The sequence below is a fragment of the Erinaceus europaeus genome, chromosome 4, assembly GCF_950295315.1.
Source record: "Erinaceus europaeus chromosome 4, mEriEur2.1, whole genome shotgun sequence".
Taxonomy (NCBI): domain Eukaryota; kingdom Metazoa; phylum Chordata; class Mammalia; order Eulipotyphla; family Erinaceidae; genus Erinaceus; species Erinaceus europaeus.
The window spans coordinates 43,612,306-43,684,394 of record NC_080165.1 but is presented as its reverse complement, the minus strand read 5'-3'; the positions used below and the strand labels follow the sequence as shown (position 1 = coordinate 43,684,394).

Genomic DNA, 72,089 nt, shown 5'->3' with positions numbered 1-72,089 from the left:
TGTCTCTATGCAGGATATGTGGAGTCTGTTTCCTCAGAAGGTACAACTAAATCCTAGGAAAGAGTTCTGTAGAAACCCTACAGCAATAGGACTTTGTTTTACTGGGGGTACCCCATGGTCCCATACAAAGGTTAAGTAGTCCAAGTGAGATACTCCCAAATGCCAGAACAGTATACCCCAATCCACAAGTTTTTATGATATCAATGTACCAGACCAGTGAGGTTTACTACTGAAGCTTAGTTCAGGAATTACTATGTGTGTTGGAGCAGTATTTGTGGTGTAGCTTTGGAGGTTCCATTCTTAAAATGGAAAGAGTAAGGATAAAGAAAGGATTCTGAAGGCTGAAAGAGAAAGACAAAGATTCACACACAGAGGAAAACATGTCAGATTTTCAGAATAATTCTCCACACAAACTTTAAAATCCAGAAGAGAATAGCAAGATATATATTGAGCATTCAATGAGAAAAGTTTTCAGCCAAGATTACTGTATCCTGCTAAACTGTATTTCAGACACATGGAGGGATAAAAACCATTTCAGAAAAGCAAAAGTTGAAGGAATCAACTATCAGCAACCTGCTCTGCAAGAAATTCTAAAAGGTCTCCTATAAACAATAACACCGCCTAAAATGTGGCAGTTTTTCAGAAAAATGGAGATATGTTTCACATTTACCAACAACTATTTACTTTAAGCCATTAATCCTTCAATAAAAAATAACATTTAATGTTGCTATTAACATAGCTCCTAGATTTAATGACTTTTGAGTCTTTTGTGCAATTGTATTCATAATGCCAGACCAAATGATTTTGTGGGCCATATAAAACCCAATGACTAGGGGGTGGGGGGCAGGGGGTAGCACAGCAGGTTAAATGCATATGGCACTAAGTGAAAGGAACACAGTAAGGATCCTGGTTAGAGCTCCAGGCTCCCCACCTGCTGGGTGGTTGCTTCACAAGCAGTGAAGCAGGTCTGCAGGTGTTTTTCTCTCCTCCACTCTGTCTTTCCTTCCTCTCTTGATTTCTCTCTGTCTTATCCATTGACAGTAATAATAACAACAACAATAAACAAGGGCAACAAAAAAGGAAAAAAATAGCCTCCAGGAGCAGTGGATTGGTAGTGCAGGTACCTAACCCCAGCAATAACCCTGGAGGCAAACAAAACAAAACAATAAACAAACAAAAAACAGTGACTGGATATTCTCTACTCCTGGCGTAGGATGTTAAATTGAAACACTACAATAAGTTGAAAGATCACGGAGGAATGTAAAATAAAATCTATTTTATTACATTAGTGGACTTTTCTCCCTACTTATTTATAAAAGATACTGAATTATTTTTGCACTGGGACAGTATATATTGCAATATTTGCCCTGCTCCTCTCTTCAAGGTTTTCCCTACTTTTTTCTAGATGATTTCACATATTAAAATTCCCAAGTTTTTATTGTCAGCTCCTCCTAGTTGGCTGATGTCACTTACAACCTGAACCTCTGATTCTTCTCAGACCTTTTTCAAGATATCCTCCACCTGCTAAGCCATCCTGTTTTCAGTTTCTGGTATAGCTATATATCACTGTCTTATGTACATAACATCTGCTTAGAGACAAGCTGTTGGTCTTTGCCATAATTTTCCTTCAGTTACTTGAAGTTCTGTGTTTTATGCAGTCAAGAGCACATGGTGGAAATGACTCATTCATTATTTGAAGTTGATTTTACACATTTTATATCTTAAGAAAGGTAAACCAACTAAAAGCAAATTCAAATGTAATTGGTTTCAAGTGCAATCCCAGGTTCTACCTTTTCAATAGATAGGTCATGGCACCTCATCAGATTAGTACTGAAAGAACTATCAAGCACCTAATAGCAATTCCTTTGGGTATGGATGAACAAATTGATAGCTATAGAGTAGGGATACATTCAGCCAGTTTATAACAGAACTGGAGGAAGTATCAAGATTTTTTTAACTCCTAAAATGTCCAATGCAGAAGATTTTACTGATTGGACTTATAATATTAAAAAGTTGTAATTCTAGGTATTCAGAAGAATTAGAGCAGGGAGGCATCAATTGTTTTGGAGACTTTTCTTGTCAAGCAACCACCATCGTCACTACCAGATCTGTGCATGCATCATTTTATATGTTTTCTCCTCAGTCCCTGTTTTCCAAATAATAGTCTAAAACCAGAATCAAAAGAATGAAGATAACCAGGTACCCATGAGAGCAAATATCTTTAAGGTCCCAACTTCCAACCCACAAAAATCAGTATCTTCCTTTTAATAAGAGAGTTCTAAATTGATCTGAAAGAGTTTTAACATTCAATAAGCATCAACCTGAATTATAAATGGTATTAAAATAGGTGGGAATCTGGGGAGACAGGATAATGTTTACACAAAAAACTTCCATGCCTGATGCTCTGTTCATTCCCCAGCACCACCATAACACAGAGCTGAGCAGTGCTCTGTTCTCTCTATATCTTTCTTTCATTATAATAATAAAATATTTTTTAAAATTACATATAGAGAGGGAGGTCAAACAGAGAGAAAGAGAGGAAATAAATGCCAGTAAAATCTCATCTATTTTTAATATGAGGCTGGGGAGTTAGTTGCATTGTTTCTTTTACTCACTTTGTTATGTATTTTTCAAGGTTTGTGTTGCTATTGCTGTTATACTGAAGCGCCACATGAGAAAGAAAGCTTGGCAGCCTTCCCACAATCCTCAGCATGTGGGAATAGCAAGTAACAAAGTGTTAGCCCCTGCCAACTGGTGGTTCCGTGTAAATGTCTCTGTTAACAACCAACACTGCTGCTAGCAGCCATCCGAGCAAAGCGGGAAATCTGTTCCTTTCTCCGTTGTGGAAAACGCCATCGAACTAAAGTCACCTAATTAGTTGATTAAGATGTATCAATCCTAGAAATTGTTGATCTAGAACGTTGAGGCATTGACATTCAGTTTACTCTTGATTAAGCAGAATAGCTTCAACCTAACTCATATTTTGTCTTTAAATATTTCGTGCCATCTTAAGAACGTGTTAACAACAGAACCTATTTAACAGGGAATAGAAAACACATTTGGCACATTTGAGTACGAAATTCCTTTGACTTTCTTATTAAAATGATTTTTAAAAAATCTTACTGAGATAATGGGAAAAGTTGGATGATTTTGGGATTACTAGGATCCTATAAACCTCTAATATTTACTTGGATTTTTTTTTACTTTTAAAAACATCATATTTTATTTTGAAAAACACTGAGAATGTCTTTTCATACCCATGATACAAAAGACTTCAGCACATCTTACTCTGTTAAAATGCATTGCTGAAAATTCCTACCTACATATTTTCACACCTAAATTTCTCTCAATTTCTCCATGCTCGGTTCATCTGATTCACAGGGGTAGGAGTGGATGTAATTCAGTGAATAGCTGTCTTTTTTTTCTCTCTCTCTGTCTTTCTCTCTTTCTTTTTAATCATGATGTCATATTGCCATATAAAGAGCAGTATGTAGCCCACTTCAAAGATTGTCAGCAACAAAAGATGAACAATAATAAAGTTCTTCTAAAAGACTGAGTTTTCTTTGAACGATACTTAAATGTGCTAAGATAGGGTGGTGTGTGGTGTGAGTGAAGGGCAAATAATCAGGCTGCTATGCCCCTAAAAGCCAAATCATAGCTACTCCGTTTTTAAAAAGTACTTTCTAGACTTAATTAATATAGATGGGCCTCATTTTCCTTCCAGAAACATTTTTCTGATATAAAATGGAAATTTGTTTTTATTACCAGATCCCTAGATTATAGTTGACACCATAATTCCATGACTTTTATTACCACTTGATGATTTACTTGATGATATTACCACTTGATGATTTCCACATATAAAGAAATATAGGGACGGTTGTCTAGAATGAACCAAATTTTCCTATTTCTCAGGCATAATTACATGAATATGTAGCAAGACATACAGTTTCTAGTTGTATGTATTTGCAGAAAAATAACCTTGCTTGGCGCAATGTGAAAGCACTGCATCCAAACCATTCATATGATCTGAGGCATTATAGAGAACTGAGTTTGCTTATTTGGTGTTTAAGAACTAGACTCCAGCAGTGAAAAAGAGGCTTCAGAGACTCACTTTGACTACCATAAGTACACAAATTTGCTTCATCTGGCACAAAGATGGCTTTAGAAGTAAAATAATTCCCATATTGCCAATTCCCAAACAACAGGTAGAATTCTAAGTGTCAGGTCCCCTAATCCCACATAAAAGTGATCTTACAGCAAAGTTTACAATATCTTAAACAATATTCAAACAAATATTTTAGGATTTCAATATGTTAGATATTCTATCTTATTATAATAGTCTGTGTTGTTAATGATTACAGTGCTAAATCCTTGCAAAGAACATTCAACATTGCAAATATCTTATATAACTAAAGAACACTTACTAGTCTATCTTCCACAATGAAAGATTAATCAAATGTACTTTTTAAAAGTATTCATATTTTGAGTTCAGAAAATTAATATTAGATAAATGCATGGTTATCTCTTGAGACAGTTCCACCATACTTTAAGTAAAACAGGTGTCATGTGTATATTTCCTTTTTATCTTTCTTGGGTGCACAATAGACATCCTAATAATGACACTTAAAGATACCCAGGGATATTCTAAAGAATAATAGTTAGGGCACCAAAGAAAAAACCCAGTGGTGAGGGGTAGACATGTAGCTTTCTGGGCCAGTGGGGGGTGGGAATGGGCGGGAGGTATGGGTCACGGTCCTTTGGTGATGGGAATGGTGTTTATGTACACTCCTAGCAAAATGTAGACATATAAATCAGTAGTTAATTAATATGAGAGGGGGAAATCAATTGTATGTCTCAAAGGTTCTCAGGAGACAAACTGAATCTTTTTAATAGATAGGCTACGTATTTGATATGCGGACTCTCTCAAAAGCCTAGACCAAGTAGATTGGAGGCTTCCAATAGCACAGCTATGTACAAGATACTGGGTACTGTACAGCAAACCATAACAAAGGGACTTTTCAAAGTTAACCCAATTAACAAATAATGTGATGATAATATTAACTATTGATTGTCTTTTTGAACCCTAAGACAGCAGGAACCTCACATCCTCACTATAGAGCCCCTACTTCCCCCAGTCCTGGCACCCATGGATAGGGCTCACTTTCCCGTATGCTTCTCCCAATCCATACCAAATAATATTGCATCCGCCGATCACAACCTAACCAAAGCAACGATTGCCATCTCAACATGCTTCACCTCAGAGTGTATCCAGAGACTTCACGTGTGGAATGACAACCCTTCAGCTTCATTGCTCGGGTGAGACCTTTCCTTTTATAGTACACTCTAATTTCATCTCGGGTGGTTCACTTTCTAACAAAGTCCCATAGCCTAGACGTACACCAGTTTCTGTGAGAGAGAGCGTATGCGCACACGTGTCCATAAACTACTGCAGAATATATACCTGAAAGCAGGATTACACTGGAGTTTGCAGTGAGTACCTCCCCAACACTTCCTCTCCACTATTCCAATCTTGGGATCCATGTTTGCTCAACAAATTGTTTGGCTTTGTATGTTAACTCTCTTTTCAATCACCAGGTTCCAGATGCCACCAGGATGCTGGCTAGGCTTCCCTGGATTGAAGACCCCACCAATGTGTCCTGGAGCTCAGCTTCCCCAGAGACACACCTTACTAGGGAAAGAGAGAGGCAGACTGGGAGTATGGACCGACCAGTCAACGCCCATGTTCAGCGGGGAAGCAATTACAGAAGCCAGACCCTCTACCTTCTGCAACCCTCAACGACCCTGGGTCCATGCTCCCAGAGGGCTAGAGAATGGGAAGGCTATCATGGGAGAGGGTGGGTTATGGGGATTGGGTGGTGGGAATTGTGTGGAGTTGTACCCCTCCTACCTTATGATAATTACTAGGGGAGGAAGCACCAACATTTTTTTTTGAGATCTCTACATTCACTGTACAATACATTTGTTTGACTAGACAGTAGGTGGGAAATTATTGATAGTAATAAGTCTAGAACAATTTACTTAAGAGAGCCAAAACTATTCTTGGCAGAATATCTTAAGATCAAAATCTAGCCAGTCCAGGTATTTCCTCATGTCTAAATTTAAACCCTTATGGCTAAATCTGAACTTTTCCACTGTCTACTACAAACCATCCAACAATCTGGGGTTAACTTGTCAGACAAATATATATAGAATGTTTAAATCATGATTTTTACAATCATATTCTCTTAGTAGAGTGCTATTTATAATAAAAGGAAGAGATCACAAAATGAAATTCAGTTAAGAAACATCTCTGAACCTTGGTATGATTTATGGCTAGTGAGATCATTATTAAACAGAAAAAAAAAAGAATAATAGACACATTAAGTAAATCTGGCATATTTTACTATTTTTTTTAGTTATTTATTTTCTTTGCCAGGAGCTCTTCCATTAAAAATTTAGAAGCATCCAATAGCACAGCTATATACAAGATACTGGATACTGTACAGCAAACCCTAACAAAAGGACTTTTCAAAGTTAACCCAATTAACAAATAATGTGATGATAACATTAACTATCGATTGTCTTTTTGAACCCTAAGACAGCAGGAACCCTAAGACCTCACATCTCCACTATAGAGCCCCTATTTCCCCAGTCCTGGAACCCTTGGATAGGGCCCACTTTCCCATATGTGTCTCCCAATCCATACCAAATAATATTGCATCCACCGATCACAACCTAACCAACGCAACGATTGCCACCTCAACATGCTTCACCTCAGACGGTGTCCAGAGACTTCACGTGTGAATGACAACCCTTCAGCCTTATTACTCGGGTTCCAGATGCCACCAGGATGCTGGCCAGGCTTCCCTGGATTGAAGACCCCACCAATGTGTCCTGGAGCTCAGCTTCCCCAGAGACACACCCTACTAGGGAAAGAGAGAGGCAGACTGGGAGTATGGACCAACCAGTCAACGCCCATGTTCAGCAGGGAAGCAATTACAGAAGCCAGACCTTCTACCTTCTGCAACCCTCAATGACCCTGGGTCCATGCTCCCAGAGGGATAGATAATGGGAAAGCTATCAGGGGAGGGGGTGGGATATGGAGATTGGGTGGTGGGAATTGTGTGGAGTTGTACCCCTCCTACCTTATGGTTTTGTTCATTAATTCTTTCTTAAATAAAAAATTAAAAAAAAAATTTAACCATGTGTTAAAGTCTGATTTGATGCCTTTTTTTAAATGGCTATGTGATATCATTCTCCATTATTCTATATTTTATTCTTTCCTATTTGCTCCCTATGGGTGATTAATTTAATCCCATAACTAGTATCTAAATTCGTCATTCTCAAATATACAGTATAGTTTCTCTTCTATAGAGCAGTACTCCCACTCATTTCCACTCTTATGACCTCATTATTTCTTCAGCTGAAACAATGCATTGTACTATTAAGTTTCAAGTATACATTATTACAAATCATTTACATATTCAATTTTAACTTCACCACTTGAATTATTTGCCTACCTTTTTCTCCTCTTATAATCCTTTCTCTGACTTTAAAATCTAGATGGGTGGGGAGTCAGGCAGTAGTGCAATGGGTTAAGTGCACTTGGTGCAAAGCACAAGGAATTCCGGTTCAAGCCCCCGGTTCCCCACCTGCAGGGGAGTCATTTCACAGGTGGTGAAGCAGGTCTGTAGGTGCCCATCTTTCTTTCCCCCTCTCTGTCTTCCCCTCCTTTCTCCATTTCTCTCTGTCCTATCTAACAAAACAACAACAGCAATTATAATAAATACAACAATAATAAAAAGGGGGCAACAAATGGGAACAAATAAATATTTTTAAAAAATCTAGATGGGTTTATTTTATTCTTTTGTTTAGATTCTCTATATAGCATATATGAGTGAAATCATATAGTATTTCCTTGTTTAAAAAATATTTTTTAATGAAAAAGATAAAGAGAAAATATACACACTTAAAGAGAGAAACTAGAGCACTGCTCAGCTCTGGTTTATGGTGGAGCTGAGGACTGAACCCTGATCTCAGAACTTCAAGCAGAAATGGCTTTTTGCATAACCATTAAGCTGTTTCTCCACTCCTTGGTGTTTTCTTTACCTGGCTTATTTCACTATGGTTAGCAGTGGTGTTTCAAATGGCCAGACTCCTTTTTTCCTTCTTGTCCACCTTCCTTCCTTCTGGTAGATTGCATTTTGAACATGTATCACATCTTTATCAAACTACCTATTTGTGGGCAAATAATTAGGTTGCTTACAAGTTTTGGGCTATTGTACATAATGTCACAAATTACACTGGGATGTGTATGTATTTATGAGTTTAGGGAATTTTTATTTTGATTTTTATACTACTATCCATAATTTCTGTTTCAATTTATATTTCCTTGAACAGTGCTGTCCATGTTCTCTCCAATACTTTTTTTTTGTCTTATGGGTAGTAGCCACTCTCAGCTATGAACTTATATCTCATTGTGGTTTTAATTTATATTTCTCTAATAAGATATTATAAACAGTTTTCATGTGTTTGTCAGCTATCTTTGCTTATTTTTATAGCAAATTTTTATTAAGTCGCCATTGTTTTACTAAAATTTCAGAAGTATAGTTTCATAATTCTATGTGTGTAGAAGTCTTACCTCACATACCTGTTCTTCCCATTTGCCTTGTCCCCTTCCTCTAGTTATGGCATATTTTTCCCTTAGTCGAAGAGTTGTTTTCTTTTTTGGGCCACATAATTAACTTTGGTTATTTATATTCCATATATGATTCCATATATTGAAACTGTTGGCAATCATCTCTCCTTCCAAATTTGTTCCCCTATATATAATCAGCTCAAATACTGTGTAATAAAAGGCACGATTTCATGTATATTTTTTTAAATTTTTAATTGTTTAATTGCGACCAGAGTTACGGCTGGAGGTCAGTGCTTGCAGAATGACAAGTTCATTGCTCCCAGCAGTCATAAAATTAAGAGAGGAGGGTGAACGAATGATACTGGAGGTGATTATGCTTATCAAAAAATAGTAAAGAGATGAATGATAACTACCAGATAGTTTCACTCATATACTCATATGTGGGATCTAAGAAATGTGTATGCATGAACTGGAGAAAGAGAAAAAATCAAACAAACTGTTTCTAAGACCTGTGAGAACTATGATGGTTATCTTTGGGAGGTGAGGGGGTGAGAACACAGAACTTTGGTAGTGAATATGGTGTGGAACTGTACCTTATAACCCATAAATAAATAAGTAAATAAGTTCAGAGAGGAGGTAAGATAGAGAGGAAGAGTGAAAGACATATAGCATTGCTCCACTACTTATGAAGCATTCCTGCTCCAAGGGGCTTGAAATTGTTTTCTTGTGCAAGGTAACATGTACCTTTAACCAGGTATGCTACTGCCTGGCTCCTAATCTCATACCTTTTTAAAAATAGCTGAAATACAGATAGATATATTTCTCTTTTAAAAATCTGTTAACCTATTTTTATGAGAAACAGAATGACAAAAATGCCCTTAAACTGTGGTTGATGATGGTGTAGCGAATTGAACCTAAGACCTCTGAGTCCTCAAGTATATAAATACTGTGCCCTAAAATGGTGAGGTATCTTTCTGGGCCTATCACAACTTCTTCATCCATTTATCTGTCAATGGTCACTTAGGTTAATTCCGTACTTTGGCTTTCATGAATAATGTTGCTCAAACAGATTATTCTTAACTAGTCTAAAACCAAGCTCAAAAATCATTTGTCCTTATATGTTGATCTACTCCTATATTTCCAAATACAAATAACAGTATCTATCTCTAATTCAGAACAGAACTAGAAGACTGCCTAGACTCCCTTGGCTCTAGACTTTAAGTGGCATGCATGATTGTAAGAACTTTGTCTTCTTGAACCCTAAGATAGCAGGAACCTCACATTTCCACTATAGAGCCTAAACTTCACCCAGTCCTGGGTCCCTAGGGTAGGGCCCACTTTCCCATATGCTTCTCCCAATTCTTATCAAATAATATTGCATCCACTGATCACAACCTAATCAACGCAACGAGTGCCCCCCAGCATGCTTCACTTCAGACTGTGTCCAGAGACTTCAGGTGTGGAACGACAACCCCTCAGCTTCATCACTTGGGTGAGACCTTTGCTTTCATAGTATTCTCTAATTCCATCCCAGGTGGTTCACTTTCTAACAAAGTCCCAAAACCTAGATATAGACCAGATTCCAGGAGAGAGAGCATATGTTCACACGTATCCATAAACTAGGGCAAATATATACTTGAAAGCAGTAGTACACTAGAGTTTGTAGTGAGTACCCCCCAACACTTCATCTCCACTATTCCAACCTTTGGGTCCATGATTCTTCAACAATTTGTTTGGCTTTGTATGTTAACTCTCTTTTCAGCCACCAGGTTCCAGATGCCATCAGGATGCCAGCCAGGCTTCCCTGTACTGAAGACCCCACCAATGTGTCCTGGAGCTCAGCTTCCCCAGAGACTCACCCTACTACAGAAAGAGAGAGGCAGACTGGGAGTATGGATCGACCAGTCAATGCCCATGTTCAGCAGGGAAGCAATTATAGAAGCCACTTTCTGCAACCCACAATGACCCTGGGTCCATGCTCCCAGAGGGATAGAGAATGGGAAAGCTATCGGGGAAGGGATGGGATATGGAGATTGGGTGGTGGGAATTGTGTGGAGTTGTAACCCCCCATCGTATGATTTTGTTAATGTCTCCTTTCTTAAATAAAAAAGAGAACTTTGTTTCAGCAATCTTGTAAACCTAATGCCTAGCAAATTACCCAATGAGTTGCGGGTGCTTAATAAATCATATTTATTAATCAATAGCTTAATAAATCCTTTATTCATTATTTCCTGTTTTTATTATCCATTCATTTACCAAATCCTACAGTACTATTGAAGAATCATTTAAAAATAGTATTAAACTTTATTTATTTATTTATTTATTTTTATTTAATAGGACAGAAAGATTGAGATCCAGAGGGGATGGAGAAGGAGAAAAACACAGAGAGGTTCCTGCAGCACTGCTTCATAGCTAGTGATGCTTTTCCCCTGTAGGTGGAAACCGGAAGCTTGAACCTGGGTCCTTGTGCATGTTAACACAAGAACGTCACCAGGTGCATCACCAGCCAGCCCGCTCCAGAATCATTATTGAACAGCATTCTTTTTTCTCCACTTCCTGTTATGAACTTTAGCCACAGATTTCTTACTTGCCTCATATGCTTTCTTATGACAAATCATACTCCACTTTGCCCTGAGAGTTTTCACACTAAAACAAAAATCTGTCCATGACCCTAACCCATGAGAAAACTATTTTTGGGCTCCACACTCTTTGGCACTGTCATTAGCCCAAGCCTTTTCATGATCAGCCATTTCTTCATTGTAAATCTTATGCTCTACCTAATTGAGTGGGCTTCCATTCTTAAACCCAATGCCTATTTTCCAGTTTCCTATCTATTTTCTTATGTTTTTTATCTTTGTCTGGAATGTCCTTGCATTCTTATCTCAAAACAAAATAACTCAATAGTTCTGCTCCATGTAGATTATGCCTGTTTTATATGCAGTCCCTAAGACAGTGTTCATTTTTTTTATATCCATCTTGTCTACATTATAAGGTTATATTTTTACTCTTATTTAGTTATCTATTATTGGAGTTATTTATTATTTATTATTATTTATTATTAGTTAGTTGTTATTATTTATTATTTTTTTACTCTTATTTAGTTATTTATTATTGGAGACAAGAGAAAAATTGAGAGTGGAGGGGGAAAATAGAGAAGGATAAAGACAAAGAGACATTGCTTCACCACTCATAAAGCCTTCTCCTTGCAGGTGGGGGAACCAGGGGCTTGAACCTCGGTCCTTATGCACTTTAATGTGAGCTTTTAATCTGGTGTGCCACTTCCTGGCTCCCTAAATTATGAGTTTCTTAAAGGATGAATCTCTCTAATTTCATGTTTTACTCTTCCATCCTTTAGCAAGGGTGTATTTTATATTACTCATTTGATATATGCTTCAGAAAAAAAATGTCCTGAATATTGAGAATAGAAACTCTAAGTTTTAACTGAATATATAAAGGAAGTAAGACTTTAATATGTCATTTAAAAAGATAGTGATCAAAGCACTATTATTTATTTAAATTATTTATTTATATATTTAAATTTAAAAAACATGTCTGCAATGGGACAGTGCAAAAGCCTGAGAGAAAAGATAGATAGTAATTAAGTTTGTTTTGTATCTATGAGAATTATTTGAAATAATTTCACTTTGCTGACCCTAAAGATAAACTTCTAAGAAGTCCACCCACACATGGTTCTCTGATGAGGTCAGCATAAGACATACTTGACTATGCTTGCTGCAGTTGTTTATCTAAGCAGGAACAAGTAACAACTGGTACAGTTTCAACCATACTGTTAAATAAAAAATGATCTGGCACAGACTTCAAACTATATTAACCTAATTGAGCAATGAGGCAGGGACAAACATTAGTCTACTAATCTACTACTCCCTCTAGGAATTATCTTTTCTCAGATTACAATATACTACAGTCTTTTGTATTTTTTATTAGTGATTTAATATTGATTTACAAAATTACATGTCAAAATTACATGTCAACAAAATTAATTCCATACCATTCCCACTACCAGAGCTCTGAATCCTCAATCCCTCTATTGTAAGCTAAGCTTACAGGTGTGCATTAACTATTATTTCTATAATTATCCATCTATATTTGTATGTAATTGCCTCCTTCTCCCCTCCTTTTTTAAAAATGTCCTGTCTTCTCTTCCTTTCCAAGCTACCCTATTACTACATCCAAATGTCCCTCTCTTTTTCCTCTTCTCATTCAGGGTCCTGATAGAGTTGGAGTTCAGAATCCTTTATCCTCTTCATCCTACCACTTCTCCCCCACTGGAAGTATGAATCAAAAGTATTTTTGGGGTGCAGAAGGTAGGAGCTCTGGCAATTGTAATTGTTTCTCAGCAGGACATAGGCTTTGGCAAACTGATCCATATCCCCATCCTGTTTCTATCTTTCCCTACTGGGGTAGAGCTCTGGAGAGGTGAGGGTCCAGGTCCCATTGGTGAGGTCCTCTACCCAGAGAAGTCAGGAGGGAATCATAAGCAGTATCTGCAACATTGTTGGGCATTAAGCCAGCTCCCGCCTGCTCCACTGCTTAAATCTGTGGTCTATTTACATAATCATTGTTTTGCCTGAGACCCGCTCTGCCTGCAGGGTATTGGTTTAATCCCCACTGGTTAGATGGAAGCTTGCTACTTTCATGCTCTTTTCTTCTCCCTACCCCCTATCCTACCCATTTCTTTTTCCAACCTGGCACTTCTGCTTCAGAAGATGTAAAGGCAGCATTGCACTGCATTCCCACTCAGCCACAAGAGCTCCTGGTTCCTCTCCCACGTCACTGAGTAAGCAGCAGCCTAGGTTGGCTCCAGCTGAGTTCTCTTCAACCCAGAGAGCATGTGCCCGGGAAGAAACACCCTCAGGCTAGCCCGGCACAACATAGTGACTAAAAGGCAGCAAGATATAAAGTGGGAGAAAATGGTTAATGAGCAGATGAGATTAGGGATCCTAGGGTGGAAGGAAGCTAGGAACTTCACTGTAGGCATATTTCTAGGGGCCCACAACTATTGTAGATTTTGCTTGAGTTTGATAGCTAACATGAAGTTGGATAACAATATTGTCTGAGAAAATGGTGTCAGAGTAGAGACAGTTGGATTAAGGCAGGAAGTATCTCTCATTTTTGAAAAGAAAAAAAAATCAATGGATAAAGTTAACTATCTATCCCATCCACGTGATCCAAGGCCTATATATATTTATATTTAGCAGAGGATCCTGTGTAACTTCTGAGTCCTAGTCTGTCTGAGCTCACAGTTCATGGTCACAGCGGGGAACATTCTAGGCTGCACTCTTTTGAAGATCAGCTTCCTCAAATGGCAAGGCAGGATACACCAGCCTCCCTTTGGAGACTGAGACAGGATGTACTATCACTGCTTTATGGGGAGGGCAAGGTCTTACCACAGTCTTTTGAATGGATATTCCCTCTGTCTCCCTGTGTGTGTGTGTGTTGTGTGTACAACTTGTCATTTTCAAATGATATACATATTTCATTGATAATATCAGAAAAACAAGCTGATAAGAAATTAATCATTTCCACTAATTTAAAGGGGTGTTTTCTATTTAAATAAATAATACAATTTGAAGATCTTTGAATTGATCTCATATAGACAACAAAAGGTCACAGTTGTGCTTTTCAAATTTAACTCATTTCTAAATTTTTATTGTTAGGCATTATACATTCTATATCTAAGATAACAAGAGTTTTGTGTTTACATCTATATCAGCAACTTTATGACTTTCTTCAAAAGTACCTAATAAAGATCTTTATCATTTGATCTGAAATTGACCTGAGAAGGAACAATGCACTTAGTAGATATGCATATATTTTTCTTTATGTGAACTCTGTGCTTAGCATAAAGAAGATTAACATTTTTTAAAGTGAAGATTCAGAACTCAATAATTACTTGGATACCTTGTGTGTTACTACTAAGCCATAGGACTACAATATTTGAAGGGGGGGGGGTTGTAGCTCAGATTCCATGAGGGTCAACTTTCTCAGTATTAGTTATGAATCTCTGCCAAAGGCAAAATGTACACTACTAATTTGGTGACATCAAATTCTTTCATTTGAGAAAAAAACTAACAATTGGAGAAATTTTTAAAAATCTATTTTAAAGGGAGTCAAGCTGTAGTGCAGGGGTTAAGCACAGGTGGCACAAAGCACAAGGACTGGAGTAAGGATCCTGCTTTGAGCCCTGGCTCCCCACCTGCAGGGGAGTCGCTTCACAGGCTGTGAAGCAGGTCTGCAGGTGTCTATCTTTCAATCCCCCTCTCTGTCTTCCCCTCCTTTCTCCATTTCTCTCTGTCCTATCCAACAATGATGACAACAATAATAATAACCACAACAATAAAAAACAAAGGCAACAAAAGGGAATAAATAAATAAATATTTAAAAAAATTTTTTAAATCTATTTTAAAATGAAATTCTAGGGACATACTGATTAAACAGATAACAAGTAAGCAGGTTCAGATCTTTCCATAAACAATTTCTTAGATGAGTAATATCATTAGAAAAGGTGACCATGGGCTAAGGTGATCATATACCTGGTTGAGTTTATATGTTACAATACGCAGGGATTCTGGTTCAAGCCCCTGGCCCCTATCTGCAGGGGAAATGCTTCATGAGCAGTGAAGCAGTGCTACAAGTGCCTCTGTTTCACTCCACTCTCTCTCTCTTCCTTCCTTCTTGGTTTTACTCTGTTAATATCCAAAAAAAATGAAGAAATACAATTATAAAAAATTTAAAAATAAGGAAAGTAAATGTGAGTAAGAAAAGCCTAGAAATGATGGAGAGAGGGACCAGGTGGTGGTGCACTTGGTTGAGCGCACGTGTTATGGTGAGCTAGGACCCAGGTTTAAGCCCCTGGTTCCCCACCTACAGGGGGAAAGTTTCACAAGTGGTGAAACAATGCTGCAGGTGTCTCTCTGTCTCTAGCCCTCTTTATCTCCCCCTTCCTCTCAATTTTTGGCTATCTCTATTCAATAAAAAAAATAAAGATAATATATAAATAAAATTATATAAAATATATAAATAAAAAATAAATGTCAGATATTATGTTAACCACTTTTCATTTGTTATATGGAAAACTGAGAAATGTTACACACATATAAACTACTATATTTTATTGTTGACTATAAACACTCTTAACTTCTCTGTCTATCCAATAACAATTAAATAAAAATATTTAAAAAAAAGAAAGAAAAGTCCTTTCATTAATCCCTCAGTAAAGAAATTTTAAAAATATCAAATAGCTTTTGATATTGTTTTAAGAAAAGGACTGAGAAACTCCTCTCTCTCTCTCTATATATATATATATATACATATACATATGCATATGCATATATATAGTTATAGATATATATAAATATGTAGATAGATAGATATATGCAATTGACTTGGTGCTTTATTTGAAATTTGTTTTATATTTTTAGAGATTATTAAACATTTAAAATAAATTATTTTCAATCACAAAATACCAAGGCTATTTACACAATTTAATTTAATAATGTAGCATTCATTTAATCTAAGTAATAAACATCTAATCAAATTCAGTTTGCAATGAAGATTATAGTAGTTTGGATGGTACCTCTTAATAAACCTCATGTCTATTAAAATGATCCAGATATTCTAAGTTGTTCTTTTTATTCTTTCAATATTATTTATTATTTATTGAATCTTCCTGAGAGAGAGAGAGAGAGAAAGATGTGAAGAAAGACACTATTACTTGCTTTTGTAGGGAACTTTGTAAAATTATGAAAGAGTCAGACAGGCTGATAAAAGGGAAAGACTAATACCATGTAGCATCAAGGGAGTGACTAATGTGATTACTTCCTTATGAAGTTGTAGCTTACAAAATGTTGATTTTGTAATTTTTATGAAATAAAGCAGATTTGAAATTTGTACATTGAATTTTTGGCCAAAAATATTTGGAAAGTCTTTTTACTGAAATTAGAAAATTTATCCCAATAATGAGGAGGGCTTTTCCTATACAGAATTAGGTAATTATACTTTGAACAAAGTAGCTTTAGCCACAGTGAATAATACATATGGCAGAATAGACTGAAACATTTCTACACAATGCTTTTTATTTAGTAGGGGAATATTAATCAACCAGAAGTATGAAAACATAAGGAATTTATTTTGTCACCAACATTTCTCCAAACTAATAACATCATGAAACATAGTAATAAGTGGATTTTCATGGTATTTATTTATGCTTTACTAATTTCAGTTCAGTGTGCCTGCACTCAATTATTTTGTTTCCGAACAAGTGTGTGACAATGGGGCTTGAAGTTAGCTCACCTAATACGGTGTATACCTTGCTAAGCTTGTACTAGGGTTTAAGCTCTGATTGTGTTGGAAGAAAATAGCACTGGGAAAAACTCTGGTGTTGGGATGTTCTTCCTCTTTCTATCTCTATTTTCTATTTCTCTGAAATAAAAAAAGAAAAAGAGGGCAGGGTAGACCACAAAATGGTTGTGCAACAGACTCCCATGCCTGAGGCTCCAAAGTCTCAGGTTCAATTCCCTGCACCACCATGAGTGCTGGGTAGTATGACAGCTTCCCCTGGCTTCTGCTTAACCATATGCCTATATAGGGATTGATCTGATCCCATTCAAAGCTTTGGTCTATTTACATAAATCACTTTTACATTTACATAAAGCACCACAATCCCTCCAGGGCATTGGTGGTTTAGTGGTAGAATTCTCACCTGCTCCACCCCCTCTTCTTGTCACACCCTGATCCTCTCCTTGTCACACCCTGATCTTCCACCAGTCACTTTTCACTCCACCCTCTCTATGTCACATCCTGTTTCCACCCTACTTGGAGAGTATAAAAACAGCTGCTCTTCTGATTAAAGACACTTGGAAATTGCTTTCCGGCTCCAAGAGTTCCAGAGTGTATCTCCTGCAAAGTTAGTGCGGCACCAGTTCCTGATCCCTCTCCCACGCAGCAGCCTAGATCAGCTCCAGTTGAGTTCTCTCCAACCCAGAGAGCACTAGCTCAGGAAGAAGCACCCTCAGGCTAACCCGGCACATGAGCGAGATGATGATCAATGCTCTGGTATAAATAAATAAATAAATAAATAATATTAAAATAAAAAAATTCACCCAAAAGTGGTGGAACATAAGTGTGCAAAGTACTGTAATTGTAATAAAATGAAATTGAAAAATATCTAACTACACCAATTTGTCAATTGTAGCATATTCAGGGACACCTTAATATTAGAAATAGACTCTGGGGAAGATGGGGTGAAAGAAGGTGGTGAGAGTACTGGGGTCTTAGTGCAAGATGGTGAGTAAGGACCAGAGTTGGAAGTGAGACTATTCTGTTCATTCCTACCTCAGGCAGATGAGAAGCCATAGTCATGTGTCAACAATTGTACTGTGAACCATTAAAATCCCAATAAAATGAAGAAAAAAAAATCTGCCACCCTTCTACTCAGAAGGGATTCAGGAACAAATGAGAAATTAAAGTAGAAATTCCATTGTGGGCCAGGCGTTGGTACATCTAGTTAAGCGCTCACATTATAGTGAGTGATGATCTGGGTTCAAGCCCCCATCTCCACCTATAGAGTAAAAGCTTCAAATGTGGAGCAAAGCCGCAGGTATCTCTCTGTCTCTCTCCCTCTCTATCTTCTTCTTCTCTCTCAACTTCTCGCTGTGTCTATCCAATAATTAAATAAAAATATTTTTAAAAAGAAAGAAAAGTCCTTTCATTAAAAAAAAAGAAATGAAATTCCATTCCAGGACTGAGAACATCGATACATTTAACTTCAAAAATAATATGTGTATATATATATATATATATATATATATATATATATCCTTTATTAATAACAGTTATATCAAGACTTAAAAGAAGTTGGACCTTTGGATTACACCATATATAAAGACTACATATAGTTAACAAAGATCTAAAAGTAAAAACTAAAACTAAGAAAAAAATGCTTTATGACATTGAATTTGTCAGTGTAGTTCTGGCTATGACACAAAACAGTACAATAGAATAAAGAAAAAATAAGTTAGAGTACATTATAAATACAAATTTATGTTTATGACAATAATGAGGCATCACTTCACACCTTTGAGAATGTCATAAGTTTGAAAGGCCAGGAATAACAAATACTGGAGAAGATGTGGGGAAAGAGGAAAGCTTCTACACTTTTGGTGGGAATGTGAATTACTTCAACCCAATGGAAGACAGTCTAGAGATTTTTCAGAACACTGGAACTGGTCCTACTGTATGATCCAGGAATACTTGTCCTAGGAATCTATCCCCCAAAATACAGAAACGCCTATCCAAGGAGATCTATGTATATCCATGTTCATAGTGGCACAATTCAGAAGTCAATTTTTGAAAAAACCCATATGCTCAAGACAGATGAGTGGGTAAGAACAAGTTCTGGTGTATATACTCATTAGAATACCATGCATCATTAAAAAATGATGAAACCCCCTTTTCTTCATTGTGGATGAAACATGAAGGGGTCATGCTAAGTCAGTTAAGTCAGAAGGAGAAAGATGAATATCAACTGAGTTCATTTCTAGGTGGAAACTAAGCAAAGGTAAAAAAAGAAAGAAGAAAGACAGACAAAGAAAGAAAGAAGGAAAGAAAGGAAGAAAGGAAGGAAGGAAGAAAGGAAGGAAGGAAGGAAGGAAGGAAGGAAGGAAGGAAGGAAGAAAGGAAGGGCGGAAGAGAGAGAAAGAGAAAACACCAGGTGAAACCTGGACTGGCTGAGTAGTGAAACAAAGTAAAACAAAACAAAACAAACAAACAAAAAAAGAAACTGGGGGACAAGGAAGAGGTAGAGAATACATCAGGTCAATGGTAGAGAAAGATTTGGGTGGGTTATGGGAGTGGTGTGCAGACACCCACCATGAGAAGATAAGAGGTTGTAACTTTTCTGAAAATCATTAGCTACATTACAATTTTTAAAAATGTTTTATTATCTTTGTGTATTTATTGGACAAAGACAGACAGAAATTAGGAGAAAGGTGAGATAGAGAGGGAGACAGAGAGACACTTGCCACACTGCTTCACCACTTGTGAAGCTTTTCCCATGCACGTGGGGTCCAGGGGCTTGAACTCTGGTCCTTGTGCACTGTACCATATGAACTCAGGCAGATGATTCACCACCTGGCTCCAATTTGAAATTTTTAAAAAACTGTCTTCACAAAAACATACAATCAAAAGTGGGAAAGCAGGCTATGAAATGAGAAGAAATATCTTAATATCATAAAAATCTTTATAATCATAACATATTAATATGTAGATTATATAATGAACTCATTAACTCCACAACAAAGTAACTCAATTTGGAAATGTATGGTCACCTTTAATATACATTTCTTCAAAGATAATGTGTAATTTTTACTGTTATGTCAGGAAATTGTGAGAAGCCTCACAAAGCACCCTGCATTTTTCTGCCTCCAAGAGCCTGACATTCCTTAAAACATTAAGCCAGCTCCCCCTGCTCCACCCTGCATTCCTGATACTATGGCCTATCTACATAGTCATTGTTTTGCCTGGAAGATTCCCACCCATTTCATTCCTTTGATCTATCTTCTTTCTACCCTCAAGGCCCTCCCTGCCTGCAGGTTGTTATTAATCCAACCAGTTAAAACCTTCGCAACATTTGCTAAGAAAGTTCTTACCTTTCCAGCTCCCTTATGCATTTCCCTGTCCCTTTCCTAGCCATTTCTATTTCTGACTTGCCACTTCTGGGTCTGCCCTTTAAAAGCCTTGGCTCTCTGATCAATAAAGAAATTGCATTGCCTGGCCTCCAGGAGTCTGTTCCTGAGTCATCTCCCTCATGTCACTGACTGAGTAGCACCCCAGGCTGGCTCCAGTTAAGTTCTCTCCAACCCAGAGAGTATGCGCCCGGGAAGAGACACCCCCACGCTAGCCCAGCACTGTTAATGAATTAATGAAAAATGCTCAATAACACCTACCATTATAGAAATGAAAATAAAAACTACACTGAAATACAAACTCACATCCATTAGGATGACTCGTCTTCAAAACACCGTAGCAGGAGATAGAGAAACTAAACTCGTATGCAGTGTGTGTGGGATTATAAAATGGTGTCACTATCACTGTAGTAATTTCTCAAAATTTAAAAAACCCAAATTGCCATTGATTCAGCAGCCCCACTTTAGGTAATCACTCAAAATAGTTGAAAGCAAAGTCTCAGAGAGACATGTACACACCCGTGTTCACAGCACCACTATTCATTCATATGATGAGATATTATTCACCTTCTTAATGATTTTAATGTTTTTCTTTTTTAATTCTATGTATTTATTTTGGATAGAGACAGAAGCTAAGAGGGAAAGGAGAGACAGAGATGGAGAAAGAGAGACACCTGCAAGTACTGCTTCACTACTCAAAAAGTGCTTCTTCCTGCAGGTGCGGGATGGGGAGGTTGAATTCAAGTCCTTGAGCAGTAGGGTGTGTGCACTCAACCAGGTGCACCACCACCTAATTCTTGATTCATCTTTTAAGAGGAAGAAAATTCCGAGTCATGCTACATCTATATCCTCAAGTACATCACACTAAATAAAATTGTCCAGCTACAACACAAATATAGATCTTATATGAGATACCCAGATTAATTATATATAAAGATCAAATATATTATGATTGTTCCTAGAAACTGAAGAAAGGGGACAGGGTAAGGGGACAGAGTTTTAGTTGAGAAGATAAAAGCATTCTGTGAGAGTATCTACTTTTTGGGCCAGGTGGTGGCGCACCTGGTTGAGCGTACATGTTACAGTGCGCAAGAACCCAAGTTTGAGTCCCCAGTCCCCACCTTCAGGGGAAAAGCTTCCCGAATAATGAAGTAGTGATTCAGGTCTCTGTCTTTCTCCCACTCTATCATCCCCTTCCCTCTCAATTTCCGGCTGTGTCTATCCAATAAATAAGTAAAGATTTAACAAACTTAGAAAGAGTATCTACTTTTAAGTAATTAAGATGGCAGAGTTTATGCTATGTAGATTTTCCCCCACATTTAAAAGAATGTACTGCTTTATTCCTATTAGTTTTTTTTTAATTGTATTACATATTTAACTGGTAAGAAAACCACTGATTTAATACAAATATACAAACAAGTAGTATCTCCCTGCCTTTTAGTAATCTCTAACCCTGGTCAATCCAAGTTCTAGCCATGCAATTTTTGAAATTCTCATTATTTAGGGTAACACATGGGGTCCGCTTATAAGATTCTACACACAATAGGACTGGTTGTTATCACAGATCCACTGCAAGGAGTCAACTGGGAATTTAAAGATATCCTGTTGCTTCTTGCAAACTAAAACGAAATCTCAAGCCACTCTCAAAATTTAAAAATGGAAACAACAAAACTAGAGAAGACACATTCCACCTTCAGCTAAACATATCACTTTGTAAAACTAAATTCATTCATTTCAGATTTGTAGGTTCTATAAGGGCCTTTTAATTAATGTTAGTTCCATATTTTAAAAGAAAATATGGAACTAACATTAATTAAAAGGCTGTATATGTAGGAAATAATATGTTAGTGATGGAGACATTAAATGATTTTAGTTTCTATACAGAATTTCTTGAGAATTTCTAACTATCTATTCTGAGTAAAAAAAGGAATGAAGTTTTAAAATATTTATTTTACTATATTTATTTCATATGAGTGTTTCTTATGAAGTGAGAGAGAGAAGCCAGAGCACAACTCCAGAACATTCAGTGCTGGGGCTTATACCAGGAGCCTCAAGCATAGAGTTCTTCACCTGCTGAACTATTTATTACAGTAGCAAGAAGAGGATTTTTTTTTATGTTTTTTTTAAGTTGATGTAAATAAGCTATTGTTGATGTCTCCTAACAGTAAGTTAAGGTTCCTACCCATCTAATAACAAGCAAACAAACAAAAGCATCTATTGTGTTACTCAGATGTCAGAAAATGACTTGTAGACTAGGGTTAAGTCACTATTTTTTTTTAATTTCTTCCACTCATTTCTGTTTATAAACTGACAAAACTGTTTCTTTTCATTCACTGGCATTACCCTCCTAAAATTTGTGCATAATGTTACAGTGGATTCAAGATAAGACAAGAGGATGGGAGTAGATAGCACAATGGTTATGCAGAGAGACTCTCATGCCATAGGCTCCAAAATCCCAGGCTAAATCCCTACCACCACCATAAACCAGAGCTGAACAATGCTCTGTTAAAAAAAAAAAAAAAAAAGTGGAGGTGAAGATATATGGAACTTTGGTGGTGGGAATTGTATGGAGTTGTACCCCTCTTATCCCACAGTCTTCTTGATCATTATTAAATCTCTATTACATTTTTTTTAAAGATAAGAAGTAGTCAAAATCATCAGAAGTGAGAAAGTCTTAGTAATTTATTATCATACAAAATCAGAGAAAGTTAGGAGTCTGGCAGTAGCACAGCGGGTTAAGCGCAGGTGGCACAAAGCAGCAAGGATCGGTTCTAGTCCCTGGTTCTAGCCCCCGGCTCCCCACCTGCAGGCGAGTCGCTTCACAGGCCCTGAAGCAGGTCTGCAGATGCCTATCTTTTTCTCCCCTCTCTGTCTTCCCCTCCTCTCTCCATTTATCTCTGCCCTACCTAACAATGACGACAACAATAATTACAACAATAAAACAATAAGAGCAACAAAAGGGAATAAACACAATAAATAAATAAATATAAAAAAAAGACAAAAAAATCAGAGAAAGATCGAGGAACTGTAAACAGTTCAAAAGCCTATGAGAATGTTTACAAATTCAAAAAGAATCTTATTAAATAAAAAATTACATGAAATTATGTCAGTTCTTCAAGTGCAACTAAGCAGATCTATAAACATGGAAGTTATGTTTGAAATTGACTACTTATTCAAACTTATTTGGATGAATGTTGCTTTTCTGATTAGTGTTATCCTCCTCAATTTTAGACTGATGATACTGTTATGAAGATAATAAAAGAGCTATCTTGACTTCCCAAGTTAAGGCTATTAAGAGTCTAAGAATAAGGTTTATTCACTTGATCCATATGAGGGTGTCTACTCATTCAATGGTCTTTTCAGAGTATTTCTTACCCAGCTTCATCCATTCTTTCTTGCTTCCTTTCCTTTCTTTTTTTTTTTTTTTTTTTGCTATGGAAAAGAAATGTGAAAAAAAAACCTGAAAATTAACAGATTAGTCTATTGAAGAAAATCAGTCATTTCACATAGTGATATGCTTGATCATGTGATTTCTTTTCAAAACTATAAAGACTTGAGGCGTTTTCAAAGATTTCATATTTATTTTATATTTGGTAGCTACAATCTTGAAAAAAAAAAACTCATCTCCAGAAAGAAATGAAAATTTGCATGAGTAACAGATGAGTGAAATTTTCACAACTCAGCCTACATTTCTTTTTTTCCCCCAAAGCTTATCACTTTTCTTGAGAATATTTTTTCTTGTCTACATGCTCCAAATGCATTATTTTATTCTTACTTTAAAGTTTTTGTTGATATATATACTAAATAATATATATAAAATAACACATAAATAAATAAATATAGTTGATATTTATTTATTTATTTATTTGTTGTCATTTTATTGGCTGGGGCGGGGAGGGGTTTGCAGCAAAGTTGTGAAAGTAAGAGAGTGTTCAGGGGTGGGGGTTGGGATCTTGGTGCAGGATGGTGATAAAGGAACCTAAATTGGTTTTGTTTTTGATTACCAGAGTTACCACTGGGGATCTGCACCTGCACAATACTACTGTGTGTATGAACCAAGCAGTGTCGTAGCCAAGCAGTGTTATGGATCAACCTGCAAACATCCATGCTCAGCAGAGAAGCAATAACATAAGCCAGACCTGCCACCTTTTGCACCCCATAAAGAATTTTGGTTCATACAACAGAGAGGGCTAAAGAATAAGGAACCTCCTACTGGGAGGGATGGGACACAGAACTCTGGTGGTGGGACATATATGGAATTGTACCCCTCTTCTGCTACAATCCTGTTAATCATTAATAAAAATATAATATGAATAAAAGAAAAAAACATCCTCATTCATACTCCCCCCCACTATCTCTCCACCTTCCTTCATATATATGAGGGAGGAGTGAGAGAGAGAAAGAGACACAGTGGAGTAGCTATCTCCTGGTCTCCAAAGACTGTACATGTTTAAAGTGAGCCACTTTATTTCTCTTCAGATTGTATATTACCACATCATGCTCACCACCAATGTGCGAGGCTTTCTCCTCCCACAGTCCACTGAGTCTCCACCCTGCTCTCTTCCTCCTTCTGCTTCTCCCTTTGGTAACCTCATGTGAACTTAGGGTTTGTATTCTTTAATTTATATTTTTGTTTGGGTATTAATATCCCTAATTATGAGTGAGCCCATATTAATTCTTACCTACTTCTGACTTACTTTGCCTAGCTTGTCCTCCAACTCCATCCATGTTTTAACAGAACATACCATTATTTATTTTAAACAAAGATTTATTTATTTATTCAGAGGGAGAAGAGAGAGAGACCAGAGCACTGCTCAGTCCTGGTAAAGATTATACTGGGTATTGAACCTATGGCCTCTGGAGACTTAGATTTATAAGTTGGCAAGTAATAGACTGAGCTACCTACCCGGCTAAGTCTTTATCCTTTCTTTGCCCTTTAAATTCATATATATATATGAAAGAAAGGAAGAGAGAAGCAGAACACCACTCTGGCATCTGGGATGATGGAGATATAGCTCAGGGCCTGAAGATTCTGAGTCTAATATTATGTTTACTTTGCCACCCCCTAGACTATGACCTTGTTCTTTCTTATAGTAAAATACTGTTCCATACTACAACTTTTTCTTCCCTTACCTTAAGCACTTCATTTGTTTCCATATTTTGGTTACTATAAATATTTCTGTGGTAAACAGAGTTACATTTAGTTCAGGCTATTGGTGGTCCCAGGTCATCAAATGCTGCCTCTCATATGTACTATCCCTATGCTATCTCCCTGTCCAAAAGTTATTTTTATTCTCTGGACAGATATTTAATAGTATGATGGAACTATATTTAATATTTTGAGAAATGTCTGTACTGCTAATCACAGCTACTGGATCAGTTTACTTTCCTACAATAGTGTACATGTTTTTTATCTTCATATCCTTAGAAGTATTTGTGTATCAGAAGTATCATTGTTGATGTAGGCCATTCTCCAAGGTGTGAGGTGGTTATCTTATTTTTTTAGTTGTATTTCCTTGATAACAAGTGATAATGTCCTTTTCCTCAGATGTCTATTAGTGATCATTATATATTCTTCAGTGAAGTGTCTTTGTAACTATCCTTCCCAGTTTTTAAAATGGTTCTATTATTTGTTTTACCTTTAGAAACATTATTATTGCTATTGGTAATTAGCAATAATCAGAGCACTGCTAAACTCTGACTTAAGATGGTACCAAGAATTGAATTTAGGACATCAAAGCCTCAGTCATGAAATCTTCTGCAGAACCATTGTTATTTTCCCAGTTTTTGTTTGTTTGTTTTGTTTTGTTAATTTTTTTAGTCATTTATTTTTTGGATACTAGTTTTTTACCTGGTTTATGGAGTGTGAGTACATACTCCAACTCAGTGAGCTGTTATTTTCATTTCATTGACAGTTTCTTTTGATGTACAGGAGCTTTTCATAGTGCTATAGTCTCATTTTCTTACTTTTGTTTTGAATTTCCTTGCTATTGGACTTAAGAAGAAAAAAAAAAAAGCTCTTAAGCCAATATTATGCAGTGTTCTGTCAGTTTCATTCTATGTATCCTATGATGTCCAGTCTAACATCCAAATCTTCACTTCACTTTGAGTTGACTTTTGTGTATGGTGAGAGATAGTAACCCAGTTTCTTCTGATGCATTTGTTTATTCAGTTTTCCCAACACCTTTTATGGAAAGACTCTTTCTATGTGTTGATCTTGGTTTCCAGGTCATAAATTAACTTTGCATGTGCGAAGATTTACCTCTAGATTCTTCTGTTTTTCCCCTGGTTTGCAACCTTTTCCCTATACAAACCATTGCATATATGAGTTGTATATACCTTATGCTCTGTAAATATGTCAAGTATGTTAGAAAACCTACACCAAAAATGGGAACTTTCAAAGAGAAAAAACATTATTTCTTTAAATCACAACTTCATCAAGGATATAAAAGTCTGTTTATACTCACAAAGTGTTGTTAATGGTATTTTAATAGCTTTAAAAAGAAAATAATTTTCAATAGAAAAACATAGCTCAATATGGTTTATTATTTCTAAATTTTGAACTGAATGCTTATGATTTAGCAATTTAAATTCATTTTATTTTGATAGTTGGTATTATAGTCAGATAAAAATAGAAAAGCCACTTAATGGTTATAAATAAGCATAACTAGTATAAATAGAAGTGTGTTGCATAATTAAATTATGGAAATCATTTTCACACCAACCACCAATTTAAATGGAGGTTTTTATTCAAATTCTATTTAAAATTTTCCACTTCTCTAATTTCAGATTATTTATTCTTACAAACAGTAGAATATATTAAAATATAACAACTTTACATTTTAACAAATGGGCTTAGAATTCCAGTTCTAGCTTTCATATGTTGTTTGTAAGTTTGTTACTGTTACTATTCAAGCAAGATAAACCTGAATAAACTAAAAATCAATAGCTTATTTCAACAGCACATATATTAAAACTGAAACAATACAGAGAAGATTGTCATGACCCCTGTGCAAGGATGACATGCAAATTTGTGAAGCATTCCACAGTTTTAAAGATACTTTTTCAGTTTTTAATATTTCAAAACTATAACATAGTAGACATATGCAAGTTTGTTTTTATTTTATACAAGATTGGAGGTTTTTGTCCCTTTCCTATATCATTCGTGCTTTTTCACAAAATACTGAGGAAATTCCAAGACAGCATCAAATAATATAAGAAAAGTATCTTATTTTTATTTTTATTTTTTAATTCCATATATTTTTCAAATTTTTATTTATAAAAAGGAAACACTGACAAAAACCATAGGATAAGAGGGATACAACTTCACACAATTCCCACCACCAGAACTCCATATCCCATATTCTTCCCTGATAGCTTTCTTATTCTTTATCCCTATGGGAATATGAACCAAGGATGCATTTTGGGATGCAGAAGGTAGAGGGTCTACCTTCTGTAATTGTTTCCCCGCTGAACATGGGCATTGGCAGGTCAATCCATACTCCCAGCCTGTCTCTCTCTTTACGTAGTGGGGCGGAGTTCTGGGGAAGTGGGCCTCCAGGACACATTGGTGGTCATCTACCCAGAGAAGTCCAGTTGGCATCATGTTAGCATCTGGAACCTGGTGGCTGAAAACAGAGTTAACATGTCAAGCAAGCAAACTGTTGACTAATCATGAACCTAAAGGCTAGAATAGTTCAGATGAAGAGTTGGGTGATCTTCTCTACCGTTGTTGATCCATGTTGGGGCAAGGTCCTATGGGGGCCCACAAAGGCGTCTATTGTGTTGTTCCTGATAGAGATGCAATTCCATATTATTATAGTCCGCTATGAGTAGACTCAGATTCAGTAAGCTCAGCAAGTAAGTTGAAAGACCTAAAGAGGACACCATGAAGTACCTAATCAAATATTTATTATTCAGGTCTAGAAACCCTCCTCTCCTACCCCCTATTTCACTTTTCTCGATCACTTTATGTCTAGCCTCCTCAGATAAAGTAAGGACTACAAAAGCTGTATAAGGTCAAGAGATCAGCACACTTTGATGATGGCTTTTTTGGTCAGTACCAGCCCACTCCATCATCTGGCAAGGAATCCTTGGATTCTCACACAGATATGATGACCCTATCCCTCTAATAGATCCCTTTCTTCACCATCACTGGTCACTTCAATCAAGAATGTCATCATAAGCCCTTTTGTGGGCCTTTCCAGGACCTTGCCCTCCTGTAGAGTAGCAATGGTAGGGACAGCCTCATGCTCCAGAGGAAGGTTATGTCAATCTACTATGCCACTAAAGTAAAATAAGTGCAATCTAAAATGTTCCTAGCTGTGACCATGGACTGTGAGCTCAGACCAAAAGGAACTCAGAGGTTACACAGGCTCCTCTGCTAAATATGAATATATATATGGGCCCCAGGTCAGACCAATGGGGTTAACAATTAATATTTCTATACTTTCCTCATATTTGGGAGATACTCCCTTCCCTACTCCAGCTTTATAGTTCTATTCTCAACTCAGACACCATCTTCTCAGACAATACTTTTAGTCCACCTGCATGTTGGCTATCAGGCTCAGGCAAAAGTTACTAAAGTCCCTTGGAACACACATAAAGTAGACTTCCTAGCTTCTTCCTACATTAAAACTTATAATTTCATCTGCTCAATTCCTATTTTTGGGTTCTTGTTAATTAAGCAACTTTTCCTTCCTTATACTTTATCTCTTTTCAGCCACCAAGTTACAGACACTACTATGATGTCATTCTGACCTCGTATGTCATATGATGTCATATGACCTCCCTGGATAGACGACCTCACCCTCATATGTACAAAAGTCTCACCTTTCCAGAGCCCTTCTCCAACGACAGAAACAGGCTGAGGGTATGGATCAACCTGCCAACATCCATGTCCAGAGGAGAAACAATTATAGAAGCCAGACCTTACATCTTCTATACTCCAAAAAGGACTTTGGTCCATATTCCTAGAAGAATAAAGAATAGAGAAGCTCCTGGAAGGGATGGGATACAGAGCTCTGACGGTGAAAACTATAGGGAATTGTACCCCTGTTATCTTACAGTCTTGTTAATCATTATTAAGCCAGTATTATAAAATCAATAGCCTTTCTTGTGAAAAAACTGAAGTCATAGGACAAATCATGACTCTGAAATGTGATGCTAATTTTGCTTGAGTGGAGATGAGATTATCTGAGGTATAAACCTGTTGGTCATCATTTCTCCTTTGGCTAATTCTGCTTCTGTTTCTATCCATGTCATCATGCCTGGTTCCCCCTGCATTGCTTAAAGCTGTGAACTATTTACATAATCATTACTTTGTTTGAGACCCACCCTGCCTATAGGGCATTGGTTTAATCCCCATTGGTTTAATCTCCACTGGTTTAATCCCCACTGGCTCACACTCTTTTTCTACTCCGCCCCCTTATCCTACGTACTTCCTTTTCTACCCTACCACTTCCTTCCTGGAAAGTATAAATGCAGATTCTTTTCTCAATAAACATTGGATTGCGTTCCCTCTCAGCCATGAATTCCCTGTCATCTCTCTCCTGCCCACAAAGCTAGCCCGGCATAAACCAGGAAAACAAATCAATCCAACAAACTTAACAGATAACCTTGACAAATTCCTGAGGGCTAAGTTTAGGCTACCTGGATAGTGAGAGATTTCTTGTGGTTATAAATTTTATGTTGTTTCCTCACTTATGGAGAAGAGTTATGAAAGATACTTCAATGATTCTAACAGTTACAACCACTGTAAAACATAACCAGATTGTCCTCCACAACAAAGGTCTACTCTCCATGATGGTGAGAAATATTAACAAAGCATTATTCCATCTGAAGAAATAATATTTCATCACTAGAACAACCTCTGTTCCATCTGTTTCATGAAGGGAAGAATAAAATCTAACAAACAATTGTGAAGGTCAAAGCCCAGAACATATCTAAGATTTAATCCTAAAATTACATTGGCTTCTTAAACTAAGACTATAAGGAATCTTCCCCATTCTCCTCAAATTCCATATTTATCCCAGTACTGGAAACTCTGGTACTTTGCTTCTATTTCTTGATGACTTTCCTTGTGATCCCCTACAGTATTACACTGCCTCTTCTGACCTCAACAAAATCAGAAAAACCAGTACCACCATACCATGTTATGCTGCCACTGCCTCTTTGTTTCTGACTGTATTCAGAGACAGCCAGCCTGAGATGTCAACCTTCCAATTCCAATAATCTGATGGCACCTTTGCCAACACATGGGACTGCCTAGCTTCATTTTAAATGACATGCTTTCTAATGAAGTTAAAGACCCTAGATATAGGGTAGGGCTGGGGTAAAGGGTTGGGTAAATGAATATATGTATCCATAAATTATTGGTAACTGTGTATCTCTAAGTAAAAATGTTTAATAGTCTGCTGTGATTAGACATAGACTTAATAAACTCAGCAAGCAAGTAGAAAGGCCTAAAGAAGGCACCATAAATTGTCTAATTGAATATTTACTACTTAGGCCTGGACACCCTCTTCTCATACCCTCTACTTCTCTCAATTACTTTATCTACTCAACTAAATATATTTTTAAAAAGTAAGATATATCTTCTAATCTCTTATGACAGCATTGCTAAGTGTTATTCTCACCACCTGATAATTTTTAGAAGAAAAACTGTATATACTTGGTCACAAAATATACTGGAAAAAATCCATATCAACTAAAGAACAATTATTGTAGCTCTAACAACCTTTATTAGAATCATTAAACAAGTACAGTGAAACTTAAAGTTAACTTTAACCCCACTTAAAACCTAGGTCTATTTCCTTCCTAACTTGAGGCCAGATTCCCATAAATCCAATACAGTTTTGGGTACAACAAATGATAGTCAATGCTTTAACAATTGGGAGAAAGTCTAAGCTCATTAGATAAAGAAAGGACTACAAAGTCTGGATAAAGGCAAGAGACTGACTCACTTAATGATGACCTTTTTGGTCAATACCAAGCTACCACATCATCTGGGGCAAGGGAATCCTTGGATAACTAATGTCATGGGTCCCTTGGAACATATATAAAATAGACTTCCTAGCTTCTTTCCACCCTAAAATTCCTAATCTCACCTGCTCTATTCCACATTTTTTGCTTCCTGTTTTTTAAACAGTTTTCCCTGCTTTCTATATTACCTCCTCTCAGCCACCAAGGTCCTAGCTCATCAGATAAAGAAGAGACTACAAGAGCTGGATAAAGCTAAGAAACTGGCTCACTTAATGATGGCCTTTTTGACCACCTTACTCTGATACTCGAGAAAGACTGGTTCTGAAGTGAGTGCAGCCTAGAATATTCCTAGCAGTGAATATGGACTGTGAGCTCATTCTGATAGGGTCTAAATATGAATAATAGAGTCCTGGATTAGACCATTGGGGTAAACAGTTAATTGAAGTTATGTATCATCTTGAAGTTTGTTAACTTGTTAGTTATCAAGCTCAAGCAAAGGTTACTAAGACACGAGCTCCTAGGAACACTGTTAAAATAAACTTCCTAGTTTCCTTTTACTGTAAGGTTGCTATTGTCATCTGCTCTATTCCTTCTTTATAGCTTTTGTTTACTAAACAATTTTTTTTTCTGCTTTCCATCTTACTGCATTTCAGCCACCAAGCCGCAGATACTACTATGATTCCATCCTGAATTCTCTGGCAGATGACCTTGCCAATACTTCCTGGAACCTCACCTCTCCAGAACCTAACCCCAATAGGGAAAGTTAGAAACAGACTAGGCGTATGCATAGACCTGTTAATGCCTATGTCCAGCAGAGAAGCAATTACAGAAACTGGTACTCCCATTTTATGCATGCTAAAGAGAGTTATGGTCCATATTCCCAGAGGGAGAGAAATGTTAGGTGTAGATCATCAGAGGTTCTAAACTCCAATTCTTTCAGGACTTGGAGAAGAATAAAAACATAGACATTTGGAAGTAGTAACAGGTGCAGGTATGATTTAGAAAGGAAGTCAGGGCCATAAAAAAATGGTCAAAGATATATAAGTATATACAGCTATAAAAATGATAATAATAAAAGGCGCTGGGTGGGGGCAGATTTAGTTGAACACACATGTTATAATGTGCAAGAACCCAGGTTCAACCCCTTAGGCCCCAAATGCAGAGGAAAAGGTTTTTGAGTGATGAAGCAATGTTGCAGATGTCTCTTTTGCTCTCTCCTTATCTGCTCCTGTCCTCTTGATTTCGGACTGTCTCTCTCTAATACATAAACAATGAAAATTAAAAAAAAAAATAATATCTATAACCTTGGGAGAATCACTACATGTTCTGATAGAGGGAATGGGGACACAGAACTCTGGTGGTGGAATGGGATGGAATTACTGTTGCCTCATAAATCTGTAAATCAATAATCAAAAAAAATATAGAACATGTCTGTTCTCCACCCTACCTCATTATCTACAGTTTGATATTCTTTTCCAGTTAATTATGACAGTTTCAGTGCTCATCAAATCTTCATTTGCTACTACTCATTCCCTATCCCTATGAATATGACAGGGCATACCACTAGCTTTAGTCAATGAACTGTAAGCAAGATTAGCCCAGATCACATTTAGTCTAAAACATTAAAAAAAAAAAAAAAAGGTATAGATAGGTTTTTCATCTGTTTTGCTTGTTTATTTTTGCTTGGTAGATCTCAAGTCAGTTTTTTTATTTTTTATTTTTTAATATCTAATTTATTTTATGTGGAGAGAGATACAGAGAGAAAGACACACAGAAAAACACCAGAGCACTGCTCAGCTCTGGGTTATGATGGTACTGGGGACTGAACCTGGGTACTTAGAACCTCAGGCATGGAAGTCTTTTGCAGAATCATTATGCAGTTTTCCTATCCCCTAGCTGTATTCTTAAGTCTCAAGGAGTAGAATTTTCTACTACCTCTCTCCATGTAGAACTACACTGTATATAGAACAGAAATAAGAAAAATACCTACCTGAGACCCAGGAGGTGGTACAATGGATAAAGTGTTGGATACTCAAGTATAAGGTTTCATGTCTGATCTCTGGCAGTAGTAGTAGAGTATCAGTCCATTTCTCTTCCCCTCTCTCATTAACAAATGAAAAAAAATTAGAAACACAAGAATATATTTGATTAAGTTGTCAATATAGCATACCTTTCATTATCCTCATATAATATAGGCAACAATACAGTATCTTGAAGTAAAAGAGACTTTTTATTTTTGCAACTTGTCTGCAATTAGAAGAATTCTAGAAATGATAGGCTGCTTGTTTCACAAATTATCACTGGATTTAGTACTATAAGAACTAGTGCGCAAAACTGTTATACATAGATTGAAAAGTATGACCTATATATTAAAAAGACTCAGTCTGTGTTTTAAAAACTTCAAGACATACAATCAATTTTCCCCCTCATATTAATTAACTAGTGATTTATATGACTACACTTTACTAGGAGTGTACATAAACACCATTCCCACCACCAAAAGACTGTGTCCCATCCCACCCACCCACCCCACCCCCACTGGCCCAGGAAGCCGCGTGTCTACCCCTCACCACAGGGTTTTTACTTTGGTGCCCTACTTTCAATTTAGTCAGATCCTGCTTTTAGTTTCCCTTTCAGATCTTCTTTCTCAACTTCTGTGGATGAGTGGGATCATCCCATACTCATCTTTATCTTTCTGACTTAGCTCACTTAATATAATTCCTTCTAGCTCTGTCCAAGATGGGTCAGAGAAGGTGGGTTCATTGTTCTTAATATCTGCATAGTATTCCATTGTGTATATATACTACAGCTTTCTCAGCCACTCATCTGTTATTGGGCACCTGGGTTGCTTCCAGGTTTTAGCTATTATGAATTGTGTTGCTATGAACATAGGAGTACACTAGAGTTTACAGTGAGTACCCCCCCCAACACTTCCTCTCCACTATTCCAACCAACCTTTGCATCCATGATTCTTCAACAATTTGTTTGGCTTTGTATGTTAACTCTCTTTTCAGCCACCAGGTTCCAGATGCTATCAGAATGCCGGCCAGGCTTCCCTGGACTGAAGACCCCACCAATGTGTCCTGGAGCTCTCTTCCCCAGAGACCCATCCTACTAGGGAAAGAGAGAGGCAGACTGGGAGTGTGGACCTACCAGTCAACGCCCGTGTTCAGCAGGGAAGCAGTTACAGAAGCCAGACCTTCCACCTTCTACAACCCACAATGATCCTGGGTCCATGCTCCCAGAGGGATAGAGAATGGGAAAGCTATCATGGGAGGGGATGGGATATGGAGATTGGGTGGTGGGAACTGTGTGGAGTTGTACCCCTCCTATCCTATGGTTTTGTTAATTTATCCTTTCTTAAATAAAAAATAAATTAAAAAAAGAATATAGATTACATGTGATTGTCTCAATATTGGATTAGTCCTTAATAATCAGAGTAATAAACTCGAGTAAAGTAACCTGATTTGCCTCAAACTGTTATTTTGAATAAAGGTCTACAATTTGGAATTTGGCTGTTTATTTTCTTTCCCCATTGTACTCATGTTCTGTTCTCAATAATTATAAATTATCAATATAAAGATAAGCTGACACATTAGTATTATTGAAATAACTATATTATGTGTTCTAGCCAACCTGATATATCCAACTATAAGAGGTCCTTCAACACAGCACTATGTATTATGTATATCAAATTAGAATCTTATAATCATTTATCCACAGCATAGCTTTACATTCATGTTGCATTTTAAAGATACATATCATATATATATATGTATGTATGTATATATATATATATATATATATATATATATATATATATTCCTCTGGAAATGAAATACTTTAGGTTTGATTGATTGACTGGGAACAAAAAGAATTGGAGATTGAAGAGAAATTCCATTAGGTAAAACACACCTGGATTCCCAGAGGTCCCAAGTTCGATTTTTTGCCCCACCATATTCCAGAATTGATAGTACTATGATCTCTTTCATTCTCATGAACATAAATAATATTTAATTTAAAATATACAGAGAAAACAAACAATAAAATATAATGTCAAACTTACACAGTGCTATGCTGTCGGGTTCTTAGGCACCATGCTAGACCTTGGCTTATGCGAGATCCCACACTATGCAGCATTTTACACTAAATTTGCTATCTAAACAAAAATTCTTTATAGAGAAACACAATCTGCTAAATTGTTCTTTAATAAAAAGCTCATTGGAGTTAGGTGGCTTTAAGGGTAGTCTATTTTAGCTAACCAAATTTATTACTGTAAATACCTTAAAGTTAGAAAATCAAAGTACTAAGGACAACCAGTCAGAAATATCAGATATGGGTAACAACAGATGAGACTATGAAAGAAAAACACAGACTATCTGGAGGCTTTCATTCTCTTATCTGTCCCCCTTCTCCCAGGATTATATCCTTCAAGCTATAGCCCTCCCCCAACCCAGTTTTCTCTATAAATTTGGCCATATTTTGGTGAGATAAAAGACGTATACAAATTAAACCTTCAAAAACAAAGGCTACTCAGTGAATTGTTTTATGGAGATAATTATAACATTGGCCACTGTCTTTCAGAACAATTGCATGCTGCGGTCATACAGCTGTAATGAAGAGATCATGCTGTGAAGTGGAAAGTCTCCTTATCCTCTGGGATTAGGTTCAGATTTGTCTTCTTCCAGAAGGTTTACAGAATACAGAGAGAGGAGAACAGCAGAAAACAGCACCAGAAGGAATTGTCTTGATCTCCACATTTTGTGTACCTGAAGAAAAGGTGTTTTTGCAAGAAACTCAGTTTGCAAACAATTAACATCTTTTGTGTTCCTTGTTGGCTAAGCAACTGATTCTAGTTAGAGATTGGCTGGATGCCACTGCACAAGCAGTTTGTTTTCTCTCATCTGAAAAGTACAGCAGGAAGAGTTCAATAGACATTTTTGTTGTTGTTGTTACTATGGCTTATAGTTCTTTCTTTATGCTACCCCCCTTTATTCTAACCAAATGCAAGCAATTCATTGGTCATATATGAAAATCTTAATAAGTCAATACAACAAAAACTAAATCATTTGAGAATTTTCTGAATGAAAAAGGTAATTTCCTTAAAATTTTTGTTCTCTTTATTTATTGGATAGAGACTGCCAGAATTCTAGACTGAAGTGGGTGATAGAGAGGGAGAGAGACAGAGAGACACCTGCAGCCCTGCTTTACCACTCACAAAGCTTTTCCTCCTGCAGGTGGGAACCAGGGGCTCAAACCTGGGTCTTTGCGCATTGTAACACGTGTGCTTAACCAGGTGCACCACCATCCAGCCTCACAAGAAAGATATTTCTCCCCTTCATCCCAGTAAACACAGCCTTTGTTCACATTTTCCACCCTAATAAAATCAACTTGAAACATTATGCTATGAACACAAAAGGTGATAGGGATTTACTAAAAGTGTATTGTTGATATGGTCATCACAAAGATGCACTTCACTGATAATAACACAGGGGAAACACACAGAAACCATTACATTTCTACTAAGTTTATATTAATAAAAGTCAAAAAATATACATAGTATTAATATTTACAATTAATTTGAATGCTTTATTAAAAATGAGATGATGAGTTCAACAGTTATGTAGAAAGACAAAGAGAGAGAGAGTGCAGATAGCATAACATTGAATTTGTTTCCATTCCCACAGTATCTTTCATATGGGGCTGGGACTCAAATCAGTGCTATGTGTATGACAGTGCAGGAACCTTACCCAGTGAACTATGTCTCTTTTACTTTTTAAAATGTAGTGCCAGAGAGAAAAATAAAAGGTTTCATGCTTGCACTCCACCACTGAACAACTTCTCAAGCCCTATTACTGTTATTTTTATTTTATATTTTTACAAGAGGAAAATATACCAATAGATATTGGCTAAATAGGATAATTTGAATATTAAATGATTTTACGTAGTTTATGTAGCTTTGCACAGGAATCACGTGTTAAAAAATGCATAGAGTGAAATAAAGGATCATTAGAAAGTAGTTGTGCTAAACTGTGTGAGGGGTGATGGTGAGTTGAATTAGGTTAGGGTTAAATGTGATTTTTAAAAAAAGTTTGAATATTGTCCAGACAATAGAATTTCTGATGGAGAGTGTGAAAATGAAGACATGAAATTCTGATCATCTGGTGAGACATCATCGTCTTTACTGAGTTAAGGGGGAAAAAATGATTGAGGAAACAGCATAGCAGTAGCATAAAGGACTTGCATGCACTATGTTTGATGCCCAGCACCACCCGATATGTTTTCAGTCACTCTTGTAAATTTCATTTGCCCTCTGCCCAAGATTTATTTCTTCCACCTTTTCAGTCTCTCCTATATTTATAATCTATCATATCTTTCAATCCTATTAATGTTTTGACTATTAAATTATTAAAACTATCATTAAATTATTAAAATTATTATTAATTAAAACTAGTACAAAAATTTAATTAAATCTATTATTAAAATATTAATTAAAGAACTTGTTGAAAGGGGGCTGTGATTAAAAATACACAAAAGGGGGTACCTTCGCTTTTTTAAAAAAGGTTTTATTTATTTTTTAATGATTATTATTGGTTGACAATGTTACAGATTATAAGATTATAGTTCCATAAATACATACATTTATGTGTGTATCTGTGTATGTATACAATCCACTGCATCTAACACTAAAGTTTCTTTTTTTTTTTATTTAAGAAAGGATTAATTAACAAAACCATAAGGTAGGAGGGGTACAACTCCACACAATTCCCACCACCCAATCTCCATAACCCACCCCCTCCCCTGATAGCTTTCCCATTCTCTATCCCTCTGGGAGCATGGACCCAGGGTCATTGAGGGTTGCAGAAGGTAGAAGGTCTGGCTTCTATAATTGCTTCCCCACTGAACATGGGCGTTGACTGGTTGGTCCATACTCCCGGTCTGCCTCTCTCTTTCCCTAGTATGGTGTGTCTCTGGGGAAGCAGAGCTCCAGGACATATTGGTGTGGTCTTCAATCCAGGGAAGCCTGGCCAGCATCCTGGTGGCATCTGGAACCTGGTGATTGAAAAGAGAGTTAACATACGAAGCCAAACAAATTGTTGAGCAATCATGGACCCAAAGCTTGGAATAGTGGAGAGGAAGTGTTAGGGGGGTACTCACTGCAAACTCTAGTGTACTTCTCCTTTCAGGTATATATTTTGCAGTAGTTTATGGATACATGTAAACATAAGCTCTCTCTCACAGAAATTGGTGTATATCTAGGTTATGGGACTTTGTTAGAAAGTGAACCACCTGAGATGAAATTAGAGTGTATTATAAAAGGAAAGGATTCAACCTAGTAATGAAGCTGAAGGATTGTCATTCCACTCGTGAAGTCTCTGGACACAGTCTGAGGTGAAGCATGCTGAGATGGCAATCGTTGCGTTGGTTAGGTTGTGATCGGTGGATGCAATATTATTTGGTATGGATTGGGAGAGGCATATGGGAAAGTGGACCCTATCCAAGGGTTCCAGGACTGGGGGAAGTAGGGGCTCTATAGTGGAGATGTGAGGTTCCTGCTGTCTTAGGGTTCAAAAAGACAATCGATAGTTAATGTTATCATCACATTATTTGGTAATTGGGTTAACTTTGAAAAGTACTTTTGTTAGGGTTTGCTGTACAGTATCCAGTATCTTGTATATAGCTGTGCTATTGGATGCTTCTAATCTACTTGGTCTAGGCTTTTGAGAGAGCCCGCATATCAAATACACAGCCTATATATTAAAAAGATTCAGTTTGTGTTTTGAAAAACTTTGAGACATACAATTAATTTTCCCCATCTCATATTAATCAACTACTGATTTATATGTCTACATTTTGCTAGCAGTGTACATAAACACCATTGCCACCACCAAAAGACTGTGACCCATCCCTTCCACCCACTCCCACCCCCCAGTGGCCTGGGAAGCTGCATGTCTACCCCTCTCCACAGGGCTTTTACTTTGGTGCCCTACTTACAATTTGATCAGGTCCTGCTTTTAGTTTCCCCTTCAGATCTTCTTACTCAACTTCTGTTGATGAGTGGGATCATCCCATACTCATCTTTATCTTTCTGACTTAGTACAATTAACATAATTCCTTCTAGCTCTGTCCAAGATGGGTCAGAGAAGGTGGGTTCATTGTTCTTGATAGCTGTATAGTATTCCATTGTGTATGTATACCACGGCTTTCTCAACCACTCATCTGTTGTTGGGCACCTGGGTTGCTTCCAGGTTTTAGCTATTATGAATTGAGCTGTTATGAACACAGGAGTACATACCTCTTTTTGGTTGGGTGTTATGGAGTCCTTGGGGTATAACCCCAGGAGAGGAATTACTGGATCATATGGAAAGTCCATGTCTAGCCTTCTGAGAGTTTTCCAGACTGCTCTCCACAGAGGCTGTACCAATTTACATTCCCACCAGCAATGTAAAAGGGTTCCTCTGTCCCCACATCCTCTCCAGCATTTGTTGCTGCTGTCCTTTTTGATGTATGCCATTCTTACAGGAGTGAGGTGGTATCTTAGTGTTGTCTTAATTTGCATTTCTCTGATAATCAGTGACCTAGAGCAGTTTTTCATATGTTTGTTAGCCTTTTGGATCTCTTCTTTAGTGAATGTTTTGTTCATATCCTCTGCCCATTTTTGGATGGGGTCATTTGCTTTTTTGGTGCTAAGTTTGCTGACCTCTATATATTTTGGTGATTAGTTTCTTGTCTGATGTCTGGCATGTGAAGATCTTCTCCCATTCTGTGAGGGGTCTCTCTGTTTGTGTAATAGTTTCTTTGGATGTGCAGAAGCTTTGCAATTTGATGTAGTCCCATTGGTTTGTTTCTGCTTTAGTCTTCCTTGCAATTGGGTTGGATTCATCAAAGATGTCCTTGAGGTGTAGGTGGGAAATGTTTTACCAATGTTTTCCTCTAAGTATTTGATTGTTTCTGGTCTGACATCTAGGTCTTTGATCCATTTGGAGTTGATTTTTGTTTCTGGTGAGATAAAGTGGTTCAATTTCATTCTTGTGCATGTTACAACCCAGTTTTCCCAGCACCATTTATTGAAGAGAGCCTCCTTTTTCCATTTAATCCTTTGGGCCCCCTTATCAAAGATTAGATGCCCATAGGTGTTGGGATTTATTTCTGGGCTTTCAATTCTGTTCCACTGGTCTGTGTGCCTATTTTTGTTCCAGTACCATGCTGTTTTGATGATGGCTTTATAATATAGTTTAAGGTCTGGGAGTGTGAAGCCTCCATTTCTGTTTCTTTTCCTCAAGATGGTTTTGGCAATTCTAGGTGTTTTCATGTTCCAGATAAATGATTGTAGTGTTTGTTCTATTCTCTTAAAGAAGCTTGGTGGAACTTTGATGGGTATTGCATTAAATTTGTATATGGCTCTGGGGAGAATATTAATTTTGATGATATTTATTCTTCCAATCCATGAGCATGGGATATCTTTCCATTTCTTGGTATCAGTTTCTATTTCCTTGAGTAGCGACTCATAGTTTTCAGCATACAAGTCTTTCACTTGTTTGGTCAACTTTATTCCTAGGTATTTGATTGATTTTGCTGAAACAGTAAATGGGAGTGATTTCTGGATGTCTTCTTCTTCAGATTTAGTGTTTGCATAAAGAAATGCCACTGATTTTTGTACATTGATTTTGTAGCCTGATACCTTTCTATATTGCCTAATAACTTCCAGTAATTTTCTGCTGGATTCTTTAGGTCTTTCTATGTATACTATCCTATCATCTGCAAATAGTGAGAGCTTGACTTCCTCCCTTCCAATCTGTATTCCTTTGATTTCTTTCTCTTGCCTGATTGCTATGGCAAGCACTTCCAATACTATGTTGAAGAGTAACAGTGACAGTGGACAGCCCTGTCTAGTCCCCGATCTGAGGGGGAATGCTTTCAACTTCTGTCCATTGAGTATGATGTTGGTTGTAGGTTTGCTATATATAGACTCCACTATCTTGAGGAATTTCCCATCTATTCCCATTTTTTGTAGAGTTTTGAGCATGAATGGCTGTTGGATTTTGTCAAAGGCTTTCTCTGCATCTATTGAGATAATCATGTGGTTTTTGGCTTTGATTTTATTGATGTATTGAATGACATTGATTGATTTACGGATGTTGAACCAACCTTGCATTCCTGGGATGAATCTCACTTGGTCGTGATGAACAATCTTTTTGATATGTTGCTGTATCCGGTTGGCCAAGATCTTGTTTAATATTTTGGCATCTATGTTCATCAGAGATATTGGTCTGTAGTTTTCCTTTTTTGTTCTGTCCCTATCAGCTTTTGGTATCAGGGTGATGTTGGCTTCATAGAAGGTGGAAGGGAGTATTGCTGTTTCTTCAATCTTATGGAAAAGCTTAAGAAGTATGGGTACTGTTTCCTGAAAGTTTTGTAGAATTCGTTTGTGAAGCCATCTGGTCCAGGACTTTTGTTGTTGGGAAGATTCTTAATAACTGTTTCAATTTCTTTGTCTGTGATTGGTACATTTAGATTTTGTAGTTCTTCTTGGTTCAGCTTTGGAAGGGCATATGTTTCTAGGAATTGTTCCATTTCTTCCAGATTCTCTAGCTTGGTGGCATATAGTTCTTTATAGAAGTTTCGCAGGATTCTTTGGAATTCTGTGGTGTCAGTTGTGATATCTCCTCCATCGTTTACAATTCTTGGGATGCATTGGATCGACCTTCTCGTGGAGCATCCCATGAGTACCCATTCATTGGGGAAACTGACGATCCTTCCTAGCTGACTGAATCCACATGGATCCCAGTCACTTTCAAAGCCAGCAACAAGCAGCTCCTGACAGCTTTCAACCTGACGCTGTTGACTGGCTACGGAAGAAGGGCAAACGCTAGAAGAAGAAGTTTAAAATACTATTAATTTGAGTCTTCTCTCTTTTTTGTTTGGTGAGTCTGGCTAGGGGTTTGTCAATTTTGTTTAATCTTTCAAAGAATCAACATTTGGCTTCATTGATCTTTTGTATGGTTCTTTTATTTTCGATGTTGTTTATTTCTGCTCGAACTTTAATGATTTCTGTCCTTCTGGTTGCTTTAGGGTTCCTTTGTTCCTCTTCCTCTAAGTCCTTGAGGTGTGCATTAAGGTCGTTCATTTGAGTTTCTTCTTGGTGTTTAATATGTGATTGTATGGCTATAAGTTTCCCTCTCAGTACTGCTTTAGCTGTGTCCCAAATATTTTGATAGGTTGTGTCTTCATTTTCATTAGTTTCCAGGAACATTTGAATTTCCTGCTTGAGTGAGTCTCTGACCCAGTGGTTCTTAAGGAGCATGTTGTTTAGTTTCCAAATTCTGTGTCTTTTAGTAATTTTCCGTTTGTTGTTAAATGTTAGTTTTACTCCACTGTGGTCTGAGAAGATACTTGGGATGATTTCAATGCTCTTGAATTTATTGATGCTGTCTTTGTGGCCTAACATGTGGTCTATCCTTGAGTATGTTTTATGTGGATTTGAAAAGAAGGTGTATTCCAGTTTTTTGGGGTGGAGGAGTTTGAAAATGTCCAAGAGGTCTAATGTGTCGATCTCTTCATTCAATTCTCTTGTATCTTTATTGGTTCTCTGATTTGTTGATGTGCTTTGTTGATCTTACAGTGGGGTATTGAAGTCTCCCACTATTACTGTATTACTATTGATGCATTTTTGAAATTCTTTCAGTAGGTGCTTAATGTATTTAGATGGTCCCTCATTGGGTGCATAGATGTTAATAATTGTTAAGTCTTCTTGGCTGATTGATCCTCTAATCATTATGTAATGTCCTTGCCTATCTTTTATTACTTTATTTAATTTAAAATCTATCGTGTCTGAGATGAGAATGGCTGTTCCTGCCCTTTTTTGTGGTGCGTTAGCCTGTATGATAGTTTTCCATCCTTTCACTTTAAGTCTGTGTTTATCTTGTTGTGACAGATGGGATTCTTGCAAACCGCATATAGTTGGGTTATGTTTTCTGATCCATCCCCCCACCCTGTGCCTTTTGATGGGTGAGTTTAAGCCATTGACATTTATTGATATTATGGATTTAATGTATTGTAGTGCCATTGTTCAAAAAAATTTTTTTGTTTGCTCTGATATATTGCAAGTATTATAGTGATGTTCTTGTTTATAAGAGGTCTTTCAGAACCTCTTTCAGGGCCGGCTTGGTGATTGTTGCTTCCTTTAACTGTTGTTTGTCTAAGAAGGTTTTGATCCCTCCATCTAGTTTGAATGAAAGTCTAGCAGGATATATTATCCTTGGTTGAAACCCTTTTTCATTCAGGGCTCGATAGATATCTTGCCACTCCCTTCTGGCTTTTAGAGTTTGAGTGGAGAAGTCTGCAGATAATCTTATGGGTTTTCCCTTGTATGTGACTTTTTGTTTCTCTCTTGCAGCCTTTAGGATCCTTTCTTTATCCTTATTTCTTCTCGTTGTGACTATGATGTGTCTTGGTGTCTTCAGGTCTGGGTTGATTCTGTTTGGTACTCTCTGGGCCTCTTGAATCTTGATGTCCTTTCTGTTATTCAGGTCTGGGAAGTTTTCTTCTATTATTTCCTCTAGAATGTTTGCTTCCCCTTCCTCTCTTTCTTCCTCTGGCAGGCCAATTATACGAATGTTACTTCTTTTGAGATCATCCCATATGTCTCTGTTGTTGTTTTCAGTGTCTCTCAATCTCTTTTTAAGCTCTTTCATCTCTTTCTTCATTTTCTCTAACTCATCCTCTGTCTGACTAGTTCTGTTTTCTGCTTCTGTTATTCTGCTTTCCCTTGCCTCAGCTTCTTTCTTCATTACAGCTATTTCAGCTTTCAGTTCTCTAATTGCCTCAAGATAATCAGTATTTTCCTTGGGGGTCTCAACTGTTGTTTCCCTAATACTGCCATTCCTTTCCTCCAATGTTGTTTTCATTTCTGTGATTAATAAGTTTATTATTGCTTGCATACTTTTCTTATCTATAGTTACTTCTGGCTGATTTGTAGTTTCCTCTGGGCTCTTGTCTTCATTCATTGGAGTAGCAGTTTTATTTGTTTTTGATCTACCCATTTTTTTATTTATGTGTTTACTTTTTTTATGCTCTGTTGTTCCTCAGTTGTTGTGTCTTGAGTACAAGTAACACTGTACTAAATACCTTTATGACAATTGCACTCACCAACCTCTGGAATTACAGTAGCAACTGAAGCAAGTATTGAAGTAGTTTAATCGTTACCAGTTAGCCAAACAATTTCTCCAATCCGTGAAAAAATAGTAACCAAATCCCAGTGAAGAAAGAGAAAAGAAAGAAAGGATAGCAAGAATAGACAGTTATGCAAATCTACTATCCACTGTATATTCTAGGGGTAACAAGAGGAGAAAGGGAACTAGAGCAGAGATACACACATAGAGAGTCCCCTCTGAGTCAGATTTCTTCCCCCAAATAATTCACAAATTCAGAAAGGCAAAGAAGAAGGAAGAAGTGTATGACAAGATTAAAAAGAGAGAGAGAGAGAGAGAGATGAGAGAGAGAAAAGGGAAAAGCTAAGAAAAAGAGCTGTAATTAAAGAGCAGTGAAAGGAAATTCCCAAATGTGTATCAGTGAATTCAAAAAAGCACACTGTTTGTTGGTGTGGGGGCTGGGGGGCTGTGACTTTGGAAGCTGCAGGATTAAGGAAGAAGGAATGACAAGAATGAGAAAAAGAAAAAAAAAAAAAGAGAGAGAGAGAGAGAGAGAGAAAAAGAAAAAAATAAGAAAAAGAACAGTCATAAAAGGGCAGTGAAAGGAAAGGTTTTTTTTTAATTTATTTTTAATTATTTAATTAGCTATGCGGGGTGAGGTGGGGGGGTTGCCTACTTAGAAAGAAAAAAGCCCAGAGGTTTCAGAAGGGTATAGACTTAGAATTAATTAATTACTCCTTGGTGGGGCAAGAGTTTGGTAAAGAAAAGGAGCTCCCCTCCCCTGCTAGGAGCTGGTCCCCAGGGAGCGGTTATGGGGGGTAGGGGGCGGGAAGGAGGTATGCTTGAAAATTAAAAGGAAGAAAAAAAAAATTTTCCCCCTTTTTTCCCTACTCTAATTCTTAACCCAAATTAAGTTATAGTCACCTCCTTGGTGTCACCACTAGGACCCCTTATTGGCTGGCCTGCTAAAGGCAGAAAATCCTACCGTTTCCAGGAGATGTGGTCAGAGCTCAGCCATTAGCAGCTTCTCAGTCCGCCATCTTCCGGGAACCCCCCCCCCCCCCGAAGCTTTTTTAAAGGATTTCTCAAAGATGAAAACTAGCTCCAAGTCCTTTTGATCCAATGAGAGCTGTACTCAAGGATGTCCTCGGATCCGCCCTCAGGGTCGTGGTGGTCCCTGGAGACTCCCAAGAGAAAGCCCCCGAGCTACAGTGCTCCCTCCCGGTCCTCTGTTGGCCGCCTAGCAGCGCTCTGCAACCGGCAGAGGAGCCGCCTTCCCAGGCTGAGGATAGTGCCCGGCGTACCCGCCTTGCCCGCTGCCACCTGGGAAGTCTGAAGCAGCCCGCCCGCTAGTCCGTGCCACCTCTACTCTAATTCTTAACCCAAATTAAGTTATAGTCACCTCCTTGGTGTCACCACTAGGATCCCTTATTGACTGGCCTGCTAAAGGCAGAAAATCCTACCGTTTCCAGAAGATGTGATCAGAGCTCAAGCCACTAGCAGCTTCTCAGTCCGCCATCTCCAGAAACTCAACACTAAAGTTTCTGTCATCAAATCAAATGAAAACTTCCACCATCTCCTCCTCTCATATTTCCCTTCTTAAAAAAAAAAATAGTGAAAAAAAAATAGTGGAGAGAATAATGTCAACAGTAATGACACATGGGAATTTAAGACCTGCAAAAGAGCTCACATGGATAGAGTTCTGTTTTGCCATGTGTAAATCCCAGCCTGGCCTCTACCATATAGAAGGAAGCTTTAAGATTGTGGTATGTGTGTGTGTGTGTGTGTGTGTGTGTGTGTGTGTGTGTGTATGACTTAATATTGACTTAAAAAATTATAAGATAGCAGGGCTATAATTCTGCACTGTTCCCACTACCAGAGTTCTGGGTCAAAAGGGGTAACTTTGTGGAGAGAAACAGTGGATTTAATATTAGACATATTAAGTTAGAAGTGATATATGAATTTTTAGTTGAGAAATAATTGAGAATGGAATAAAACTTTTAATGGTTGTTTGTCAAATCATTAATGGTATTGAAAGACCTGATAGGATGTAAGTGCGGAAGAGACTGAAAAGCTAGGGGAAACAAATATCTGGAGCAAAGGGAAAATGAAATTCACAAGACTGACTGAAAACATATCAGGTAGACTTGCCAAATAGGGTTTTATTCACTTAAAGGTTAAAACAAACTAATAAAGAATGTGAGGCTAGGTGGTGGTGCATTTGGTGGGGAGCAAGTTATATCACTCAAAGACATGAGTTTAAGCCCCCCACTTACAGGGGCGAAGTTTCATCAGTGGTGAAACAGTGCTGCAATGCTCCTTCTCTTTCTCCATTTTCATCCTCAATTTCTGTCTCTATTTAAAGCATGAAGAATATTTTGATTTTTGATTTTCAATATAATTTTATTGATTCATCATTATTTTATACTATAAACTTCAAGGATAGAGTTTTATATCGCTTTATGTACATGACTCATTGTACCCACCACTAAATGTCTTAGAACCATCATGCAATCCAAATGATCTTACTTGTTCCTCTGTCTCCCCCCCTTTATGCTAATTACCACATTTCTTTGACTTTTAATTCTTAATATTTTAATATACTTCTCAGAAAATATTCCTAACTTTTCTAAATAACATAGCAGTGCCCTCCCCAATGTAGTATGCAAACTTCTAAAAGCACCTTGAATAAAAACACTGAGGCATAGGAAGAGTTATACATTAATTCTATAAAATGTCAACATTTAATAAATTCTATTGTATTTTCTTAACATGGGTAGAAAGTAACACATGTGTATATGCATACATATCTATAATAAAAAAGATGTGAGATACCTGAAAAGCCTGAGGATACCACACTATTGTGACAAAATCAGCAAAACACCAAGAAGGCTTTTTCATTCTTTGTGTTATGGGGCCTCCAGAAATTTACTTTAATCCCTGTGTTTGAGTATTTGGTAAAACAGCTGCTAAATGATCAACCAAGGTGACCCCACTTAGGGTAAGTCCTGTCATATCAATGTTACTATTCTTACCTACTATGTTTCTGGTGAGGGAATCTGAAACTATTCTGCTTACTTTGGATTCCACTCCTTGTTCACACACTTATTGATTAATACCCTGCAGAGCCCCACTAAACCTCCACTGCCATACCAAGAGGAATATTGGTTGCACAATGAAATCAGAGGATTTGAGAATATTGCCCTGATTCCTTTGTTGTGTTTTCCTATGATTATTTCATCTGAGAGAGACCCTCTAGGGTTTCTGTGCTTGTCTTCTGAAGGGGAGGGGGGATGCCCAGCACAGTCTAGTGACTGCTTAAAATCCCTGTGTGCAGCACTATGATCATTTCAAGCCATTTATCTTTGCTGAAGCTATGTACCTTTGATTAAACCTGGCACTGCACTTTAGAAACCACTGATACACATCAAAGAAGTTAGCTCTCCTAGATCAAAATAGACTGAAGGTTTGGACCTAGACCAGCACTGTTTGAACACTAAGAACAGTCCACAGCGGGAGGCAATTGCTTTTGGACAAGAATCAGGAAAGAACCAAATGGATTTCCTCTATTTATTCTTTCATTAGCAGCATGGCAAATGCCTTCATCCCATCAAAAGAGGAATCTTCATAGGATTTTTATCCAAAAAGGTGTTTGTGAGGTTAAACTTGAAATAGAAAACTTAAACAACCTCCTAAATTATTAAACTCTGGAGTAAATGCAAACATAATTTATGTCTGTTACCAAAATAAATGCTTTGTTCCTTTCATTTTACATGCAATTGCATATATAATCCAATTTTTTTTGATGAATGTGAATTTAGTTTGTCTTCATTTAGTGATCTGGGAACAATTAAGAAGGCATAGACGTATCAAAAATAGGATCAAATGGAAAAACTACACATGCTTTCGAAAATTGTTGTTCAAAGACAATTTAAAAGGTTAGAGTTTCACTTTCATATAATCTGAATCTTTAGAAATAAGCTTCTTATCAAATTTAAACAAGTTTTTGCTTAAACTGTTTGAAATGCATTTTCTAGATCCTAAATAAATAAACTTGTTTAAATAGACCACATGTCATGTATTTAAACATAAATCAAATTGTTAGGACAACAGTTAATTTTCAGAGTGAAACACTAAGCAGTAATTTCATTTTTACATTAACAATGAGATTTCTAAATGCCAAGAGATTAACAACCTCACTTGCTCTTCATAAAGCTCTGTGATTTCCCACTGTTATTGATCCCAGTCTACAGATGAAGCCATTGAGGTTCTGGCTAAATCAACATGCTTATGGTCAATCTACTATTTGAATGCAGGATCAGCGAACTTTTCTCTAGAAATCCAGATATAAACATTTTAGCCTTTTGGAGTCATATTTGATGTTGCCACTACAACTCTCGTTACAATGGGAAAGTCGAATAGGCCATCCATAAGTGAAAGAGTGTGATTACATTACACACATTTTAGTAATGGACACTAAAATTTGAATTTCATGTAATCTTTATATCATGAAATATTGTTCTTATTTTGATTATTCCCACTTCACTTAACAATGCAGAATTCACTCTTTTCTACCAATTAGAACAAAAGAAGTGTTAGACTGAATTTGATTCAACAGTTGGTAGGTAGCCAATGCCTGTATCAGAGTTTGGGTTAGGATTCAAACCCACATCTACAGTAGTTCGTATTCTTCCCACTACACCATGTGGATTTTTTTTTTTTATAATTGAGGGGAGTCCCTATTCAGAGATTTGAAATCTGGAGAGTTTTACTGCTGTTCCTACTTTGGAAATTAAGTACAAGACTCAAACATATTAAGCTTCTGCTTCCAAAGAGAGAAATAGAGTAATCACCAGCAGCAGGGCAATTAGCAGAGAGAGAGCCAATAGCAAGCCCAAGGAACACTTCATTGTCACCTAGAGGGTTTGGCTAAAAGTAAATTTAATGCTCATTAAAAAATGAACATTGCTTTAATGCCACTTCAGAGGCTGGTAAATTGTAGCTAGCACTAAGCAATTCAGGAAGCAGTCCCACTGCTTCAAGGCTGACATCTACATACAAACAAATCCTTCACAAGGCAGGACGATTGGGAGATGCCCCATCTTGGAAAGGTTAGGTGTCCCCTGAAATAGTCCAGACTTGGAATACTGCCCCCACTTCTGCCAAGTATAATAGGGATGGCCATGTAGAAAGGAGAGAGCAGGCATTTATTCCAGAAATACTGGCATGTGAACTTCAAAAAGTACAATCCCACTGAGAAAAAGTTTTGAGAATTGCCCCTCCCAATGAAAATAGTGATTAAAAATACACTCTTATCAAGGTACATTTCATCATTTTTATATTTGTTTTCTACCTCCCTTGCCACAATTTACAATAACCCCTGTGAAACATGAAGCTGAAATCTATCTCCTTAAACCTCTCTTCACTGAGTGATATTGTGGGGATGGAATTGTTCATAGAGTTGAGCAATTGCTAGTGTGCCGTAGAATAAAACTGTCAATGTGATTTAAAAATACATATTACAGAAAATAAGAAAATGCATTTTAAAACTCTTGTCATTTTGTCTTCTGTGGAAAACAAAGGCAGTGACATAGAGAGTTCAAAATAATAAAAAGGCTGTGTTAATTGTGAGGCATTTACAACCTCAAAATTACATCAGAGTGCCATGAGAGCTAGCAGGTATTCAAGTGTCTCAGCTCTAAAATAACAGGAACTAATTGCCCAAGTGATAGATGACTTCATAGAAATGCACTTGAATAAGTAAATTAATGAAAGAAAGAAAATGAATTACTAACCACATATGTGCACATCTATAGGCTTTTTGAATATTTTGGATTTAAGGAATCTTAGATACTGGGAGGGAACTGCTCATCTTTTTATATATACTTTGCATTTTCTCTTTGTTCTAGGTGATTCCACAAATAGAAAGAAATTAATCTTAAGCATAGAAATTAACATAAAATTCTGTAATTTTTTCTAAGTTGCTTTAAGGTTTATATTTGCTTACAATCCATTGAGGAACTCTCTCAGTTCTGGGGAGTACATATATGCATATATATGGGCTTATAAGACATTAGTTCATCAGAACAGCAATAATATATCTTCTCTCATAACCAATGTTTTATGTCTGTACCATTCTTGGCAGGAAAAAATATATATTCATGCACTATTGTGAATAGATAAGGGTGGAGAGTGAGAAGAAAGATAATTTTGTTTCTTCTAGATATAGTTTTAGATAATACATAGTTGTATATATATATTAGTATCTTTCCCATAAATCATGTGGACAATAATCACATTTTAAGAACATATTATAGAAGTGGGAAGAATTTTCAGAACATCTATTTGGGCTTGATTAAAATCATTCTTTTAAGGCCATGAAGATTGATCAGCAGGTAAAGTACATAAGGATTGAGGATTTAATGTTCTATGGTGGAGGGTGTGGTATGCTCATGGGGAGATAATAAACTATCCATATGACAGCAGTCTTGTAAATCATCATTTACTCCAATAAAATGATTTTAAAAGGCTCAAGTTACGTGCTACTTCTGGGAAATCATCATACAGGAAAAAGAAATCATTACCAAAACAGAGAGACTCCTTGTGGAATAGGAGATCTTTATATGTATACATAAACAGAGGAGCCAAAACTGCATCATTCGAAGTTCTCAGTTTCTGTGGAGTCCCTAGGCCTTGCCTACATCCTACAAGGCATAATTATAAAGGATATTTTCCAATAATTCATGTTTCAATTCCCAAGATGAGGGATAATTACTTTGAGCATGTTTTCTTTTTCTTTCTTCCTTCCTCTCTTCCTTCCCTTCTTTCTTTCTGCCTTTTTTTTTTCTTGCCTCCAGGGTTATTGTTGGGACTCGGTGCCTAACTATGAATCCACTGCATCTGGAGGCTATTTTTCCCCTTTGATTGCCCTTGTTTATTGTTGTTGTTATTGCTGTCATTGTTGTTGCATAGGACAGAGAGAAATCGAGAGAGGAGTAGAAGACAGAGAGGGGGAAAGAAAGACAGACACCTGCAGACCTGCTTCACTGCATGTGAAGCAACCACCTGCAGTTGGGGAGCCTGCTCGAACTGGGATCCTCATGAAGGTCCTTGTGCTTTGCACCATGTGCGCTTAACCCACTGCACCACCTGGGGGCCAGCCCCAAGGAGCATGTTTTCTTACTTTATTGTCACGGTTTATCAGAGCCTTGATTGGCAAGGACAGGGTCAGTATTTCCTCATGACAATGAGGAGAATTTTGTGTGGCCTCATACAGAAACCTTAAAACACTAGCATTTACAATTTTGAACTGCCAGGAAGTGAATGATTAAAAAAGATAAACATTTCTCAGAGTTGTTTTACCTGACAGTAAAGTTCAGGTATCTAAACATTAGAACTGTCTCTTCCTCCATTCCTTTAACCTAACGTCTTCCTCTACGGAAACCAATCATGGTAAATACCCACAAACAGTGGTCTCCAAGTGTATTGGGTGGGCTTACAGAGCTTTTACAATGCTGCTGCATTGTAAAAACAGACATTTTTCTATGTTGGACTGAGAAGGGCTTGGGCACCAGGATTGTTGAAAAAACTTCCCCAAGTGATTCTAGTAGTCAGTCAAGGTTGAAAACCTCTGTTCATTAGAGAGAGAAAGAGAAAAAAAAATGATCTAAGCTGGTAGTTAGAGAAATTAAAAAATATATATCTATAAATGATAATGATCCAATGTCGTATATGCAAATGGGAAATACAGATAGCTCTAGAGGTACATGATAACCCAGTCATCTTAATTCAGAGTTTGCAGCCTTGTTTACTGCCTTACAGTCTCCATGTTATTAATTTTATGTTTCATAAACCTGACAAACATAATTGTTAATTACATATCATGCACTCCACCTTCACAGTAGTGGTTTCTCTCAGAACCCTCATCTGATAGAAAACTATAGTGCAATGCCTCACTATATTAAATTTCAATTTAATTATCTTTATTACAGCATCACCTCCTTGGAGAAAATGATTAACTCTGAGATGGACTTATAATAGAAGAGAAAGGAATTGCAGTGAGCCCTGCCTGAAAGCCCTGTGCTACCATATAGGATATAGTCACAGGCACAAGAGCAACGATAAAATGGTTGAAAAAATTAGCTTCTTTTCCACTTTCTCAGCTCCCTCTGTTGAGTTCCCTCAAAGGTACTCACAAACAGGAATGGCTAAAGAAAAGGGTGTTTACTGTAAAACTTATCTGTGTGTATGTACACATGTCGACTTTAGTTAAAAGCAAATAATGATTCTCAAATAATTAACACAAGAAAGAACAGGAGATAACCCATAGACAGTACATGTTCATTACTTAATAATTAATATTTTAGTAGTTAAACTTTAACACCACATAACTTAAAAGAAATGCTTAGAGTATTTTACTTTTAAACATTACTTGAGGTGACTTTCAATAAGAATCTCTTTAACCTTTGTTTGCAAATTGAAAGAACTAGAAGCTTGCAAGATTACCAGAGGTAATTGCTTCCCTAAATGAACACTAAGAGGCTTGAAATCCCAAACAACTATGATATTAGATGACTGAAAATAAATAAAGTAGAAAATCGGATCACAGTGTTTTAAGACTTCATAATATTAAAGATAAATGTAAAGTGAAATATTTGTCATGATCAATAATTAAGGATTTTTATATCTAGTACTTATAGAAAATACTTTGAGATCAACAGCTGTCAGGAACAGACAGGTATTATTCTAATTGTATTTCTTCGTACTCTTATTTTTATTCTCCGCTGAGTAGAGAAATTGAAAGGTCCGAATTTTGAACAATGGGATTCAACATATTCACAGAAGATACCAAGGAAACTTGACTTGTTTTATTGAGACTATTAGTATGTAGCTAAAGTTCTGGTTTAAGCCTTAACTTAATTCACTAGAGTATTGACACTTTTGATTATTGGGGATTTGGGAAGATCAGGTGGAGATCTAGAATCTTCCTTGGTGAATCTTCCTTAAGGTAGAAGATGCGGAGACATTTAAATGAAAAGCCATTCTGAGAAAATAACATTGTGAATAGCCTGAGGAAAAAGCATTGTGAATACACAGTGTTACTGTTATTTTCAGAGCCCCTATCCACCACCCCATGGAGGAGTTTCAGTGAAGAGTAAAAACGGAAATAGATATTTTACTATATTCTGCAACTGATAGGCATACACAACTGCTTTATCTATTGGGGACTGAAAAGTAGAAATGAATAAAAAAAAACAGTTTTCATTTGCAGAAATTGAGAACTGGAGATAGGAGGGGACTTCATAGCATTATTGTATAGCTGCTTTGCTCTCTGGGAATTAATGCTTTTGATGGAATAAAACAGTGAAAAACATTAAGTATAAGAAGGTAATAAGCACTGTAATAGTGGGGGTAGAGAATATGAGGGTCAGAGAAATCCTTATTTTTACCACCAAATTAATGTGAACAGAGTAAAAATAAAAACTGTAGTCTAAACAAAATTTTATCTTGAACAATAAATTAGCAGCCCAGATGACCAAAACAAACAATCCTATCTTTTTCATTAGGACTTAGTACACTTAGTGCACTACCTTACCTTGGAAATTTTCTTTTAAATGTTCATTATATTGAGATATGTACAAATAAATCAGTTTTAATGCCTCAGAAGATTCTTCTTCTTCTCCTCCTTCTCCTTCTCCTTCTCCTTCTCCTTCTCCTTCTCCTTCTCCTTCTCCTTCTCCTTCTCCTTCTCCTTCTCCTTCTCCTTCTCCTTCTTCTTCTTCTTCTTCTTCTTAACCAGAGCACTGCTTATCTCTGGTTTATGGTGGTACAAGGGATTGGATTTGGGACTATGGAGCCTCAAGTATGAGAGCTTTGCATAACCATTATGCTATCTATCCCTACTCTCTATATGGCTTTGCAAAACACACCAATCAACAAACAATCAAGAAAACAGAAGCAACCCTAAAATTTCAAATGGAGCTATCATTATACAGGAATTAAATAATGGAATACCTGAAGGAGTAAAAAGTGGAGGATTTAGTTGTGAATTAACTCTTCTACCCAACTAGCAGGAGTAAAAGGAAAAACATCCAAGAACAAGATCTTTAATGGTCTTTCATCTTTTAATATGTTTAATCTGTAATGTTTTCAAACCATTATCTCTGCTAGATAATCTCCTGCCATCACTACTGCCACTATTTTGCAAGATCATAGGAAAAAGGAGACCTTTCTGCTACTGTTGCCTGAATTGTTGCCTAAATTTTAACAGAAAATAAAATGTCCTCTCTCTCATTCTTATAATTCAATAAGAAAGTTTTCAAAATAATGGTCAAAAACTTCTTTCCTTCTTATAAAAGAATGATGTGGAGATACATGGGGATGGACCTGAGTACCCACAAATCAATAGTTTACAACTATAATATATAATCAATGCATTGCACATTCTGTTAGACTCTTAATAGGCACATAGAATACCTGCAGGCATGCGGAAAACAAAAAGAGGAAAACAAATTCTCAACTAACTTGGTTATAGTATTTCAGAATTGCAGTCCATAGTTCCAGAGGGATAAACAGTAGGGAAATTTCCAATGGGAAGGATAGGACACAAAACGCTCGTGGTGGGAACTGTGTGGAATTATACACCTATTATCTTACAATCTTGTAAATAAATATTAAATCATTAAGAAATTAAAATTAAATAAAAACACTAGGTACTTCATATAGACATAAAAGAGAAAAAGAAAATAAAAGGTAATGTAATAAAAATTCCCTTCCACAGGAGTCGGGCGGTAGTGCAGCGGTTAAGCGCATTTGGCACAAAGTGCAAGGACCGGCGGAAGGATACCGGTTCGAGATCCAGGCTCCCCACCTGCAGGGGCGTCCTTTCACAGGCGGTGAAGTAGATCTGCAGTCTGCAGGTGTCTAACTTTCTCTACGCTTCTCTGTCTCCCCCTTCTCTCTCCATTTTTCTCAGGCCTATCCAACAACAACAACATCAGTAACAACAATAATAATAACTACAGCAATAAAAAAACAAGGGCAACAAAAGATAATAAATAAATATATACAAAAAAATTAAAAAATTCATTTCCACAACAGTATAGGTTTTTTTTATGTCATCTCAGTAGCTTTCAGAAAATAATTGAATATATTTTTTAAATGAAAATAAGTCATGTAAGTAACACTTTATGTGAATTGATATACAAGTATACAAGTTCCAAAGAATAGGAAGATTAACCACGTCAGAAAAAAAGTAGAGAATTATAAGTCTGGAAGTAGGTTAGAAAATAGGTTATATATCTAGTCAGTTTTTGTAGAGTAATATTTTACTTTTGTGATTTTTAAGATCAACTAAAAATATCAACTAAAAAAAGAATTTTAACTAAGTAGAATTTTAACTAAGAATTTTAACTAAGTAATTTTAACTGAGATTTATGTTCATGCAAATACTATGTTTAGCTTTCTTTTGGAGATTTTTTCATCTTTGGAGAAATTCTAAGAAAAACAAAATTCAAAAACAAGTTAATAGTTAAATAGGTCCTTGATGATAAACAAGATCTCCATAGAAGCTTTATCAGTAGACAACATATGATTTACACATGAAAACTTAAGTCCAAATAGCTATGTTTTCATTTCACACTGATAGACTTCACAGTACTTCAACAGATGTTTCAAAAACAAAAGTGTAATGTCTTGGAAGCTCTCACTCTTCCTTACTTCTAATGACTTTCTGTTACCCTTAGACCACGGATTCCAACTTTTTCCTGGTAAAGATGCTAACATCACTCCCTCCCTCACTCCTTTAGCATGATTGTGATTCTGTAGACACAGTGAAGTAAATGCCTAGTCAGGCAATAAAAACAGTCTCCAAACAAGTCCCTCTTTCAAGTCTTAAGGGGAAGAGACTTGAAGCCTAGAATAATCACCGGTGGTGACTTCTTGAAGCATGTCTCATGAATCTTAGTAGTTTTAACCAACCACTGTCATTAAGGTGGCACCTGATAAAGTGAACCACAAACTATGGGAAAAGGAAGTACTGTACTAAAAGAGAGTATTGGAAGTACACACCCTATTAAGTCATTTCAGTATTTGTAGTTCTAAGATACCTATGCCCAAAGAATGTCTTAAAGCTTGGCATGCCATTATCTTTGATTTCCTCTAATTTAAAGAACTATTTTGAGATTCCCTTAAGAGAAGATATGTGTAGCAGCTGGATAGTGGCACCCTGGGTTGAGCTCATCTATTACCATGTGCAAGGACAAGAGTTCAAGCCCCAGGTCCCCACCATAAGGCAGAAGTTTCATAAAAGTACTGTACATGTTTTTCTGTCTGTCTTTATCTCTCTCTCTTCCTTTCCACTACCCTTACTTCTCCATTTCTCTCTGATTCTGTAAGAAATAAATAATCATAAAAAATAAAAAGACAAAAAAATAAAAAAATAAAAAGACAAGATATATGTCTATTTTTCATAATATTTCTTCTGGAAAAATTATGAAAATATTAAGGAAATTATATAAATTATGAAAGAAAATCATACAAATTATGTGTTTCATATATGAAAAACATATTTCTATTAAGAAGGCAATCTTATGAACTCTGAAATTGAGGTGTACATTATTGTCAAAGTGAGGTGAAAATTTAAATCAGTAATATTTTTCCATCTTGCTGATATGTAAATTAATGGTATATTTAGCAATCTAACATCTTAAAGGTTTAGCATACCTAAAATACTTTGTGTTGTTTGAATTTTCAGTTCCTAGTCCATAAAATATGGATGCTACCACTTTACAACCATAGATTTTTCTAGGTTATCTCTACCTCCAAGACCTATTATTACTTTATGTAGTAAATTCTAAGCAAAAATTATTTGATAAAGGATCTAAGATATCGCTGATAAGTAATCTTGCTATAAAGCTAAGCCTTTGAAGTTAATAGGTCATTGTTAATACCTTACAATTTTTTTCTTATTCATTTGGTAAATGAATAAAATCTATGTAGTTGTTGATAAAATTAGGCTCAGTAAAAAAAAAAAAAAAAAAAAAAAAAAAGCAAAGAAGCCCAGAATAGAACTGTATATACAATATTTAACACGTTTTCAAAAATGCAAACGTTCTCTTTTCTGCATTGCTGGAGCATATGTTAGGGAATTCAACTCCTTATATCTTATCTTTTAAAGGATCAAGAAATTTTATACATATTTATATATCAAGTTGAAAACTTAATGATTAGAAGAGAAGAATTATTTCATGCCACAATCAAACAAACCAACAATGACAACAGATAAAATAATAAATAAATAAATCAGCCTGGAGTAGCCCTGGAGCTAACTACTTTGTCTATTGAAGGTAAAATTATTTCTTATTTCATAAACTATATCAAAATTTGGATGCATTGTGCTAAAATACCCTTTCCTCTAGACTTTTGAAAGTGAGTGCACTCAGAAAGTCCACTACATTCATTACAAGGACATCAGGTGTCTGACAACTGAGGATGTTCCACTTTGATCTCCCAGCAAGTAAATTGTGACAGTGTCCCTACTGAGAGAAATGCACTACACAGGGGTGTCTTTTAACTAAATTGCACAGAGGGAAAATATTTAAGGTTCTTATAAAGTGGTTTGTTTTAGCTCAAATGAGTGAAAGAGAGACAGTAGAAAAGGGAATGTTATTTTGTGGTATAAAGAATTGTTTGGGCCTGGTGTGATATTTATTATCTTAAAGCACATTTGAGAATGCCAGCCTCACATATAGGCTGCCTCAATACAACAAGTAAGAAATGTATGAGAAAAAGAAGCTAGTTTGTAAATAACCCACAAAGCAAATTGTCAGTAAATGTATCCTGAACTAAAATTCTTTGACCTTAATGGGAGCAGTATCTCTAAATATAAAGATAATAAATCTTCTTTTTGGTACTAGCACAGCTTTGTCATGACATGCAGTAAGCTGAACATTGTAATGCATGTTCTAAAAAAATATGACTATTACTGTGTGTGCAAAAAAATACAATGCATTTGCACCAGGATGTTAACAAAACAGCACCTGCACAAACTAAGATTGCAACTCTATTCTCAGCTTATCTTTGCTTTTCACTCACTGGGATCATTTCTGTTTCAATGGGAAAGGAAAGCCTCACATGCAAGCATAATTCATACGTTAAACTGGAGCTACCACTTTTGTATGAATCAGCACTCTGTAAACAAAACAAAAATCTGAAAAATTTGAAGTCAAATACTCTCTGTCATAAATATAAAAGCTTCTCTGATGACAATGGTAATGATAGACTACCGGCCACACAGAATTGTTAAATTTGGACTCAGACTTTTGGAAAAGAACTCCATAATTATGGAATAATTCACTAAATTTACTATACTCTTTAAAACAGTTGTTTAAACTTTAGAGTTATTTTTAAAAATGACTATATTAACAGAAATATAGATCTTAATGAATAGGCAGGTAAAAGGATATAAATAACAATCATGATGTTAATTATTTATCCTTTTTTAAATGTCAATAATTAACAAAGCACTCAAATCAAATCCATCATCTATCAGTGTCAGGCAAGTGACAGGTTTGCTGACAAATTGAGAGTAGGTGACCATGTGATTAATGAAAACTACTATAACTAGCAAATAGTGAGCATTTATAACTACAATCACTAAAAGTATGATGCTGTCCACTAAATAATGCGGTTATTTTACGATTTAGTCTTTTAACAATTCTATTAATAGGTTTGTATTATGTTTTGAACTTGACAGATGAACAACCTACTGTTTAGGATTTATGAACCTTGACCCTACCCAACTGCCAGTAAGTGACAGAGCTAAGCAGTGTGGTGTGGATTTGGGGCTCAGTACCTTACTGATTCCCCTAGGTCTAGTCATCTTTTATGTCTCACTTACTGTTATTATAAATGATAAACGATATTGCTACTTACACACATGTACATTTAAAAAATTAAATATTTATTCATTTAATTAATTATTGGATACAGACAAAAATAGGGAAGGGGGTATGTAGAAAGGGAAAGTGAGTGGAGCTGGGCTGTAGTGCAGCAGGTTAAGCCAGGTGGCGCAAAGCGCAAGGACTGGCATAAGGATCCAGGTTCGAGCCCCTGGCTCCCCACCTACAGTGGAGTTGCTTCACAGGTGGTGAAGGTGTATTTCTTTCCCTATCTCTGTCTTCCCCTCCTCTCTCCATTTTTCTCTGTCCTATCTAATAACTACAATAACAACGAAAAACAAGAGCAACAAAAGGGAAAATAAACACATAAATATTAAAAAAAAAAAAAAAAAAGGGAAAGCGAAACACCTGCTTCACTGCTCACAAGGCTTTTCCCTCCCTAGGTGGCAACTAGGGGCTTGAACCGAATTCTTTTGCCTTGTATAACATGTATGCTCAACCCAGTACTCCACTGCTTGTCCCCCCAAGAGGCACATATTTAAAATTATGGAATGTAAAATTATGTGTAAATGCTTACTACAACAAAAGAAGTCAGAAGTGAATAGTGAGCATCAACAATTTGATTCATAGCCATATAACAACTTGATACAACTAACACAAGCTTGTTAGACAAACTGGGGACCTAAAAGAGTTTATGTAATTATTGAATATTATTTCTATGAAATGTTTAAGACAACAGTGCAGCTCCCTCTGTTTCTCAGCCCTCAAAGTAAACAGTGAACAACAGGAGCAAGCTAGTGTGAGACTATGGGATCAGCATTATTAGGGGACCAGCCAGGACTCCAATAGAAAATCCACACAGAGAAATTGTTCGTGAAGTTTCATCTCATAAACATCTTGTTTTTTTCCAACCACAAAGGAAAATTTACATTTACAGAAAATCTGTGAAACTAGAAAAACTTGATATCTCCAGGTTGAAGAGAGGTTTATATTCTATCTGACATGCATATATTAATGTAAAATTCAGGATAGGTATGTTCAAAGGAATTTAAACTAATTCATACTGCTATTTAAGTCCACATTACATGTGAACTGATAGCTACTCCTAGGTTATAACTGGATGTATTTTCTTTTCTCTTTCTTTCTTTCTTTCTTTTTTTTTTGATTATCTTTGTTTATTGGATAGAAAAAGCCAGAAATCGAGAGGGGAGGAGGAGATAGACAGACAACTGCAGCCCTGCTTCACCACTCACAAAGCTTTCCCCCTGCAGGTGGGGGCCAGGGATTCAAACCCCTGTCCTTTCACACTGTAACTTATCACTCAACCAGGTGCACCACCATCTGGCCCCTTTGACTGTATTTTCTATTTTATTTTTCTACTTCACTTTGTTAATAACTAAATTCTTTCTATAATGCATATGTGGAAATTCTTACTCCAATTGTATAGGAAGAACCCACAGCTTGCTGGTTACACAACCATGGAACTTCAGATTGGGAAAACACTCTATAGAGTGTTATAAACTATTGATATGAAGTCTGTATTCAGTACATTCCTGGCAAATGATCATGTGGTCTCACCTGCTACCAAGAACATTCTATTATTAAATTACTGGAGTTTGAGACAGGGTATCATTATATGGTGCTAAAAATTAGGCTAGTTTCACTTCAGGTAATTACTTTTAAATATCTCATATCAGCTCCTGTAGCTCTTGAACTTTAAAAGAGACTATAATTTCACTGGAAAATATGGAAGGCAACAATTGATTTTTGAGTTGGGTGTTGACTGGTGCATCTGATAGAATGGGTAGAGCATGTGTTACAATATGTAAAGCCTGAGTTTAAGCTCCTAGGCTCCATCTACAGAAGCAAAAACTTCAGGAGCAGTAGAACAGTGCTATCTCTCTCTCTCTCTCTCTTTTCCCTTACTTCATCCCTGTCTCTCTAACAGTGGAAGAATGGGAATGGGAAAAAATTGGCCTCTGGGAATAGTGGAATCATTGGTGCTGGCACCAAGCCCCAGAGGGAAACCTGGTGACTATGGATATATATATATATATATATATATATATATATATATATATATATATATATATATATATTAAACATTTCTTTTTTAAATTTTTTTTAATTTTTAATTTTATTTTATATTTATTTATTTATTCCCTTTTGTTGCCATTGTTGTTTTATTGTTGTAGTTATTGATGTCATCATTGTTGGATAGGACAGAGAGAAATGGAGAGAGGAGGGGAAGACAGAGAGGGGGATCCCCGAGAAAGACACCTGCAGACCTGCTTCACCGCCTGTGAAGCGACTCCCCTGCAGGTGGGGAGCCAGGGCTCGAACCGGGATCCTTATGCCAGTCCTTGTGCTTTGTGCCACCTGCACTTAACCCGCTGAGCTACAGCCTGACTCCCTAAGCATTTCTTTTTTCAGTAGTGTTTTAAGGTTTAGATTTGTTCTGTTAGTTGTATCAAGGACAGTAAATCCCAATAGCAAACCAGAATTATCATGCATATATACACAAATAGCAGTAAACCGAGAGCAATAACATCACGGAATCATTGTCCTTTGTTGTGTAAAGATAATTATGGCTGTATTGATAAAGGTATATGCAATGCCTGGTTAAAGCAGAATTTAGAGCCAGGTAAGGTAGCTAAATAGATATTGTAGGTCTATATTAGGTAATTACCCATGAAAACCCTCTGAGAAAGAGATAAAGAAGAATTTAAGTGATAATTATATATATTTATGTATATATATATATACACATAGATAGACAGATCAATAAATATAGATAGATAGATATAAATACAAATATATCATGGGGCAGAAGGATGAGTGACCTTGAGTCCCCAAGCTGTCATGCTTCCTTAGAGAGCAAAACTATTGATGAACATAGTCAGGCATGGTGCCCTGTTTCACAGGCCTACATTGCACATCCAGCCAAATAGATTTAACTTCAGGGAAAATATTTGTTCTCAAAGTAAACAGAATAGAAATACACTTTAATCTGCTCTATAGATACACAGTGCTACCTCTTAGCCAAATGCCTCACCCCTGAGCAGTTCAGTGCTCTCTGTAAACGAAATGTCAGATAGGACAAGAGAATATAACTCTTTCCTTTCCAGAAGGAAGTATAAGATGAGATTGTTTGCCCTAGTACTTTACAACCATTGTATATAAAATGAAAGTGTTATTGATCACCAAATTTAGGTTGCATTTAAAGTAGAAGCAACATTAGGTATGTTCCACGAACTGCAAATTTTCTTGTCTCCAAGAGGAGTTACACTGATCATAGGATTAGGGAAGTTCTGTGATTTTGCTCTAAATTTTAAGATATTGTACACACTTTTCAATTACGCATCTTTGTGATCAAGTTGACTGATTCTTCTTGGGAGGCATAGAAATCTTTTCTTCAATAGTGATTTAATTGATTTACAAGGTTGTAAAGTAATAAGGGTATAACATCATACAGTTCCCACCACATAGTTCTGTGTCCCACTCTTTCCATTGGAAACTTCCCTATTGTTTACCCTTCTCAAAATATGGATCACAATTCTTTTTGGGGTGCAGACAGTGGGAGTTCTGGCTTCTGTAATTCCTCTCCACTGGACATGGGTGTTGGCAGGTCAATCCATACCCCAATACTGTTTTTATGTTTCCAAAGTTGAGTAGGACTCTGGGAGGTGAGATTCCAGGAAACATTAGTATAGATGTCTGCCCAGGGAAGTCAGGTTGGAATAATAGTAGCATCTGGAACTTGGTGACTAAAATGCAGTAAGATATAAAGCAAGACAAAATGTTTAGAAGCAGGAACCATGAAAAAGGAAAGAAACTAGGAAGTCTATTTTAGCAGTGTTCCTAGGAGTCCATAGTTTCATAATCTTTGCTTGAGTTTATTAGCTAACATGAAGGCTGATTAGAAATATTGTTTGGGAAGATGATGTCAGAGTTAAAAATAGAACTAGAAAACAGGATTAGGACAGAGAGTTGCTCACAAACTTGAAGAAGATATATAAATGCGATCAACTCTTTACCACAATGATCTAACCTGGGGCCCGTATCTATTTATACTTAGCACAGGCAGATATAATAATCTTTTGGTATTGCTTTTATTCAGTCTTTAGCTCAAATGTTTTAGCCATTAATTTGACATTACACTTCCATTTCTTTTTTATTTTCATTCACTTAAAAAAAAAAGCAATAACTGGCGAGAAGATGTCAATATTTGAGTTCCTACAGGGAACCCCAAAGGCTTAATCTTTAATAATATCAAAAGCAAGCATGCTATGAGCTATAAAAAATTCTTTGTGATATTATACTTACCTTTCTTTCATAATTATGCACTAGTGTTATTATTTTTTTTGTAATTTATTTTCTTAATGTTCACCAAAGATGGCAAACACTGACATTAAAAAAAAAAACTTTAAGGGTTGTGGAGATAGCATAATAGTTATGCAAAAAGAAGTTCATGCTTGAGGCTCTGAAGTCTCATGTTCAATCCCCAGCAACACCATAGGCCAGAGATGAGCAATGCTCTGCTTTCTCTCACTGCCTTCCTGTATCTTTCTATACTTTTTTTCCTGTGTATCTCTCATTAAAATAAATAAATGATGTTTTTTTAATTAATTAATTTATTTATTTATTCCTTTTGTTGCCCTTGTTTTTTTTTTTAATTGTTGTAGTTATTATTGATGTCATTGATGTTGGATAGGACAGAGAGAAATGGAGAGAGGAGGGGAAGACAGAGAGGGGGAGAGAAAGACAGACACCTGCAGACCTGCTTCACCGCCTGTGAAGTGACTCCCCTGCAGGTGGGGAGCCAGGGGCTCGAACCGGGATCCTTCCGCTGGTCCTTGTGCTTAGTGCCACCTGCGCTTAACCCGCTGCGCTACCGCCCGACTCCCGATGTGTTTTTTTTTTTAAAAAAAAACAACCTCTAAAACATTATTCCAAATTCACAAGACCACATACATATAAAGGAACAAAAATATTATTTCAAATGCAAATGATCATCATAAGATAGTACATTGAATTTCTGAAGTATTTAAAGCTTAAAAGTGAATTAAAAATGTTGAGATATCCCACAGAATATACTTCATGTGGTAGTACAACAGCTAAAATATCTTTGTACTTTAAAAGTTTTTTTTTTCTCTTTCTCTCTTTTGCTTCCAGGATTATCGCTGGGGCTCAGTGCTAGCACTACAAATTCACTGCTTATGGCAGTCATTTTTCCCATTTTTATTGGAAAGGACAGAGAGAAGTTGAGGTAGGAAGGGGAGATGGCAAGGGAGAGAGAAAGATAGATGCCTGTAGACCTGCGTTACCGCTTGTGAAGTGTTCCCCCTGCAGTTGGGAAGCCAGAGGCTTCCACAGATCTTCACACCAGATCTTCATACCATCCTTGCACTTAGTACTACGTGTAAGCATAGTAAGTCACTGAGTGCACCAATGCCCAACCCCCAAAACTTTATTTCAATATAAATATATAATAGAAATATTCTATAACAGTGGTTAATAAAATGCAACTGCTAAATTTATCATGCACAATTTGCACTATAAACTGAGTATATGCTTAGGTTAAAAATAATTTGCAATCGGAGTTAATTTTTATCTAAGATAGATCAACCCATTGATCTAGCCCAGCTAAAGTAGTCATGAGAAATTAATGTTTGGTCAGCCTCTGAAAAATAACCGCTTTGTATTGCAAAAGTTTATAGATTTGGTGCAACCAAACCATTGTTACAAATATTATATAAAACAATGTTTTGATGACAATTTTCAATGGTCAACAACTACTAAATACTGAAAATGAAGGTAAAAGTCTATCTACACTTGTGAAACTACAAAAGCTACCAGATTTAGCTAAAATTACATGTAGGACCAGTGGGAAATCAATAAAAGTGCTACTAAAGAAGATTTCATGAAGATTGCAAATCTTCACAAATTGAGCCTCATTGTGTTTATGCTTTTTTTTTAAAAAAAAAAAACTCACTGCCTAGCAGTAAACAAGTATAACATAGAAAGTGAATTCCTATCTTTAGATGTCATTTACGCTTTTTGAACATATGAATCCATGGTGGAAAATTTAGAAAGGACTATTCAGTCTTGGGTAGAACCCTGTTCTCTGCCTCATGACACATAATTGAAATTTGGAGAGCAACATTACACCCACTATTGAATCATAATGAAAATGAGCAAGAAGAATTTTTTTTCTTGACTGTCTTTTTAAAGTGAAAACTTAACAAAGAGCCTACTTTGAGAAACTTTGACATTTGAATTGACATTATTCTTCCTACCCTTTATATTAGAAAATTTGAGTATTGTGCTTAGATTGAGATGTCTATTCTTTAAGTTGCATAGCTATGTTTCTTCTCTTGTTAATTACTCTTAAAGACATTGTTTCCACTACAGAAAAAAAAATAGTAACTTTGAGGAAACCAAATTTAGATCTTACATTTTTATGTATATTGCAATCAAGTAGAAACTTACCTTTTACTCCAAGCACACTAGCTTATTTTTTTTAATATTTATTTATTTATTCCCTTTCGTTGCCCTTGTTGTTTTATTGTTGTAGTCATTATTATTATTGATGTCTTTGCTGCTGTCAGATGGACAGAGAGAAATAGAGAGAGGAAGGGAAGACAGAGAGGGGGAGAGAAAGATAGACACCTGCAGACCTGTTTCACCATTTGTGAAGCGACTCCCCTGCAGGTGGGGAGTCGGGGCTCTAACCGAGGTCCTTACAGGGATCCTAGTGTTTTGTGCCAAGTGCACTTAACCCGCTACGCTACTGCCTGACTCCCCCTAGCTTATTTTTTTAAGAAGAAAAAATAAAAGGGGAGCTGAAAGATAGCTCAGTTTGTAGGGCATGTACTTTGTCATGCTTGCAAATCCAGTTTGAGCCCAGCTAATACACAGTACCACTGGAAGTTCTGATGGAGTGGTTATCTCTCCCTCTATCCATCAAAAGTAATCTTGGTAGGATAAGAAATTGCATCCATGTGCCAACAAGTGTACTTAGGCCATTAACCTCCTAGTTAAAAAAAGTAGTCAGCATGGGGGCAGTGATCTAGCATATGAATTATACTCTGTGAAGAATAATAAGAGATCATGATATTATCATCATAAAGCACATCATACTGTGTTTTACCAGTCTTAGATTAGTGTTTGATTAGTATTTAATTCTTCAACTTCCTAGTAGAAGCTTTCTCTAAGACTAATCTAAGACTTCTTCTTCTTCTAGCGTTTGCCCTTCTTCCGTAGCCAGTCAACAGGTCAGGTCGAAAGCTGTCAGGAGCTACTTGTTGCTGGCTTTGAAAGTGACTGGGATCCATGTGGATTCAGTCGGCTAGAAAGGATCATCAGTTTCTCCAATGAATGGGTACTCACGGGATGCACCACGAGAAGGTCGATCCAATGCATCCCAATCTAAGACTAATGTTTCTTTACTTACTTGCTTAATTATATTTTTGCTATCAACGTTATCACTGTGGCTGGATGTCTGAGTTCTTGTGCATGGCAGTGTACGTGTTCAGCCAGGTGCACCATGGTCTGTACCCTCATATTAATACCATATATATATTCCCTTTTGTTGCTCTCATTTTTCATCGTTTTTGTAGTTATTACTGTTGTTGTTATTGATGTTGTCATTGTTAGGACAGACAGAAATGGAAAGAGGAGGGGAAGACAGAGAGGGTGAAAGAAAGATAGACACCTGCAGACCTGCTTCACTGCCTGTGAAGTGACTCCCCTTCAGATGGGGGGCTTAAACCGGGATCCTTACGCCAGTCCTTGTGCTTAACCCAGTGCACTACCTCTGGACTCTCTCTTATATTAATTCTTATTGTACACAAATTCTTATAGTAACATCAAGTTATTAAAAGTATGCTAATTTTATCTACTTGTCTAATCTGGGTTAGATAATAAAGAACCTTTTAAAAAGGAAATTTGATACTATGTTCTAATTTTTTTTTATAAAAAGCACAAATTCCCCTACTATTAATAGTAGGGAATTTCGACACCCCTTGGATGTTAGACCATTAACTATCAAATACTTAGAGGAAAATACTGGCAGAACTCTTTTCCAGCTAAATTTTAAAGGCTTCTACAATGAAACGAATCCTATCACACACACACACACACACACACACACACACACACACACACACACACTGAACTGTAAACACAAAGCAGAACTTGGTCTGGGTCTGATGTGTTGCACCAAAGTAAAGAACTCAGGGTGGCAGGGCGGGAAGCTATAGTCCTCACAGTAAATTTTTAAAGCTGGAAAACAAGAGATAAAGTCTATTGAAATGAGAGAAATCTAAAAAAATGGTACAAAACAATTAACAGTCTCAGAAGAGAATATTGTAAGCTTGCCATGAACCTAGAACTTGGAACCACTTCTTGAAAATGTTGCTCTAAAAACTAAATTTTAGGGCTGGGTAGTGGTTCACTCAGTTAAGCACACATACTACTAAGCACAAAGAACCAAGTAAGTATCTGGGCTGTAGCCCCCTGGCTCCACACCTGTAGCAGGGAGGCTTTACAAGCAGCAAAGCAGGTCTACAGGTGTCTATATTTTCCTCTCCTTGTCGATCCCCCTCTCCTCTCTTATTATCTCTCTGATCTATCCAATTAAAAAATGAAAAAATGGCCACCATAAGTAGTGGATTCATAGTGCTGGCACCAAGCTCCAGTGCTAACCCTGGAGGAAAAATGAATAAATAAAAATAAAAAACAAATTTTATGACAATGGTATATTAGATTATCATTCTCCATCTACATAAGAGGATGAAGCATTAAACAGGGCTCCCTTGTGTTGATTTTATTTCCAAGTCAATTTCCTCAGAAATTTCTCTACAATTTCTAACAAATGAACATGTTCATTTGAACAGTGAGTGCCTATTGGTCTCTGTGTTTGGCATGTTTATTTCCTTGGATTACTTAATGAAAGAGCAACATTTGGGCATCAGGTAAAAGTCTTTGATGTCAAAAGTCACTTGTTACAAAGCTTCAAATTGTGTTCTGACAGTATGTAACTGCTGTGGAAGAAACTTTGCTTGAAAACAAGACATACATTTTTAAAATGGAGACCTATTTTTATTTCATCTGAGCTTGACATTATTCTGTATCTTTAAATTTCTTTGGAAACACTAAAATTTTCCATCCCTATGCTGTTTTCACAGTGATATAAATAGTGTGAATATTATACAATTATCTTTTGAAATATTGGAAGGTAAAGGTGATTTTTTATTTTCTCATTTATTTATTTTTTAATTTTGAACCTGGGACTTCAGAGCCTCAGACATGAGGGTTTCTTTGCATAACCCTTATGCTATCTGCCCCCACCCATATTTTCTCATTTTTGTATTGTGGAGCCCAGCTTCACACATGTTTAAAGTGTTTTCACTGCAGATGGGCCACATATTTTTAATTCTTCGTTTTTCCTTTCTTTAGAGTAGTATTATTTGAATGTGTGTTGCAGTACAGTTATTAATGTATCATACAGTTTCTTATCTCCCCAGCATAGGTGTCTTCATGCCATTTTCATTACCAATCCAAATCTCTCTCTTCTCTCTCTCTCTTTATGAATGTTTTGTTGGTGGTGATTTTCTTTTAAATATTTTATTTATTAATGAGAAAAGAGGAGAGAGATAAAGGACCAGACATCACTCTGGTACATGTGCTGCTGGGGATTGAATTCAGGACCTCATGGTTGAGAATCCAATGCTTTATCCACTGCACCACCTCCCAGACCACCCAAATCTCTCTTTACCACCCTATCCTGGGTACCTGACTCCCTCCCTTCAAATCCTTTATCTCCCTTAGTCAAGAGTCTTTTGCTCTGCTACAATACATCTCACTCAATTCAAGTTTCACCCTTTGGTTACCTTTTCTTGCTTTGCCTCTTAAGTACCACCTATAAGTGAAATTATCTGGTCTTCTTCCTTCTGATTTATCTCACTTAATGTGACTTTTTCAAGTTCCATCCAATATACAGAAAAGAAGAAAATTTCATCATTTCTTACAGCTGAGATATATAGATATATAGATATCTTAACCATTCATCTATCATTGAACATCTACATTGCTTTCATATTTGGGCAATTACAAACTGTGCTGCTGTAAACACTGGTCTCTTTGGAAAGGTGTTTCTGTGTTCTTTGGATAGATCCTTTTTCATTCAGAGACAGAGAGAAACAGAAAAAAGGGGAGGTCCACAATAACACAGGAGTTTCCTTTGGTTGCAGAGCATTTCCATGTGGTGCTGTGGTACTAGTTTTCAAACCTGGACCCCAACAAATGGCAAGATACCCTTCTACCTAATGAAATACCCCACTGGTCGCAAAGGAGTTGTTTGTTTCACCACCAGGGTTTTACTGGGGCCTCACACATCACAATTTCACTGCTCCTAGAGAACTCCTTATCTTTTATCAGACAGAGGATGAAAAGAAAAGAGTGGGATAGAAACAGAGAGGAGGTGAGATAGCACAGCACCACTCCAGCACTCATGAAACTCTCTTTTCTCTGGTGTTCTTGTGTGGTGGCTAGGGGACTCAAACCTGGTTGTTCCTGCATGATGAGGTATGGACTCTTTAAGGTGAGCTCTATTCTAGGCTCAAGGAGATTTTTTTTTCAAAGGACACTCTTATATTGCTTAACATAAAGCATAAAAGTAGTGCTTCATCCAACATTTAAAAAAAATCTTATTAGTGATTTTATACTGATCAACAAGATTGTGGGATAAGAGAGGTACAGGTCCATACTATTCCTGCCACCAGAGTTCTGTATCCCATCCCTTCCATTGGAAACTCCCCTATTGTTATATTGAGAGTGTCAGAGATCTTCTAAGCCTCATACAAAGTTTGTCTTCACTCTGCATAACTAGATATTTTCTAGATTTTTTTCACATGGAGTATCTGTTGTTCTGAAGAGTAAAATGGGATAAACTGGGAACATCTTTGTTTACAATTCTTTCTCAATATCCTGCCCATAATCATGAACTGAATGTACTTAGAGTCCTCCATCATCTTGTAAATGATGAAACCGAGTTCCAGAATATCTGACATTTACCTAAGACCATTTATTTCGTTCTGAAGACCCCAAACACAGTCTTCATTTTCCAAATATATAGCAGATACATCAAAGAACGAGTCTACTGTTTTAGAAGTACTCTGTACATGTTCTAAAATATTAATTTTTTTTTTACTATTTCCCTACAAGGAGTTGTTTCCTCTCCACTTACACAAGAAAGATAAGTCCAAGAAAGATCATGTAACTCAGTCAATATTACAATGCTGGAAAAACCTTGATGAGAACACAAGTCAGAGTAACCCCAGTGTCACAGTGGCTAAGCAAACATTTATTTCATAACTTCACCATCAAAAGAAAATTCAAATACAGAAAGAGAAATGAAAGAATCTTCCTCTGAAGTGTTAAAAGGAAAGAAAGCAAAAACAGAGTGTTTATTGACCTACTTAGAGGAAATCTAATGTACACATTGAAGCCATGGCCCAACTCCATCAGCCACTAACTAAGAGAATATTGTTAAAACTCAGGCCTACCAAATCTTGTCTCCTGTTGTCTCAGACCAAGATGAAATCTACATTTGCACCTCCATACTGCTATAGGGAACAAATGAAAAAGATAAATAGAAAACTCTTTTGAATATCAGGGACTATTTTTTAAATTTTAACCCCCACCACCACCACCTACCTTAACAGATAATGTTTCTAAACACTGAATTGTCCTTTATTTAACACAGACAGAAGTAAATAGTTGGATAAAGCAATAGAAAAAAAATAGTTCTTCACTGTATTATCCAGGGAAGAAATCACTGATAAGATTCGCAATTGCCATTTGAGAGAATCTTCTATTATTCACATCAGTTTAAAAAAAAAAAATCAAGATAGTGAGGTGTAAAGGGTTAAACAGTGACTACTAAAATTATTTCAACTGTATAATATGACCTTATTTTAAAATAAGACTTATGAAGATGTACTTAAAGGTCCTGAGATGAAATCTCTGAGGATCGGGAGTCGGGGTGTAGCGCAGCGGGTTAAGCGCAGGTGGCGCAAAGCACAAGGACCGGCATAAGGATCCGGGTTCGAGCCCCGGCTCCCCACCTGCAGGGGAGTCGCTTCACAGGCGGTGAAGCAGGTCTGCAGGTGTCTATCTTTCTCTCCCCCTCTCTGTCTTCCCCTCCTCTCTCCATTTCTCTCTGTCCTATCCAACAACGACAACAACAATAATAACTACAACAATAAAACAACAAGGGCAACAAAAGGGAATACATAAATAAAATAAATATAAAAAAATAATAAGAGAAAAAAAAATCTCTTAGGATATGAAATGTGCACTAAAACAAATGCTGAGGGCTCTTTTAAAAAAGAGAACACAGGGTGTGGGGCGGTAGGACAGCTGGTTAAGTGTACATAGAGTGAAGTGCAAGGACCAGCTTAAGCATCAGGCTTAGAGCTCCGGCTCCCGGCTCCCCACCTGCAGGGGGACCGCTTCAAAAGCAGTGAAGTAGGTCTGCAGGTGTCTCTCTTTCTCTTCCTCTCCTCTCTTGATTTCTCTCTGTCCTATCCAACAACAACTACATCAATAACAACAATAATAATAACCACAGCAATGATAAAACAACAAGGGCAACAAAAAGGGAAAACTTTACTCCAAGAGCAATGGATTCATAGTACAGGCA

At 36.7% G+C, this 72,089-nt stretch overlaps 1 non-coding gene across 1 annotated transcript; it reads left to right on the top strand.

The window, feature by feature from the left end:
- The first annotated feature begins 27,294 nt into the window (after positions 1 to 27,294).
- LOC132538431 (U6 spliceosomal RNA) lies at positions 27,295 to 27,399 on the top strand. Its single transcript, XR_009549798.1, has one exon. It is a non-coding gene; the product is annotated as a U6 spliceosomal RNA (small nuclear RNA).
- Positions 27,400 to 72,089: the final 44,690 nt, after the last annotated feature.